The 69,732-nt window shown below is 39.4% G+C and overlaps 4 protein-coding genes across 5 annotated transcripts; 1 reads left to right on the top strand and 3 right to left on the bottom strand.

Annotated features, from left to right (window-relative positions):
* Positions 1-9,605: 9,605 nt before the first annotated feature.
* Positions 9,606-22,429, bottom strand: LOC130735328 (formin-like protein 19). Its single transcript, XM_057587379.1, has 8 exons — positions 22,385-22,429; positions 22,108-22,179; positions 21,938-22,018; positions 21,806-21,856; positions 21,652-21,733; positions 21,321-21,415; positions 21,173-21,244; positions 9,606-10,023 (listed from the first exon to the last, which is right to left on the bottom strand). Exons 1-8 carry the CDS (start codon positions 22,427-22,429, stop codon positions 9,889-9,891), a joined length of 633 nt encoding a protein of 210 aa, XP_057443362.1. The 3' UTR covers positions 9,606-9,888.
* A 10,014-nt stretch (positions 22,430-32,443) lies between these two features.
* Positions 32,444-33,986, top strand: LOC130734639 (uncharacterized). Its single transcript, XM_057587148.1, has one exon. The coding sequence runs from the start codon at positions 32,601-32,603 to the stop codon at positions 33,645-33,647; it is 1,047 nt and encodes a 348-aa protein (XP_057443131.1). The 5' UTR covers positions 32,444-32,600; the 3' UTR covers positions 33,648-33,986.
* A 1,705-nt stretch (positions 33,987-35,691) lies between these two features.
* On the bottom strand, positions 35,692-54,461 carry LOC130734637 (formin-like protein 20). Of its 2 annotated transcripts, XM_057587146.1 has the most exons (17): positions 53,821-54,452; positions 51,738-52,441; positions 51,439-51,660; positions 48,524-51,363; positions 48,269-48,398; positions 47,407-47,478; positions 44,514-44,612; positions 44,324-44,365; positions 43,899-43,979; positions 43,767-43,817; positions 43,613-43,694; positions 43,282-43,376; positions 43,134-43,205; positions 42,249-42,365; positions 37,663-37,731; positions 37,514-37,580; positions 35,692-36,742 (listed from the first exon to the last, which is right to left on the bottom strand). In XM_057587146.1, the coding sequence occupies exons 1-17, from the start codon at positions 53,891-53,893 to the stop codon at positions 36,573-36,575; spliced, it is 4,986 nt and encodes a 1,661-aa protein (XP_057443129.1). In that variant the 5' UTR covers positions 53,894-54,452; the 3' UTR covers positions 35,692-36,572. The 2 variants fall into 2 exon arrangements, 1 of the variants encoding a protein (XP_057443129.1); XR_009018024.1 differs by lacking the exons at positions 35,692-36,742; positions 37,514-37,580; positions 37,663-37,731; ... (5 more) ...; positions 43,899-43,979; positions 44,324-44,365 and adding an exon at positions 47,154-47,257 and having other exon boundaries at positions 44,515-44,612; positions 53,821-54,461.
* A 2,951-nt stretch (positions 54,462-57,412) lies between these two features.
* LOC130734635 (protein IMPAIRED IN BABA-INDUCED STERILITY 1) lies at positions 57,413-62,621 on the bottom strand. The gene is made up of 9 exons (XM_057587145.1): positions 62,146-62,621; positions 61,776-62,060; positions 61,020-61,337; positions 60,433-60,660; positions 60,024-60,118; positions 59,471-59,561; positions 58,827-59,357; positions 58,214-58,346; positions 57,413-57,979 (listed from the first exon to the last, which is right to left on the bottom strand). The coding sequence occupies exons 1-9, from the start codon at positions 62,464-62,466 to the stop codon at positions 57,960-57,962; spliced, it is 2,022 nt and encodes a 673-aa protein (XP_057443128.1). The 5' UTR covers positions 62,467-62,621; the 3' UTR covers positions 57,413-57,959.
* Positions 62,622-69,732: the final 7,111 nt, after the last annotated feature.

The raw sequence follows: 69,732 nt of genomic DNA, 5'->3' as shown, positions 1-69,732 counted from the left end.
TGCCTTCGACACTACTATTAGCTACTACAACGAGGAAGAGCTGCTTGGCCTTAGCCCTTTCAACTTTGCTCCATCTTTTTACGTCACCCAGGCGTTTAAGGCTTGATGGTCTGCTTATTGGCATGATATTTCGACACCGATTGAAGATTGCTTCCAGCGCATAACGAATATTTTTCTTTTGCAGAAGCAGGCCCCGAAGAAGACCAAAGGTATGCATACATCTGAGATCAACGCTTTCCAACAATTCTTCGGTGTAGTATACTTTCCGGGTCCTCGACTTCAGGAGACTGTTGCCAAAGCAGCTCAAGTTCTAAGGCAAATGTGGGAAGCTAAAGCCAAGAAAACTCGATTGAACATTCCCTCTGATGAGGATGGTCTTTTTTTCATTATTCGAAAAACGGGCTTTAGGTTCCCACCATTGCCTACTTGCAAGTATGCTTTGGCCTTTCCAGTGGTGCTTCCTAAATGGGTTGACCACGTAAGTATCAAAAACTTTTACCATAGCGCATTGCCCCCTCGGAAGCGGGTGACCTGGACCAAGCGTTACTTATGGAATTTTCCTCTCCATGTGCCGGTCGAAATCTTCAACCACATATCGATAAGAACGCTTATTGGTCAAGGTAATCATTTCGACCTGGCATCTTTGCGATACTTATGGCTTAATTTTTCTTTGTTTTTCTTTTGTAGCTGAGCCAATTCCTCGACCAACCCCTCAAGCTTCTCCCCGGGTGACCTCTGCTACTATCGAGGTTGAGGATGATGGTGATGATGTTACTCTGGCGGATAAGCTCAAGATGCCTAAGGTAATGCTGAAACTGTGAAGCTTTGATCTTTATTCGATATATACCTTTGTGATCTTTTGCCTTTTGTTTCAGAGTCGAAAACGAGGGGCCACACCTACCACTTCTGCAAGCCAAAAAAGGACTAAAGGTGATGGTGAACTTGCTGTGGGAAATCCTTCCCCGGCCAAGTCAGCCAGCCAACATGAGGAAATGCAGCAAGGTGGTGGTCAGGGTGTTGATCAGCAAGCTTCCAGCCCTCTTCTTCAAGGCACTACACCTATTCCTGTCGAGATGGCTTCGGCCAAGAAGACCTCCAAGAAGAAGTCTAGTCGTAAGTCTGGCAGCTCCTCTTCCCGCCACTCCAAAAGTTCAACCAGTTTCAGTCCTCTCAAAGAGTCTGGCCCTAAGGTAAATCATTATGATTCACATCTTGTCTTAATTTGCTTTCTTTTCTTCCCTCTCAATCATTTCCACTTTTATTCTTCAGAGGGTTGACATGTCTAAAATGGCTGTGCCTCGAGCCATATGGTTTTCTTCTAAACCCCCACCTGTTGTTCCGTCTAGCTCTTTGAGCAGTTTAGAATCCTCGAGCTCGAGTTCTGACTCTAATGAGTCGGACCCTGTGTGGGACAAGTTGACATTCTATTTTAACTCGAAACCAATCGCTTGGCAGCATCCTGGTTGTGAACCTTATTATACCAAAGAATGTCGAGATAACCTTTCTAATTTTCCTCCGCAGGATATTCAGAACGTGTCTTCCCCTGCTCGTGAAGAGAATGCGCCACATGTCGAGGTACAGAGTGGTGAAGGTCAAGTGCCCCCAATCATTCAGCCTGACCGGGTGATTGGTGTTATGCTCCCACCAAAGGCTGATGTTCCGGCCTCGACTCATTCTGAACCTTCTCCCCAACAGCTTCAACCTTCTCCCCAACAGCTTCAACAGGATGCCAGGGTCGCTTTGCTTTCTTCTCATGCTAGGGGAGGTTCAGCTTCTTCTAAGACGCCTGCTTCTTCCCACACTTCCGGTGAGCGGCTTAGTGCTCTTTTGGTTGAAGATCCTCTTTCCATCTTTCAGAGCTTCTTTGATGGCACTTTGGATCTCGATTCTCCGCCACGCCAAGTTGAAACTACTAAGACTGCTCAGTCTGGTGGAGTAGTTGATGATAGCCAGATTGAGGAAGCTTTTGGTAAGTTGAAAAGACTGATTTTCGATGAAGGCTTCATCGACGGAATCCGGGCTAACCCTTAACTAGGCCAGGAAGTTAAAGAGCTGCTTGCCTTCTTATTGGGCCAGCGACTTGACCGAATTCGGGCAGATGCTCTCGTCGAACTTCAGACTCTCTTGGTCGATATCTTGGCCACGCTTGACAAGGCCATTACGGTGGAACGACTCATCGAGACCAAAAAGGCACAAGTGGCTTCCAACACCAATGGACTCTTGCCTGCGAAAGATGAAATTCTCAAGCTGACTGCTAGGAAAACTCTTATAGCGGCTGAGTTGTCAAGTGTTGATGCTCGACTGGATGAGCTTCAGAGGGAGGTGGCAAGGCTCGAGAAGCAGAGAGCAACGTTGATTGATGAAGGCCCGACTGTGAATTCCCGGCTAAACACTCTAGCTGCCGAGTGCACAAATGTGATGTTGTCGACATCTCAACTCTCTAAGGAGGTTGCAGCGGAACAGCGTGTGAAGCAAAGCTTGGATTCCAGGATTGTTGCTGCCAGGGTTCAGCTTGAAGCCTTCAAGTCGAGGGTTTAGATCTCATGATTTTTACTTGTTGTAGTGGCCATGGGTTTATGTGGCCTTTGTTGCCAACATTGTAATGTTCATTCTTGTAACTCTGTTGACATTTAACAATGAATGAATTTCGTATTGGTGATACTCGACATGCTTTACTTTTCGATTGCATTTTATTGTCGATGTTTCATTCCCTTGTTAAAATACTTCCTGCGTTGTATTGCTGAGTTTCATACCATTTAGCTTAGCATCTAATCTAACTTTTCATCTTCCAAACCTCCTTGGAAACCACGGTAATTTATGACGCTCTTTTATCACGTTCTTGTTCAACGACTTAAGAACTTCCTCCACTTACGATGGTGGCTGACGTGGCTTGCCGTGTTTGGCTGACGCTTTGGCAACTGAATGCCTTGCATTAATGCGGCTGTTTGTTACATCCCTATTATAAATGAAGCCGTTTTTTACTCTTTTCTCATCAGTAACTTCTCTTTTTTCCGTTCTTATCTTCTTCCTGCTACTGAGAACCTTCCATCTTTGACTATGGATAGCAGGCTCATTCTTCGTCGTATCAAAGACCTGGCTTTCCAGGATAACCTTTTCCAGAGCCTGTATGAATCTTCTTCTTGCCTTGATGAGCTTTTAGGGCTCATTGATCAACTGCTTCACAGGCCCATCATTGTGTAACACCCCGATTTCGGTGGCGTCACTTTAGTAACCAAAAATAAACTTAATGCGGAAAAACGTGAATATTTTTTTTTCGATAATAATAAAGACAAGGCTGAATTAAATAAACGCAAATGCGAGAGATAGCAGAACTAATACACAATATATATTACAGCCCCCGCTGTAAGTAGCTAGCCTCGTCACGAGTAAACCTCCAGTGACGGGTAATGAGAAAAGTAGCGCCCGTAGGCAAAATGTACAAACCAAATATAAAGGTGAAGTGTCCGCAACACCATCCCTCAAAACTGAGAATAAGCTGACCCAATGGTCTGAAAATAAGACCTCCTAAGTCCAACCAACTCTCTGTGATTCCCGTAAAGAAACCACACAAAAAGCTATCGGTGGAAAACTACCCTGTCCCAAAGGAAACAAATGACAGTCAGAGCTAAGACTCTACTCCTACACTAATCCTATCTCGAGGAGCTCACACCAGCACTAACACCTACGTGCTAGTATGATCGTCGTCCGAATTCGAAATCCAGAACGACCTAGTCTATGTACACCATCCGTGTCTTTCTCTCGCTACCGCGATGCGCTCCTGTTCCAGCATCTCAACCCTAGTTTCCCCCGAAGGGTGAACCGTCGTGAACCAGCCCGCCAAAGATATCTGACAAAGGGCGTTTGTCCGCCAAGACACACACAGAAGACGCGAGGGTCAACTCCAAAGAATTATGTAATTAATAGAACCAATAGATACAGATAATAGAATAGTCACTTAGGCTTATAGCTAGGGATAACATCCTAGGGTTGCATATTCCATAATGAATGTAACGACAGTAATGACAAATAGCATGCATCAAATAGGATTAACAATTATCATTCACACTCAGCAACTAAGTCAGTATGCATGTTGCATGAAATGATATGGCGGTTAACCCAGTTAACCAAATGCATTCCGGAAAACGGATGGACATCAAACGGATCAATCCTAGCACCAGCAACGGTGGGACCATTTCTGCTCGCGTGCCTCTTACACCACACAAAGGTAGTCAGATCAGCAGTAAACCCGAAGGTCTGCCATTTCGGTCTGCTACAAGAGTCGTCTACAAACGCTCTTACACGGCATTCCGGGTCTTATGACCATTTTGGAAACCGACGAGGTCCGGAGTACGTCCTGTGTTAATACCCCATTAATGTTGCATGAATGTAGGATGATTAGTCAAACAACGTCTCCGATCTCACTCGACACGTCGCCACGTGTTCTAGCTAAATTAATGTCTCTAAAAGCTTACCCTAAGGTAACAGTCGATTCTGCGACAAAAGACACATCTTTCAACAACACACATAACTCATGATGATCTCCAAATCATCCGACTCATCTCCATCCGATGGTCAAAACTGCTCAACGAGCAAGAGTATCAACATACTCGGAAACTATCAATTTCCCGGACTTATCCCCAGGATAGCCCAACAACACAGCTGCTCCAACAGCACAAGAGTATCCCGCATTCACAAGGTCTCACGCCTCAGTGAAGCTTCATGCTGTTCACGAGGTCTCACGCCTCAGTGAAGATCCATGCTTTCCACAAGGTCTCACGCCTCAGTGGAGTATGACGCATTCACAAGGTCTCACGCCTCAGTGAAGCTTCTCGGCTCATCCCTTGGATGGCTAAACAAACTGCTCCCAGAGCACAAGAGTATCAACATACTCACAACTTCTTAACATTCTCAACACTTGGGATCCGACGACACTTCTCGCTTTCCACAACTAAGATTTGCATCCAAAGCTTCCTTTCGAGTTTATAAACATTGTTGAAGATTTAGAGGTTGTTTAATGTCTTATGAGTTTTCTTTTCAAAATAATATCCTTTTAGTCTTATCGCAATATCTTATAAGTTCTCGGGATCTCCTAATCCCCAACTGACTCCAGAGAATGCCTCGATCCATGAAAACCATAACAAGGCCCGAATCTCATTCGTCCTATCAAACTTTCTCAAAACTCTCAAAATAAAATCGGCATGACCTGCCCGCTATTCTCACTAATCAGAAACTCAGATTTCATTGCAAAAGCATAATTAACTCAGCACAATCAATCAACATGTCATATATCAACATATTAAGCAATAACCACATAGCACTTAGCATATAAGGCATGCATCACACATCCTAAATTACCCAATTAGCACTTAGCATGAAGATTCAATCTCAAAAGCATTCAGTAGATGAATCATCTACATTGTCAGCCGAAGCCTCAGAAAACATTTTTTCCAATCAAACACAAACAAGTGCATAAACAGTAAACAATGTCGAAAGCATCGACCCTAAGCATTAACTAGAGATTCAGTGAGAAGCCCTCACCTGTAGATTCTCCAGGATTATCGTCTAACGCTTCCTCACAATCAATGTGTTGTTCCTCGGGGAAATCCTCAAAAGCACGTTTAAAGTAAAACCACAGAATACTATCAGAATCTATCGGAAACTAAGCTATCGATACTTACAAAGGTTACACGAAGTAATACATACTCCGAGGTGCGATAATCTAGCGCGAAAGGACAAGTTTTCGAAAAAGGAATTTTCCTCCTCCTCCCCTAGGGTGCTCGGCCACTTTTCACAATTAGGAGGGTCGATTTTTCTTCGATCAAACTTGGTTCCTATGCTTTCATTAGCCGTAACTAAGGGTATTCTAAACTCGGAAAAATTATCGGATCAAAAACTGTCGCAGGGGTATTTTGGTCATGATTTTTAACTTAGAATTTCAAAACTGAAATCCCAAAAATCAAATTTGACAGGGACGTCACCAACGACGTTTATGACAACTAATCCTACTAGCACTAAGCTAAGGCGATAGTTTTCAGCCTAAAGGTGGAAGCTTTACTCCAAAAACTCCAAAAATGGGTATTTAAGGCATAAATTGATTCCGGCGGAATTCCGGCGACATTACGGAAAATCTAATCCGGCAGAAGTGATCTTGGGCACATAAGGAAGAGGTTTAGAATCAGAAATGAAATATTCAGGATAGTTTTGCAAAAACCTCAAAACTATCAGCTCAGAAAAGTCTATAGAAAAGCTATGGAAAAAGCGATCAGAGGTAAGGATTAGCGACTATACCTCGAGACCTTGAAGTAGCAACTGATTGATCGACGATCAAGCAAGAAATGAACAAAATCTTCTCTTCTCCTCCTCCTTGCAAACTCGCGGCCTTGAGTGGGTTTTTGGGTGAGTTTTTGTGTTTTTTTCTCATTTCTTGGCTATATATAGAGGTTGTCAAAACGCGGTAAAATGAAAGTTTCGCGAATCTGATTTTTCCGGCTTCATTCTCCATGAATTCTAAGATAGGTTTTGGCGAAAGAATTCCAAAATTAAAATGAGGTCTCCTTGTATTTTTGGCAACTAATGCATAGTCGGTGTAAAACTATTTTACCCGATAAGTTGCTTTTTGCATCGGATGTCGGAATAGAAAACTTCCTTCTGAAGAAATATTGAAATCATCAAGAGAAATGGGTGTACGCGTGTGGAATCTTCATTTGATGTTCCGAATAGAAAAAGTCTTCATTGTCGGGTGATTCTAGGGTTTTGAAATACCAGGGTTTCGGTTTCGGCAAACTTCCGATGATTGGAATCGGACATTCGTAGATTCTAGAGTTTCGCCTCGAAACGATTGTGATATATGGAAAAAGAGAAGTTCTAACATTTCTCTGAAGATTTTTGGAATTAACTTCCATCGTGCCTAAAAGTGAAAACTAGCTATACACTAGGGTTTCTGACCTAGGTTTAAGCGTATAACGATCGTGCTATAACTTTTATCGATCATGATGCAATCCTTTGACTTTTCCTGAACTTTCTCCTTCATAAATTTATTTCATTTGGTAAACTCTTGTTCAGGTTTCCCTTCACGATACATCAACCCTAGTCGTGAATAGGATTCTATTTACTTGCATAAGTTTAAAAACTTGGGCCTTACACATTGCACATGTTAGAATTCCTCTTCAGGAATTCCGGGGGCTACTCTTGGAAGCCAAGCCCTTGTTTGAAGAGTTCAGGGAGCTTTCGGTAATGGTGTTCTTTCAGGAATACCAAATAGATGAATGGAAGGAGAAATTCGATTTTCTCCAAGCCTCTTTGGACCAGCAAGACCCGGAAGGTCTCGTTCGACTAGCCGTCGAGATGTCTGCGGTCTCCTTTGAAGACCTGGCTGCTCGCCAAAAGAAGGCTCGACTTGAGGGCCAGATGGCGGCGCTGGTGGATCGATTAGCACCCATGCAAGCTAGATATGACGGATACAAAGCCAGTCTTCTGTTTTAGGCTTCTAGTTTATTTGTATTTTGCCATACCTGTAATACTTTTTTTTTACTAATGAATTCAATTTGGCAATCTCGACATTTGTCTTTTATTCAATTTTGATTTCATGCAACATTGGCTTATATGCTTTTAGATACTTGCCATTTATCGTAACACACTGCCGCTGATTGTTCAATTCCTTAATCATGTAAGCATTATTAGGTAACGTTTTTTCGACTTTAAATGGCCCTTCCCAATTAGGGGTCCATTTCCCGTAAGCCCTATCCTTCTTATCTATTGGGAGGATAACTTTCCACACGTAATCTCCTGTGACAAAAGATCGATCTTTAACCTTCTTATTGTATGCTTTCGCTATGCGATCTTTTTGCCTTGTTAGAACGTCTAGTGCCGAGACTCTTTCTTCGTCGAGGTTAACCAATTCATCTAGCATCATATTCCAGTAAACTTCACTTGGGATTTCCTCTTGTCTTTGAATTCTACATGATTGCAAATATACTTCTGCGGGCAGCACAACTTCTTGGCCATAGGCCAGTCGAAAAGGCGTTGTTCCTGTCGCTTCCCTTGGTGAATTCCTGTAAGCCCACAAGACTTGGCTCAAAGACTCATGACAACTTTTTGGTTTTCGACCCACATGCTTTTTGATTAAGCTTATTAGAATTTTATTGGCCGCCTCTACTTGGCCATTCGCCTGAGCGTAAGGGGTCGAAGTTAAAAGCTTGATGCCCCAGGATTCTGCAAAGGCCGCCACTTTGCGTCCCACGAACACTGTGTCTTGGTCCGTCGTGATTGACTCTGGTAATCCAAATCGATACACAATGTGGTTCTGTATAAATTCGATCACCGTTTCTTGTGTCACGTTCCGTAGTGGAATGGCTTCGACCCATTTAGTGAAATAGTCGACTGCCACAATGATATATTTGTGCTGCCTTGATGAGGCTGGGTGAATCTCGCCAATTAAGTCTATTGCCCATCCCCTAAAATGCCATGGCTTGATAACAGAATGTAATTCGCTAGCTGGCACGTGTTGGATTCCTGAATGTTTCTGACAATCTTGACAGCCTTTTGCATATTCGATGCAATCTTTCATGATAGTTGGCCAATACAACCCTTGCCTAAACAAGATCCATTTCATTTTTGCCCCTGCTTGGTGAGCGTCACACAGGCCATTGTGAGCAGCTGATACGGCTATGAATGTGTCACCCTCGCTTAAACATTTCAACAATGTGTCGTCGACGTTCTTTTTGAACAACTCGTTGCCTAGGATGGTATAACTTAGAGCCCTGTACTTGACTTTTCTATCAGTTGACCCTACTGGGTTCTGCAAGTACTCGACAATTGGCTTTCTCCAATCATTGGGGGTTAGGTTATCAATAACCATAACGTCGAGATCCAAAGGGCTCAGCTTTTCTTTGATCTTAATTAACTCTTTCAATTTTAGTTTATCTATCATGTACCCAGAAGCAATCTGCGCCAATTCATTGGCTTCTTGGTTATCTATTCTAGGAACGTGACCTATTCCAACCTCGCTGAATTTAGCCAACAAGTTATTTGCTTTTACATAATATCTGGCTAAATTCTCGCTAACACACTTGTATTCTTTGGTGAGCTGCTTTACTACCAACTCAGAATCTCCTTTTACGACAACGTTCTTTGCTCCCAGAGCTAGCAAGATCTCGAGGCCTGATATTAACGCCTCATACTCAACTTCATTATTTGAGCAATTATCCTTGATTCTAAATTTGAATTTGGTGGGGATGCCCTGCGGGGACACTATGAACATTCCAATTTCAGTTCCATCTTTATGGTTAGAACCGTCGAAAAATAACTTCCAAGGCTGGATGCCTACGCAAGTTATGATTTCTTTAGGCAGAGTATGATCCGCCAAGAAATCAGCCACTGCTTGCCCCTTAATTGCTTTTAATGGGGCATAAGTTAGTGAATATTCGGTTAGGGCCAAAGCCCATTTACCAATTCGACTGTGCAAGATAGGTTTGGATAACATGTGCTTTATTATATTATAATGAGAAAAAACCATTACATCGATTGGCTTTACATAATATTTCAGCTTTACACAAGAGAAGTACAAGCATAAGCACAATTTCTCGATCATGGTGTATCGAGTTTCTGCGCCATTCAACACCCTACTTATGTAAAATATGGCCCTTTCGTTGCCATCTTCATCTTCTTGAGCCAGCATGCTTCCAATGGTTTCATCTGTGGCAGAGATATACAGCTTCATTGGCCTCCCTCTTACGGGCGATACCATCACAGGTGGGTTGGACAGGTACTCTTTGAGTTCATCAAATGCCTTTTGGTGCTCTGCTTCCCAGCGGAACACATCTTCCTTCTTCAGTCGAAGAAGCGAGGAAAATGACTTGGTCTTCTCGCTGAGGTTGGTAATGAATCTCCTCAGGAAGTTAATCTTCCCCAGTAACGATTGCAGTTGCTTTTTGCTGGTTGGTGGACTCGTATCGAGAATGGCTTTAGCTTTATTTTTGTTGATCTCAATGCCCTTTTTATGCACCACAAAACCCAAAAAATCACCTGCAATAACACCAAAGGCACATTTAAGGGGGTTCATTTTCAAGCCATATTTTCTCATCCTCTCAAAGGATTTCCTCAGATGCAATAAATGGTCATCCCTTGATGGGGATTTCACCACAATATCATCGATGTAAACCTGCATAAAAGTTTCAATAAAATCATGAAAAATGGTATTCATTACCCTTTGGTAGGTCGCGCCAGCGTTTTTCAACCCAAATGGCATGACCACCCACTCATATGTCCCCAAGGCACCAGGACATCGAAAAGCTGTCTTCGACACGTCCTCTTCCGCTATGAAGATTTGGTTGTAGCCTGAATAACCATCCAACAAGCTTAAGTATTCGTGACCAGCAGCTGAATCCACCATCATCTCGGCAATGGGCATGTGATACTCATCCTTTGGAGTGGCAGCGTTAAGATCTCGAAAGTCAATGCAAACTCTCATCTTTCCATTCTTCTTGATCACCGGGACCACGTTGGCTAACCAATCCACATATCGAGTTGTTCTGATAAATTTGCACTTAAGGAGCCTTTCGATTTCTTCCTTGATTTTTACCAACACATCTGGATGGAACCTCCTGGGTAATTGCTTGACTGGTTTCTTATCCTCCTTGATGGGTAACTGCAATTCCACCAGTTCGCGACTAAGTCCTGGCATTTCATCGTAATCCCAAGCGAAACAGTCTTTGAATTCTTTGAGTAATTTCACCATCCTATCCTTTAACTCCGGGTCAATGAGAGCGCTGATGTATGTTGGTTTCTTCTCTGAGCCATCACCCAAGTCCACTTCTTCCAAAGGGTCCTGTGCTTCCATTTTCTTGGAAACGTCGATCACTGGTTTCTCGAAACCCAATGGACTATCATCATAGATGCAATCTAGCCTCAAATTGCGGAGATCTTCGAATTCTTCGACGCCCTGCTCGTCTTCTTCCAAGCGCGTGTTATCCTTATTTGTTGTTGCCTCCTGCTGAAGTATCATCTCGACAGGCAGAATTGAGACATCAGCTTCATCAATAGCCATTTCTTTGGCCATTATCGCGGCCTCTAAAGCCGTCCTTACTCTATTTTCGGCTGCGTATGCCGAAATTCAAGCTATGCTCGAATTAATCATCTTTACCATTGTTTTGCCACTCAGTAGTGACATCTTTTTCTTCATCACTGTGCCATCCACTCATGGCATCAGGTTTGCAAGCTTCATTGAGGTTTAGCCCCCGAATGGGATCCAATGTCACTGAGTACTCTGAGTATGGACTGAAATATTGATTGGCCACTGTGTCCAAATGAGCAATTGTGGCTAAGCTCTTCTCGAAGTTCTTCTTGCCAACGTAGCCTGTCTCTACTAAATAGTAGCTTTGATCTGCTTGTACATTTTCGACGACCCCATCTGATTTCCAAATGGATATACGTTGGTGCAAAGTTGAGGGCACTGCCCCCACGCCATGAATCAATTCTCTCCCCAGCAGCAAATTGTAATTGGCCTTTGAAGGGACCACAATGAACAATGTGGAGCGGGCCACCGTTCCTACGGTTATATTCAGCATGATTGCCCCTAGGGAAGAACCCGTCTTTCCTTCATAATCAGAAAGTACCATATCATGGGGGATTAGATCTGCTTCAGTTTTGCCCAACTTCTTGAGCATAAACCTAGGCATCAGATTGATTGCAGCCCCTCCGTCGACAAGGACTTTGTTAACTCCTTTCTCCTCGACTTTAGCCCAAACAAATAGTGGCTTCAAATGGCTCTTCATCTGTTCGATTGGCCTCTGGAAAATAGCTCTCTCATCCTCGACAGACCCTTTTTGCATCACATAATAACACAAAGGGTTATCATCTGGCTCTTCCTCGACATAGTAGTCTTCCTCGCTTTCAGTAACCTCTGAGATTCTATCGAACTCTGCAGGTAAGATAGACACTATGCAAATGATGTTGAGGTCTTCTCCATCACTGTCATCGAAATCTTCGAGCATGTCTTCATCCTCATCTTCAGCAGCGTCTTTCCCCTTTTCCTTGGTTGGGTTTGGTGGCACGGTTGTTCCCTGTTTGATGGCGTGGTCAAGCTGATTGATAATCGACGCCACGCTAGGTTCATTGCTAGGATTGTTTTTTGGCTTTATGTCCCATAGTGAACGAAACTTGCCACCTCTATCCCTCTCAGCTTTCCTTTTCCTCAGGAAACGTCTAAACTGAGTTCTGGTCATTTGCTCAGGAGCATAGTAGTTCCCGGAGCCATAGGAGTAGCTTCGCGACACGCGAGAATTGTTGATGTAAGAAGATCCCTGACCTAAGTCGATTTTCTGCCACTTTTGGTGTTGTTTTGGCTTTGGAGGTGCTGGCCTGAACCATTGATGTTTTGGTAATCCAGCATCAAGGACGTCTTATGGTCATCGAGTTCCTGGTCTCTTTCAACCCACTCCTCGTGGGGATACTTTAGCCTTCTAGACACAGGCGCTTTCTTTTGATAGTGTTTTTTCATTTCAGAATCTTGGTAGGCTTTGGCTGCAGACTTGTCGAAGACTGCGCTGCATCGAGGGCACAGCATGACTTCTTTCTCACCATCTTTTCTCCGGGATAGAAATTCAACAAGAGTTTCTCCAGCCTTGGGGTAAACTTCATCCAAGCTCATCTCTTTCTCGATCTATGGTTCCTCGACTGCAGTGTTTCTCTCCTTTGCCTCCCCGAGTGTCAGACCCAGATCTAGCTTTTCAGAAATGTCGACCATGCAAATATGGAAAGGTTCCACATAGTTGGTCTCAGCCACCTGCAACAGATCAGAATCAATCTTCATTTGGCCTTTAGCTCTCTCATCATACTTGAGTCTCGCTGAATCCAATGCCCCCTGCACAAGATCCCTGAAACGAACACACTGTGAGGTCCAATGACCAAAAAAGTTGTGATACTTACAATATTTCTTCCCTTTCCTTTGTTCAGGAGAAGGAAGCTATTGGTCTTTAGGGACCACAAGCAAACCATCAGACACAAGTATATCATAAATTGCATCACATTTGGTCACATCAAAAGTATAAGTTTTCACAGCAGGAGTGGTATCCTTGGGGCTTTCTTCCCCAAGTTTGTTTTCATATGGTTTCAATGCTTTACAAACGTAAGGATCGCCTGGCTGGAGCTCAGCCAGATTGACATCATTTATGTCAACGTTTGCAGGGACTTCTCGATAAACACACGGATTTGGACACATTGGATCAGCGTCTATGTACGCTACTTTTTCCTTCTTTGGCCACTTAGTGGTCTTGGCCTTTTCTTCAGACTTTTCAGCCTTTAGTAATTCGATGTGCCTCACTCTGTCTGCGAGTAGGGACATATCTCGAATATACTGAGTATCAATTTTCTTTCTAATAGAATACTCTAGACCCCCAGCGGCTAAGACAACTAGCTCATGTTCAGGGACATGAGTGAAACATCGAGATTTAAGCATCCTAAACCTGTTTAGATAGTCATCAATGGACTCTGCTGTCTTCCTTTTGACACTAGCCAAATCCTTCAAACTCACCTTGCACTCTCCCCTAAAGAATTGTTCATGGAAAATTCTCTCCAATTGGGCCCATGTATGGACTGACCTTGGGGCGAGGGTGGTGAACCAGGTAAACACATTCTTAGTTAAAGAACTTGGGAAGTACTTCATTTTCAAATTTTCATTGATGGCTAAGTCCCCTGCTTCGATATGGTACCTGGCTATGTGCTCTACAGTAGACTCTCCTGAGTCCCCAGAGAACTTGGTGAACTTGGAGACCTTCCAGCCTCGAGGAAGTTCAGATTCGAGAACTTCTTCTGTAAAGGCCGATACAAAATGGGGTCTATTTGCGAAACCTACGTTGAAGCCATGTTGGTTCAACAATTGTTCCACTACCGCAGCAACATTTTGTTGCCCCCCAGCGTTCAGTTGTCGCATTCTTTCTAGCACACCATCAGCGTGCTCATCCCTGTTCACCATATACACATTTTGCAATGGTGGTTGCACTCCCTCATTTCCCCCAAACAAAAGGTTCGCCCCCAAATCTTGGTGTTGTGGCGCTTGATAGCGCACAGGAGCTGGGACATTATTAGGCAATGGGATTTGATTAATCCCTGGTGCCGGTTGGATTTCGACTGGTGCCCCCAGGGCTGTAGCCAAACGATCCATCTGATGTGCTAAATGCTGATTATTGGCATTATTATTTTGGAGCACGGGGTTAATTATTTCACCTATCTGTCGAGATAGCATGTTAACCTTCTCATGGTTGCTATCATCCACTTGCTGCCTAATGGCTGGAAGTGAACCAGAGTTCATACCTGTGGACAATTAAATTTGTGAACTGGGCCCAGGGGTAGGGCCAGGAGGACTAACTCGACTTCCTAAGTTCAGCATTGTCCCATTTGCCCCAAAGGGGGGTATACTAAATGGGGGAACATTCTCGGAGAATGTCGAATAGGTACCTTGTACGCCTTGCATCATAGATGCAGGCATACCAAAAGGCATGTCTCTCACGGGCAAAGAAACATTCTGCATAAATGAGGTTGGTGGCACGTTTACCACTCCCCTTGTCACCGTCGGGACAATTTGTGCCTGCACTGATGTAGACACAGGCATTTCTGCAACTGCAGAAATCACCACATTCTGGGTTGGCATAGTGGTGTCAGGCCCCATCCCAGTAGATACTTCTTCATTATTGTTAACGCTACTTCCCCCGAGACTGCTCTGATTGCCCACGTTAGACCCTTGGGGGGAGGTTCTTCCTCGATTGCTTGTCATACTTACAGTCTTACCACTTCTCAGGTGCATATAAAACGTAAATCACAAGCAAGACAAGTACCAGATAGCATGCAATAAACTAAACACGCAAAACGCTTATGTAAAACTTAGTTTTCACAAAAACGGTCCCACTGGGTGTGCCAATTTGTTTACGGTGGTTTTTGGTAAACAAATATCCTCTTAGTTCGACTAAAGGAAATTTAGAATTAGGGTCCTTTTGGGAAAACGTCTTGCCAAAGTGTTGTGTGTGAGTTGATATTTTCGACAACAATAACTGATTCAAAAGAAATTGGATTTCATTAAACGCGGATCAATTACATGAAGATCAAAGTGTAACAAAGTAAAAAGGGAACTGCAAGAAACGTAAATTTCGACACGAAATTAAATGACAGGACTAGCAAAATTAACAAGTAACGCGACGAGCTTAAATGCAGGAAAGATAAACATTTGGTTCTGCAACGTACTCCTCCATCATCACGTCTTGCTCCTTGAGTCTCATTGATGCGGACATTAGAGCTTTTTAGTGAATTTTTCAGAGTTGAGTTGGGAACCCCTTTTTTGACTTGAATTCTCCTATTTATAGAGCTCCATGTCCCGCGTGTTCTTAGCGGTTTTTCTCCTTCACTGGATAGGTTAGTGGGTCTGATTCCCCACGATCTGCTACTTGCCCCGGAAGTTCCCTGCGTCGTGGTGGAGATCGTGTTCTTCAACCGTTCCAACCGCCTATTAGCCACGTATTCAGCCATCGTGGTGAAAACCTGACTCGGTCAATGCTGCACGTGTTAAATATGCCCGTGTTTGTAGCAACAGTCACCACTGTCCCTTTGTCGAATTCGACCTCTTCTTTAACTTGGCGCATTTCACCTTTCTCTTTCAGTCCATTTTCGACTACCTTGTGTGCTTTGGGCCGAATGTTTTTTGGGCCAAAATATTGGGCCAACACATGATCTCCATTTTACCAATTTCAAAGCAGAAGTCCAACACACAACCCAACTAATCACGAATTAGTTGTCATTTTTGGGCAAATCAATGGGTGATTATTTGAAATGAGAATTCAAACTGAATTCTAAATCACATGGTACTTACTCTGTGTTTGGATGGAGTATTTGATTGAGGTAATGTATTTTAAGCGAGTATTTAAAGTGATTCAAAACAAAATAATCTGTTTGGCAATTAAATATACAGAATTTTGAAAATACTTGGATTTTAATAGAGATTTTATTATTATTCTTTGAAAAATAAAGAATAGAAAACTAAAGCACAATCACAGTGTTTCTTAAAATAAGAGTCTCTAAGTCAAGCTCGGGAACGCCTATGAAATGAGTCCCAAGATTATGCATATAACATTGACTCATTGAGAATCACAATAAATCTGAGGCTCTCAGGATCTTCAAGGGAAGAGACCATCTTGCATGATCCACCTCACATATAACATTTATATTTCCGATTGACAAGTTCTGATGGGATTAAGTGTTTTAGTGTTTGTATGGATGCATCTGTCAAGTGAACCATTATATTTACAATTTTGAATGACGAATGAGGAGAGAGATAGGATATTTGTGGTGGAGGGCCGGTGGAGAGACACTATACTAGAACGTGTACAAACAACGTTGTTTGTTGATGACATAGATGTTCATACCACGTATGGTCGGTTGCGGAGGCTGTTTGAAGATTTGGGGAGGGTGAAATGAGTTTTCTAAAAAAAAACAAAAGAAGTCTGGGAGGATATATATTTCAATTAAGATTTTTCCCATTATGCGTACAAGGAAGATGCAGGGAAAGCCATAGCCTGCACGGTGCATGGCTCAATGGGGCGACAACACATGTTCACAGGGCGCACTTTTCTCAATCAAATTGTGAGAGAAGGCTGGAGCAGATGGTTGGGAGTTCGATAGCAAGGCCAAGGACGTGTTGGGTGTGGAAGCAGAAGAAGGAACCGAGAAGAGAATGGAGATGAAAACAACAAACAGAGCCTAGTACGAATCATAATGTAGCTTTCAACTCAAATTCCGAAGCCCTTGGGAAGTTTAACAATCTAGGGGAGGCTTCCTTATGGGAGATTCTGGTAGCTTGCTACTACTGTGCTACCTCTATAATCTACTCCTAGCCCTAACAGACAGAAAATAAAAGAAGAAAGGATAAACTTGAAATATTTCTCATTAAATTCAACCACTCTGCAATACATCTTATTTAGGATATATTTCCATGGCTCATATCTGCCTTACACGTGTATGAATCTTAAGCTGAAGAATATTCTAGAATGCAACAAATATCTAAATGCAATCCCTCTTCCTAGTTGGACAAACGTAGTGCTTCATCCATGTGGGCTATGTGGTTGTCCTCTTGGGCCGGTTGGTATCAGAGATTGGTGGCCCAATATTGTTGGGCTACCATGGTCCGGGTCCTCAAGATCAGACTTGTCCTCAAGGCTGTGGGTTAAGAGGGTAGTTGATGCTGACGTGTCTGGAGTGGACGTGTGTGCAGAGACCTGCTGAGGTGTCGATGCATTAGGTGGGGGGGAGGGGGGTTATCAGGGATCACGTGAATTTCTGGTGAGCCTTGGGTGGAGTGTTCAGTGACCACGGGTTCCAATAAAGAAGGGTCCTGAAAAACTGATGTAGGATCACGCGCTTACCACTACGCCAAAACCAATTGGTGTTAGTGAGGGCGCAACGTTATTTCTTATAGCGTAGCAGACAGCGCCCCGTTTCGAATGCTACCTGCAGGCAGGATGCTGGCCCACCTGGACCCAACAATCCCCCCCCCAGCACCTGCCAGCCAAACTAGCTGCACAGCATGCCTTCCGTGGGATTCGAACACGGGACCTGGCTCTGATACCACTTGTAGGATCACGCGCTTACCACTACGCCAAAACCAATTGGTGTTAGTGAGGGCGCAACGTTATTTCTTATAGCGTAGCAGACAGCGCCCCGTTTCGAATGCTACCTGCAGGCAGGATGCTGGCCCACCTGGACCCAACAACTGAGGTTGGGTCTGTTGGAATTGGGGACTCATCCCAATCAGGTGTTGCACCATTGGTAGTGAATAGGGAAATTGGTGAAGGTGGCAAGGGCGGCTCCGTCGGGGCTACCATAGCTGCTGGGATGTCAACCAGTAAATCGCGAGCCAGCGCCGGTAGAGGAACGAAGTGAGTTGCCGGATCACCGTGAAATCGTTTCAGCAGGGAAACATGAAACACGTTATGCAGACGACTGGAAGAAGGCAACTCAAGTGCATAAGCGACGGTTCCCACGCGGCGGAGCACCTTGAAGGGTCCGTAGAAGCGTTTGGCTAATTTGTTACTTGTGCGCTTGGCCAAACTCTGCTGTCTGTAAGGTTGCAAACGCAACAGGACCTAGGAGTCCAGCTCGAAGTGAACATCCTTGCGGTGCTTGTTTCCGATGCTTCATGCGTTGTTGGGCTCGACTGAGGTTGGCATTGAGAGAGTTCATGATCGCCGTTCGTTGTTGCAGGGAGGCATCCAGCGATTCAATGGTTGTGCTACCGGGGACATAAGCCAGCATCGAGGGGGGTGTGCGACCATAAAGTGCTTGGAATGGGGTCGTACCCGAGGCGGAGTGGTAGCTGGTGTTGTACCACAATTCCGCAAGGTGTAGATAGCGGAACCATGAGCGGGGCTGCTCGCCGGAGAAACATCGTAGGTAAGTCTCGAGACTACGGTTAACCACTTCGGTTTGTCCGTCAGTTTCGGGGTGATACGCCGTGCTAAAGCGGAGCTTTGTGCCATAAACTCGAAAGAGGTCGCGCCAAAAGTGGCTGAGGAAAACTTTATCGCGGTCCGATACAATGGATTTGGGAATGCCATGAAGACGACACACCTCGATGGAGAAGCGATTTGCCAGGGATGTAGCGGTGAAGTGTGCTGGAAGTGCGACAAAATGGGTAAATTTAGTGAGGCGGTCAACAATCACCCATATCACCGAATGGCCTTGTGAAGGAGGGAGGCCGGTGATAAAATCCATTGAAAGGTCTTCCCAGACTTGAGTTGGAGCTTGCAACGGTTGGAGTAGGCCGCTTTTTTTGGAGCGGACATGTAAGACCCAGGATTTTAGAATTAAATAAATAATTAATTTCCAACTCACGCATAGGATTTTGTGTAAGCGCGAGGGGAACTTGACTTGTGTTTAATGTTTTGATTAGCGTTATGAAGAAGAAAGTTCAGGAAATGGTTAAGAATAGTTCTATAGTCGCTATAGTGTATAACACGAGTTTCATTCACTTCCGCCTTAGGGCGAAAACGTTAGTAAAGGGCTAATTTGCTTTCAAAGCACTGTAGAAACGATATTCAAAAATATTCAGAGGAATATAAGAATTTCTCTTATTCCTTTCCACGACAAGTGTTTCGACACGAAACCCTGGAATGTACGAATGATCGTTTTCGATTCTCGGAAGTTTGCCGAAACTGAATCCCTGATAGCTCAAGAACCTTAACGTAAACTGTCGATGAAGATTTTTTCTATTCGGAGCTTCAAATAAAGATTCCACACGCGCGCACCCATTTCTTTCGATGTTTCCAATCTTTCTTCAGAAGGAAGTTTTCTCTTCCGACATCGACTGCAAAAAGTAACTTTTCGGGTTAAATCGATTAACACCGTTAGCGAGTCGTTTGCTTAAATTCCAGGAAACCTGTTTCGAGTTCTGGAATTTTTTCGCCGGATTCTATCTTATAATTCACCGAGGAATGCACAGGAAAAATCGGAATCGCAAAATTTTCATTTTCCCGCGTTTTCCATCTCCTATAAATAGGAGAAAAACTCAAAAATCCTCACCATTCACCCATGGTGGCCGCGAGCTCAAGGGAGGAGAGGGAGAAGAAGATTTTCGTCGTTTCTTGCCTGATCGTCGCACTGAGAATTGCTATACGTAGGCCTCGAGGTACTGATGCTTTTCCTTACCTCTGATCGTAAATTCTGTCACTTTTCTCTATGTCTTTCTGTGCTCAAAGTTTTGAGCTTTTTGTAAAACTGTCCAAATAACTTGATTTCTCTGTCTAAACTTATTCCCTGCATGCCCAAGAGCATGTTTAGCGGATTACATTTCGCCGATTCTCGTCGAATCGCCGCAGAACTTCAATTCTGCTCAAAATACCCATTTTATGCTGAGGTTCCTCTTTTTGAATCAAAAACTCTCGACTGAGCTTAGAGTCGGTAGGATTAGTTGTCATAAACGTCGTGGGTATCGACCTCATCCAATTTATTTTTCAAAATTCCGAGCTAAAAATCTTGACCAAAATACCCCTGTTCTAGTTTTCGATCCGATAATTTTTCTGAGAGTTTCTCTGGCCTAGATATCGCCTAAGAATACCTAGGAATTGATTTAGATCGAAGAAAAAGTTCGGAAACCCTATTTTCTAAAGTGGCCGAAACCTGTTTGTTAGGGTACCGTGTCCAAAAATAATTTCTGGGTCTGTATGACCTAAGCCATTGCGTAGCTCTTTCAATTGTCAAAATTTTGGCGTTGGTTTCGTGTCATTCCAAGTTCTGTAGCTCGAGTTATGTGCATTTTAGCAAAAACACTTCTTATTGTCCATTCGTGCCCAAATGTCGAACTCTAAAGCTTCTTTTTGGGTTTTGTTTGTGTTATTAGTTTTATTGTTTCTTAGCGACTAAGCAATGGTACTTTGCTTAAGGTTTGGAACAAGTTGAGCTGAGGAAAGAGGCTTTGGAGCAAGCGGTGAGGTTTCACAACTGAAGAGGACGCCGGGGAACTTGCTGGGTTTGGGAGCTTTATTTTGGATTGGACTGGGATGTTGAGCTTGGATGGAGATATTGGCTAAGGTAAGGGTAACTCGGTTTTAGCGCGTCTTTGAGTCTTGCATGCTTTTATCGCACTGCATGTGTTTGAGATGAAGATGTTTAAATTTGATTGACATTTGATTATGACTGTTGTACTGAACTGGGAAAATATTTTCTGGAGGCTTCGGCCGTGTGAACTGATTGAGACGTGTGTCTCTGTTTTCTGGGGTTTCGGCTATTTTGTACACAGTTGACAAGGATTAATAGCCAAAATTAAAATTAAAATTAAAGTGGATATTTGTCAAAAGTCCAGAGTTAAAGGAGGTTAGCTTCATGTTAGACTTTTCCATTGGTCAATTGCAGTTCCAACTTCCAACCTTAATTTAATAGTCCAATTGCATCCCCACCCCCACCTCCTGCTTGATTTAATGGTAGTTATAACTATTGCAAAGAGTTTGTGTGCTTTTATGATGATTGAAACTTTGAAAGACAGGCTGGACCATTGCCAAATGTCATTAAAAATTTAAAACAGGGCAGAATGTCTTTTACAAATAAAGGGGAAAAGTGAAATTGGACCAATAAATCAGGACAACAGGGTGCAACTGACCTTTATTCTTTTGTATATAAAGCAATAAAATAAAATTGTTACCTTAGTGGCTGTTTCCAAGCTAACAAGGCCCAGGTGAAAATCAAGGAGTCCAGGAGACTTTTCGGCTAGGACCTGGAGTTCAAATGAAATAAAGGAGAAAGTTAATCCACCAAATAATATCTAAATTTATTGTAACTGAGACATGTACCTTGCAAAGATAATGCATCAGTGTCATTCTACTGTTAGAAGCACGAGTATCAGTGAGCTTTAAAAGACTTTCCAACTTGAATCCAACAGCAGATCCTGCACAAAGACGAAACTTTCATGTTATTTTCCCATTAGCAGGACATTTTACATTATATCAGATCTAGAAAACACAACTTTTGTTGCTAACACAGATGAAGGGCCAATAATGATCTAAATAATAAAATTAGAGAGAACTTGTTATCAAAAAAATTAGAGAGAACTAGCACAGTATATGTAATTTATAACCAGAAATGAATTAAGATGAAGACACTGCTGTCACGGAAAAGACATACCCCTTGCTGTTCCTTGATTTAATGTATTACCCAAATAAAGAATTTTCTTCATAATCTCCTTCAGTTTTAGCGAATTGCGGACCTATAGCCAGAGAGGATGCAGGTAAAATAAATACAAGCAACATAATCTTTATTAGATTCATAAGCAAAATACCTCTTCACAGGCAGAGTTCACCGTGTTTAAACTCCTCTTAAACTCTGTAATCTGCATAAAGTGGGATAACGATATGTTAAGCAAGAAATCAAATCCACAACAAGTTCAGAAAAATATTACAAACTGCCAAACCTGACAACCGTACTGAATCTTGAAAGCAAAAACTCTTAATTTTGATTCCACTCGAGGCACTTTCATCAGCTCCAAAAAATACTGAAACATAATTAATATATATAAGAATATACCTCCACATAGCAGTTCTTGAATTAACATAGACCAAAAGAATTTATCTATAATCCAACATCTAAGGATCTCTTTGAGTTCACATTTCGTTTAGCGAAATCAACATTTTTTTTCAATCCATTGAATGATGCCTTTAATATAAACAATAACCCAACCAAAATAAAAGATCAACTCCTAAAATAAAATATAAAATCCTAAAATAAACTAACCCCTAGACATTTAGAATCCTAACAAAACCCATATACGTTCTATGTGCTCATATTTTTCTGAGCTAGTATGCATAATTGAATTGATTTATGCTTGTTGGAAATATGAATAACATGTGGTTTGAATTACCCAAGTGGCAATGAGGAGGTGTGGTCCTATCATTGTCCCGTCCATTGTGACGCTAAGTGGCAATCAGGAGGTGTGGTCCTATGATTGTCCCGTCCTCTGAGACGCTAAGTGGCGATGAGGACGTGTGGTCCTATCATTGTCCCGCCTTGTGAGGCGTATAAGTGGCGGTCAGGTGATTGTGTTCACCTGGTTGTCCCGTCTTGTGTGACGTATATGCGGCGGTCAGGTGATTGTGTTCACCCGGTTGTCCTGCCTTGTGTGGCGCAATAAGTGGCGATGAGGTGGGTTTGACCCACGGGATTGTCCCGTCTTTTGAGACGCTAAAGTGGGGATGAGGTGGGTTTGTCCCACGTGATTGTCCCGTCTTGCGAGACGTTATTGTTTGATTGATATTGTTGAGGTTGTTGATATCTGATTTGATGTTGTATTGTTGAGGTTGTTGATATCTGATTTGATGTTATATTGTTGAGGTTGTCGATATCTGAATTGATATTATATTGTTGAGGTTGTGGATATCTGATTTGATGTTATATTGTTGATTTTATTGTTATCTGATTTAAACCTAGGGTGTTAAGTTGTGGATATCTGAATAAATATATGTTGTTAAGTTGTTGATATCTGAGTTAAAACCATATCGTTGATTTTGCTGATATGCTGATATATGATTTCATTTCATGTTGGTAGATATATGGTGTTATCTATCTTGTATTAAGTTGCTAGCTTATGTGCCATGTTACGCACTTAAACTTTGATAGCATGTTTTTCTCTTTTATACGTGGTAATTGCATGGAGTTAACCCTTTTCTGTTTGTTATTTGTTGTTTGGGCGCTTAACGCTATTAGGCGATGGAGAATCTTCGAAGGAGCTTAACCTTTGTGTGAGTAGCGATGAGGACTTGAAGGACAGTGGAGTACTCGACGAGTAGAGTCGGGTTTAAGGCTAGAGCCTTGGGTTAGAGAGCTTACCGTTATTGGTTTAAGCTTGCATAAAGATTTTAGGAATTTATATTTGAGGTTTCGGGTAGGTTCCGATGCATTGCTTTCCTGCGGTTCCCCGATGTGGAGATCGTAGGGAGTATGTCGGATTCATGGTGTCATTGCATAATAGGTTTTTTTGTTGAGTTGTTTCTATTGGTTAGGTTTTGTAGTTGGGAGTATGCATGACATGTTTTGGAAATACATTTGAAAAGAAAAAAAAATATACTCGTGTTTATACATCCGTTTGGAAAACATTGCATATTTATTTTATCAGATTGTTACCGTAACCCCTGAAATTCGGGGCGTTACAGGACATATTTGTTGTACTGACATTCTAGGCAAGACTTGATGAATGCTTGGGTGTCGAAGTGAATTTCGGGCCAGTTGAATGAAGACCGGATGCGAGCCAAGGTTGGCTTGAGACCGGAGTGGTCAGCTGCCGGAGTGGAGTGGTATTCCGATATGATCCTGCGGCGAAGGTCCTCTATCTCAGGTATGTAAAGGCTCGTAGAGAAATAGAGTAACCCATGTTTGAGTTCAAAATCAGCGGAGTGTTCCTTCTCCTTGACTAAGTAAAGTCCTGCTTCTGTTGTGTAAAACAAACGAAGCTGGTCCAGTATAGAGGGCACGGGAGAGGAGATTATCGCCAGGATGGGAGGGTCAGGATGGTGAAACCTGGAAAGGGCGTCGACGACGCGGTTGTCAGCTCCTGGTTTGTAGTGGATTTTGTATTCAAAACTGATGAGTTTTGTAGCCCATTTGACCTATTCAGGGGTCTGAAAGGTTTGAGACATGAGGTGCTTCAGACTTTGTTGATCCGTGTATATCCTGAACTTGTGCCCAATGAGATATTGTCTCCACTTTTTGACGGCCTCCGTTACCGCGTACATCTGCCGCACATAAGTCGTTTGATTTTGCATTTGCAATGTCAATTTTTTACTGAAGGAGAAGATAGGGTGCCCATGCTGAGATAGAACTGCTCTGATTGCAAGGCCAGAAGCATCGGTTTCAATATCAAAGATTTCAGCAAAATCCGGTAAAACCAACAATGGCGCGGACGTAATCAGTTTCTTCAATTGAGAGAAGGAAGCTTCAGCGGCCTCGGTCCAAGTAACTTTTTCTGGTTTACCGTGCCCGCTGAGCTTGAGTAAATCGGTAAGGCTAGAGGCGTGCGCGGCATAATTCTGAATGAACCTGCGGTAGAACCCGGTAAGCCCCAAAAAACCGCGAAGGTCAGTGAGTGAACGGGGAGCTTGCCAATCGAGTATTGCTTGGACTTTGGCTGGGTCAGGAGCAACGCCGGTTGCCGAGATAACATGCCCCAAGTAACTGATGGAGGTGACACCGAAGGTGCACTTGGTCAGTTTGGCGTAGAATTTATGGGCAAGCAGTACATCCAATACCGATTTGAGATGTTCCAAGTGAGACTGAAACGTGGGGCTATAGATGAGGATGTCGTCAAAGAAGACTAAGACAAACCGTCTCAAGAAGGGACGTAGGAGATCATTCATGGCGGCTTGGAAGGTGGAGGGAGCGTTAGTAAGGCCAAACGACATTACTAAGAACTCGTAATGACCATCCACCGTCCAAAAGGCGGTTTTGTGTGTATCTTCTTTGGCCAATCTGATTTGGTGAAATCCCGACCGCAAATCCAATTTGGAGAAATAAGTAGCACCACCTTGCTCATCAAGAAGCTCGTCGATTGTAGGAATAGGGAACCGGTCCTTGATTGTGATTGAGTTGAGGCTCCTATAATCAACACAAAAACACCATGAACCATCCTTCTTGCGGATAAGCAAGACTAGAGAAGAGTAGGGGCTTGTGCTGGGGATTACTATGCCTTCTTGGAGCATATCCGTGAGGATAGTTTCCATGGCCTCCTTTTGTGAGTGTGGGTAACGGTATGGGCGAACGTTGACCGGTGGGGCATTGGGTAAGAGGGTGATCTTGTGGTCGTGCGGTCGTGGAGGTGGTAGGCCGTGAGGTGGTTCAAAGACTGATGCAAATAAGTGTAGTAAGGACCAGAGGTTGGGATCCATATCCTCATGTGGGGTGGTAAGGTTGTCTAGGGTGAGGCATATAGGAGGGTTGGTGGGAGTATGAGAATGGAGGAAGGTAATTGCATGAAATTTTGCAATGGCATCTGTGTGCATGAGCCGGAGGAATTGGTGATAGGAGGTGGCGGTGGGGGGAAGCAATGGTTGCCCTGTGAGTGTGCAGGTGGACCCATTGACCTGGAAGGACATGGATGGGATACTGAAGTCTGAAATGATTTTCCCCAATGTGCACAACCACTTAACCCCGAGGACAATATCTGCACCCTGGATGTCCAGCAGGTAAAAGGGGATATTAAAGCGATGACCCTCCATGTAGACCTCGGTATTTGGGCAAATCCCACTGCAAGTAATGTGTTGACCGTTATCAACCATCACAGGAAAGCTGTTGATGTGTTCCATTGGAAGATGGAGAAAAGTGGCCAACCTTGGAGGCATAACATTATGCGAACTTCCAGTATCGATCAAAATAACAATTGAGTGACCCAAAACTGATCCAAGGAATTTGAGGGTTTTTGGGGAAGGTTTACCTTGGAGTGCTTGGTCAGAGAGCTGGAAGTGAATGATGTCGTGGGATTGAGGTGTTGTTGGGGAAGCTTGGATGTCCTCCTCGACGGCAGGAGTAGCATCTGTGGGCGCGGGAGGGTCGAGGAGATCATCAGCCAACATGAGAAGAAATAGTTTTGGCTGGCATTTGTGCCCCAGAATGAACTTCTCATCACAGTTATAGCAGACGCCGAGGGCTCTGCGTTCTTGCATTTGTGCAGAGGAAAGTCGCTTAATGGGTAGGGTGGAGCTGGGTGTGGGACGACCTAGTGGGGTGGAGGTCGAGGCCACGGGACGGGGTGTGGTACTGGTAGTGGAGTGGTTGGTGTGGGTGGGTTGAGGTGAGGAAAAGTGTGGTGGGGTAGAGAGGTTTGGGCGAGGAAATTTGTGACTGTAGAGTTTAGGGGTGGTGTGCTTGGCTTCAATCTGTTTAGCTAACCCTATGGCCTGCGATACCGAGTAGGGTTTAAGGATGGCCAGCTCCTGTTTGATCGCCGGTTGCAGACCGGAGACAAAGCAATCCATCATTGCTTCCGGGGAAAGACCGACGACCTGGTTTGAGATCTTTTCAAACCGAGTCTGGTATTCCGCCACCGTGGAGGTCTGGTGGAGTTTGAACAGCTCCTGTTGATGGTTCTCGTAGGAGGAAGGTCCGAAGCGGACTGCAAGCGCTCGGGTGAAAGACTCCCAGGAGGATAGTTGGTAGTTATTATGCATCCATCGGTACCAGCTTAAGGCATCACCTTGAAGGTAGAAGGAGATAAGTTCCAGACGTTGAGCTCGGGTGTTTGGTACAGTTGGAAAAACTGCTCAGCATGGAAGAGCCATTCCAATGGGTTGGAACCATCAAATGGGTTAAGCTGGAGTTTGAGGTTTTTGTGTAAAGTTTGTGGGTTGGTGAGGGGTGGTTAGCCGTAGCCGTGAGGAGGGGGAAAGAATCCAGGTTGTGGTAGGAAAAATCTTTGGTTTATAGGTGGGGGAGGGGGTGGCGGTGGAAGGGGAGGAGAAAGGAACGCTGAAGAGAGTTGGGGGGTGTGTAAAGGGTGTGTGTGGTTTGGTTGAGGGGTGTTGAAGGGTGGAGGTGGGGGTGGTGGTGGTGGTGGTGGTGGTGGTGGTGGTGGGGGGGGGGGGGGGGTTATGCAGATGCAAGTTGGAAACTCTGTGGAAAAGACCATCCATGGCGGTAGCCATGTCTGCCTGTAGGGAGGAAGCGATGGATGTGAGTTTGCCGTCAATGGCGGCGAGGATCTCAGGAGACAAGGATGACTAGTCGGAAGGCATTGAGGACACAAATGAAAGCACCAATTGGTAGCTTGCTACTACTGTGCTACCTCTATAATCTACTCCTAGCCCTAACAGACAGAAAATAAAAGAAGAAAGGATAAGCTTGAAATATTTCTCATTGGGTTCAACCACTCTGCAGTACATCTTATTTAGGATATATTTCCATGGCTCATATCTGCCTTACACGTGTATGAATCTTAAGCTGCAGAATATTCTAGAATGCAACAAATATCTAAATGCAATCCCTCTTCCTAGTTGAGAAAACGTAGTGCTTCATCCATGTGGGCTCTGTGGTTGTCCTCTTGGGCCGGTTGGTATCAGAGATTGGTGGCCCAATAGTGTTGGGGCTACCAGATTCGTAGCATGGGGTACATCCGTTCCTTCCTAGATAATCATGGTTTAAACACGGTCAAGATAAAGCCTTTAGGGGGCAGAGAAGTCATCCTGGAGTTTGATAGCAAGGATGGTATGGTGCAAATTCTCAATGAGGGACATGATTTTCTGCAAGAGATGCTCCAGTTTATAAAACCATGTACCATTTCATTAGTGTCCCGGGGTCACTTGATTTGGATACTATTGAAAAATGTCCCATTAGCAGCATGATGTTTTGAATTTTTCGACATGGCTGGAGATTCAACAAAAAATTTAATTTATGAATTTATTAAACATCGAATGTATTTATAACCTAATAATTATAAAAATGAAAAGTGTTAATTTGAATTGTTGAAAAATTAAAATAGAATAAAGTAATTAATAATACTTATTTTTTCTGAAAGAATTAATAATACTTATTAACTTCAAGTCAGTTTCAAAAGAAAAAACTTCAAGTCCACTTTACAGTATGTATAGATAGGTATAGTGATGTTCTAACAAAATAAAAGTTTAATTGCACTTTTGGTCCCCCAACTTTGGCCTTCCTGCGAAAATCGTCTCCAAACTTCAAAATTAGCAAAAAAACGTCCCTAACGTTTATACCCGGTTGCAAAATTGGTTTTTCGTCCACTTCCGTCCAAAATCTAACTGAAAATGATGACATGGCATTTCTAAATTAATTTTAACTGAAAAAAATAATTTTTTAATTAAATAACATTTAATCAGTTGCATTTTTAGCCCCCCACTCTATAACCACCACTCCTTTTCCTCTCCTCATTCCTCAATTTCTCCATCTTCATCAATACAAACCCAGAAAATTTATAACTACTAAAATTAAAATCATCCCGTTTCCATTTTCATCAATTATTGTTAATCTTCATCAAACCCCCCTCCCTGCAGCACCACCACCGCCAACCCCCTCACCCAACACCACCAAATTTTGAGGATGAAGGTGATGAAAATGTTAGGGAAATTAACAAAATTAATCATAATCTAATTAAGAAACCCAAATATGTTTCACATGTGGCCTATTCTTTGATGAGTGTAGAGTGTATAGACAGATATGCTTCATATGTTTCTATGTTGCCTATTCTTTGAGTACAAAAACACGTAAATTACAGTGAAATAGATGAATGGGCCATGTAATGATTTGAAATTTCTAATGATAATTCCTGCTTCGTTAAACTTCAGGGGCATGATCTTTCATGTTTGCGAGAGCTTATATTGGAATCCCAAAAATCTGAATCAAAGAATAACCCAGAACTTCAGGGATATGAATAAAAAAACCCATTTTTGAATCCCAAAAATCCAGATCTGAACCCCAAAAAACCCAGATCTGAAATCGAAGAACCCAGTAACTTAATCGAACTTTTGTATTGCCATTTTTTTATTATCATCTTCCAGAACCATAAACCCATAATAACCCAGAACCTCAACCCCAGCCCACATCGAAAACCCATAACCCAGAAAATTAAAGAACACAGACCCAGATCTCAAACAGGAAATGAAACGAAGAAGATGAACATTGAAGATGGTGAAGGAAGGCTTGGTAATGGAGTCTGTTGGTGGTGGTGGTTGTTGGGGTTGGGGGTGGTGAAGAAGAAGAGAGGATGGAGAAGAAAGGAGATGAAATTTAGGGAAGAAAAGTAAAGAAAAGAAGAAGAAACAAAAGGTGTGGATGCTTAGGGACGGGAATGCACATGCAAATAAAAAATTGTGACCGATTATCTCCGTCACTAGTCTTAAAAATTAAAAAAATCTATTTCTTAATTAAATTATTAATGCTTTTTAAATTAAAATATTATTAAATAATACCACGTCAACAATCTGTTAGATTTTGGACGGAAGTTGGACGGAAAACCAATTTTGCAACCGGGTGTAAACGTTAGGGGTGTTTTTTGCTAGTTTTGAAGTTTGGGGATAATTTTCGCAGGAAGACCAAAGTTGGGGGACCAAAAGTGCAATTAAGCTCAAAATAAAAGATAGATATGGACATATGGTGATGTACTACCCAATAAAATGTATGATTAAATGACAGACACATGATAAGTTTATCGACTTTTTTGTGTGCTCGAAGAGATAATTTAACATGTTGGGTGATCCCCACTTTTACGTCAAAAAGTTATTCCATAAAAAAAATTAATATCCCCCTTATTTTATTCTAGTTATCGACACGGTAAGGTTTGCAGAAAATTAAAAATCCTCAAAATCTCGATCGGAATTCAATGGAATTGAATATATAAATAGCACGAAATTTTGTTTGAAACTCAGACAAATTTTAGTATTGACATTTTCACTAAGATTAGTCTTTGCTAGTTTGCTTGAATTTAAATTTCTTAATTACATTTTTCGTCCTCCTAATAGAGTGTTTGTGAGATTTTAGTTCTCTTCAATTAATTCTTTTTCTTAATTTTATACCCCAATAACAATTTTTTTTTGAAATGAATCAACAAACTTAGTTTTCTGTTAATTTTTTATCCAAAAATTAACGGTGTTCAATAGTGTGGGAAATTGAATTTATTTTGAGGCCACATGGATAATTGTGAACACTAATTTTGTCCTACCTTATTTTATCAAATAATAATCATAACTATAGTAATAATGTTTTAAAAACTCGTAATATGATAAAGGTTCAAATGGTAAAAACTAATTCAAATGTTACAAGTAATAATAATCAGAATAATTTAAATAATAGGTAAATATAATAAATAGGTTAGGAAATAATATATGAGAAATTCGGTAGCAATTACAAAAGATTTGAAAACAAAATGATGTTTGTAGAAAATGATAGATTAGGAATTTTTTTTGACGGGGATAGATTAGGAAATCACATGGAAGAAAATTTGGAAATTAATCATGAGGATTCTAAAAAAATAAAACAAGAAACATTTCAAAGAATAGTGTAGTACTCTAGGAAATAATATTAATTGGAGATATGAAATTATTTGGTCGATGGATCTAGTCTTCTTTTAGTAAAATTTAATTTAATTTAAAGATGGAAACAATCAAATGGAGGCAACAAATCGATGGTAAATCAAGATCATTTCAGGATTAGTGAGCAAGAAACCGCTATAAATAGATGAGAGTCATGTTCAAAGAAAGAGAAAAAACAGTTGAGTGATCGAGTTGTGATTCCGTCAATCACAATTCCAACAAGAGTGTGAGAGTGTGTTCGGTTTCAGTCGCGTGGAAAGCGTGGGGGAGAAGGATTAGTGCGGTCACATTCAACAGGTTAGCCTCAACTTTACTTTCGCTTCCCCTTAGCCCTCTGATTTGCTTCTTCTCTGTATGTGTAAGATAATTTTTTGTTTTTGGTCAAAGCCTATGATCACTTTGTTTAATCCCTTTGGAAAACAGATAACCTTTTTTTTATACCGAAGCAAATTAATTTTACATATCATCGTCTCGTCATCAAACACCATAGTTATTAGATGGAAAATTAACAGAATGGTGAATTTAGTTTAAGCGAAAAAAAATTAGGAGGATCGAGAGTGTAAATAAGCCTATGTATTTTCACTTTTTTATACTAGAAAAAAGAAGTCCCAATCCCCCAACCTTCTCCCATGCTTTTTTATTTTGTATTTTATCACTTAATAAAAGATTATATTTCAGTTAGAATGCCACCAAATGTGTGGACATCTCACCAAGTGAAGCAAGTAGAACATACAAGGAAGATAAGGCGTTGTCTATTTTGACTAATATTCCCATTATATTATACTAGAACCAAATCATTTCAAATTAAGATAGTTAGATAAGATCACACCCCCAATTGAAAACTCCCTAACTAATAAACCAGGTCAACCTATACTTTCATACATCACCAACTGAATGATACTTGCACCAGAAATAAAGAATATCAAATTGTTTCTCCGTCATTGGCTACTAATATCTCCATTACATATTAGAACTCAACTTCTACACTGAGCCCACATCCATTAATATTGTTTAAGATGTGTATGAGTTTCATTTGATTTAAATAGAAAACGATGGGTGAGCACTGTTTTGCAATTTCCAAGTCATGAGCGATTGCGACAAATTGCAGAATTTAAAAATAATAAACTCTGTAATTTACCGTAATTAGAAACTACCACAAATTACAGGTATTATTGGGTGTTCAAACAGAAATAATGTCCACCAATTGTGACTTGATTTAGAATTGCAGATTTAAAATTGATGGTTAGGATTTGTTGATTTCATATTATGTTGAAGGTTCCTTTTTCTAATAAATTTTATGGAAGTAGAAGGAAAACCATTTTCATATACTTTTTTGTGTGCTATATGCTATTTTGTCTTGCAAGCTACGCTTTATATTATGAAGACTCAGATTAAATTATGTTTTTCCTTCTTTATCAAGGTGTTGTTGTTCTTTTGATTTTGCACTCATCACTCATGCTTTGATTTTTTCTAAAATTATAAAATGACACTTAAATTTCACGGGAAATAGGGCCGAAAGTGAATGATTCCATAGTCATTAGTTAAAGGATTCTAGCCAGCAATAATAAGCTCCTACATGACATGATGTGCATTTTAAGCAAGGAAACATTTCATAATCAAGACAAAAACCAAAAGCCTGTCACACCAAACCACTGATTGCTAATATATCATGTTAGTAGATACCGATGATTATGTGTAACATCACCGAACTTTCATCTTAATTCGTAAAAAAAGTTTCATTTACTTTTTATAAGTCTATAACGTGCATTCATTTGTATTAGTATGAACAAATATTCAAATATATGGTAAGCTTCAATGTGTCAAAAATAATTCTTTAGTAAGTTTAACATCCCAAGCTACTCCACCTTGGCAATAGTTAGTTTATTCTTGTTGGCCTATCTATTCCATTTAAACACCAACCCCTTAAAACTCTCCAACCTAACCTTCCAAAAATCAAGAACAAACCCATAAGAAAATGCTGGGTAGAAAAGGAAACACCAACACCTCATACACTTGTGTGCTATAGAGTCCCCATCATTGAGAATTGAGATGTCAGACTCTAACTTCATCACTCTCTATCTGCAGGAAAAAAAAAGATCACTTCCAATGGATGGTTCAGGCAAGACTCTCAGAAGATCAATCCACTGTTTTCTTCAAAACTACCATTATTTCACCTCAACAGCAGCTTTCCTAGCCTTTCCTTTCTCAGCATCAATACTCCTGTCACAAGCTTTAGTTCCTACCTCTTCCTCTCTCCTACCTCAAATATACAATCACCTTAGAATTCTCTTTGATGCTGCAGGCTTTCCCTCCTCATCACAATTGTTTACCCGCAAGGTTTCTCAAACAATCACTTCCTCAATCTTCACCCTTCCACTCACCCTCACCTTTTTCCTCATTGCAAAAGCATCTACAATTCTGGCTCTGAATCACCACAGACAAAATTTATTACCACCTTCCTTCAATTGCCTAATACACCATTACAAGCCAATTCTCCACACCTATATTCACAACTCTTTCTTGATTCTCTCTGCTAATGCATCTTCTTTTTGCCTCTTTTTTCTATCATTGACCTTTGCTGAAGGGCTAGGATACTCTTCCCCAAGCTGCACACTTTTTCTCTCAGCTGCAACTGCAGTTGTTTCTTCTGTGATCCTTGCCACTGCACTTGTGATTTGCAACATGGCACTTATCATATCTGGCATGGAGGGACATGGTGGCTACATGGCAATTCTGAAAGCATGTGTTCTTCTAAGAGGAAACACATCAAAGGCTTTGTTCTTGGCTCTGCCTGGGAATTTAGCCCTGGCTGCTATTGAAGCATTGTTCCAATTCCGAGTTGTAAGAGCCTATCACAATGTTGGGAATTCAATCAATTCATGGCCTTTTATGGCATTAGAGGGAATTTTCATTGCTTATTTGTACTCAATTTCCATCATCATTGACACAATTGTGAGCTGCATGTTTTACAAAAGTTGCAACATGGGGTCGTTGGTTGATCAAGAAGACATGCATTTTTCGAGGATTGAATTGGCGGAGGAGCAGAATTATGAACTTGGGATTCAAGAACTTTCAAGAACTATATACCTTGAGTAAGCTAAGGTAGCATGTTGCTATCATTAATTTGATCAAGGTACATGTGTTTCACAAAAGAGAAGGTGGTGATCATTTTAAACTATAGTATATAGTAGGTATTGGAAAAGTTCATTCATATTTTGCTTGAATCAAATCGAGCAATTTCCAAAGGCATAAATTTAGGAAACTCAGCTCAGAAATGTGCAAAAACATGGAGCTAGAGATTAGTTTAACATTTTTAAGTTAATGTCTTTATTTTTTGTTCTTAAACTCTGTCCCTTTTTTTTTCATTTCATCACGTTACGTTGTTAATTGATTGGCAATCTATTAATGTGTGAAAAATACAAAGGTTTCTGTTTATTTCCTTGCACTATGGAACTTGTAGTAAGGCGGAAAAAAAGTTTTTGTTTTTTGTATCTGAATGTTGATGTTTCCTTTTAGCATAATTTCTTTCTCCAGTGAAAGACAAACTTGTGGCAAAGTGATTGGTTTACTGTTGCTTCAAGGCAAAAACTGGGGGTTCATTTTTCTCACCCCATACATTTGAACTGAATCCTGAGATCCAAAAATAAGAATTTACTTGAATCCTATATATGGTTGGAAAAGTTGGTTTTTTTCTTTCAATAATGCAATTCTTTTTATTACTAAAACCAGGTAAAACAAATTGCCACCTTAGGTAGTTCTAGCCATATGGGATGGTGATATAGCTGCAGCGTGCAATTCGCTTGAACTGAAAAGAATTAAGAGAATTATGCATATAATATAAGTCACATTAATCACGTCAAGTCTGGTCCTATCTGCTTTTCTCTTCAAATTAGGCCATTTTTAACTAAATATAATTTTCAGTTAGATTTTGGACGGAAAACCAATTTTGCAACCGGGTGTAAGCTTCAAGGCCGTTTTTTTGCTAATTTTAAAGTTTGAGGACAATTTTCACAGGAAGGTCAAAGTTGGGGGACCAAAAGTACAATTAAGCCATCAAAATACTATCCAAATATATAGTGGAAAAACAGAAATACCATGATGAGAAAATTGAAGGAAATTAATTGCGTAAATATTATTGAGCAAAGGTATCGGTCAAAACAAGTGTTACTAGGTTACAAGTCAATTAGGTATTAAAGGTAATAAATGCAAAACCCAATTACATGCTTATTACAGTAAATTTTGGATCCAACTAAAAAGATTAAACTAACATTTCTGGTATTTAATTTCCATAATAAATACTTAAATAGCTTCGAAAAATTAAATTTCAGTATATCAAAGGAGAAGGCTTCGCCTCACCTTCACGAAATAGTTCCGGTGAGCCTAAGGGAGATTGAGCGGTACTTTAGAGGATGGTGGGGTAAGTAAAAATGGTGGAGGGAAAAGTAAATCCACAAATTTTTTGCATGAAGAGTTTTGCATAAGTTCAAGCTTCATAGTTCCCTTATTGATACATGTGACCATTTAAGCTTCAAAATCAGTGGATAATGCGATGTTGATACTAATACATCATAATCCAAACGTATGGGATCATTGAATGGAAAAGTCATTATACGTGGGCACTTTACAATGGACTCATTTAATTGCAGAAAAATATGAACTACTACATTACGTTCCAATGGATTTTGGTGGTTTGAAACCACGTTTACAGAATATTCCCAACTGGTACATCAGTTAGAGCTCAAGGATGCAGTCTTGTACTATAATAACTCAAGCAAACAATATCTGTAATAAGAACTCAATCAAACAATTTTGAATGACTACACCATATTATGGTTGAGAGAATTTCAGAGAAGAAAGTTTCTACTATTGATGTTATATCTACAAAGAGAGGGATATATTTATAATAGTGATTACAGCTGAAGCAGTTTAACTGCTTATCACAAAGAGAATTAACTGAAACTAACTGAGTGTTGTCAATAACTAACAACTAATCTTAGAGAAACATAAATTATGTACTTAAATTAGAGCCCCTATGGTTTAACATATTGTTGAGAAGTCTAACATTGACTAGAGATATGAACAAGATAGCGATTTTCTAAAATCATACAGTAAGTAGCCTGAAATAGCGAAACTACCTGTGTGAATTTGCAATGTGTCTTTCTATTACCAAAATGTATACACAATTGCACTTTGTCCAGGGTGCTAAATTTCATATACTAAACTAGGGACAATAAAATGAAACAAGAAGCTTTTACACTACACTAATGTGTATTACATTTCACAAGATAAATGAAACTAGCATTTCTAACTTGGCCTAGCCTCAACTTATATTAAAGTTACAGTACAGAGACCTGATTTCTAATTCTTTTCTTAACCTGATGCTGTACAACATGCATTTTGGGGTATCCTACCAAAATCTCTATTAAAAGGAAAAATATCAACTAATCTCTATGTCAAATGAGAAAGAATTGGATCCTAAAGAAAAGGGTTAGAACTCTGTACAAGGTTTCATAGTACAACTTTTGGACTTTGGTGCTTCACAATCCAAAAGCATGTGCTCTGGTGAAAGCCAAAGCCAGTCTTCATCAAAATTTCTTCTTAAATTGAATGACCGGATCTATTGTTTTCATAGTATTCACTGGATGCAGATGGATTCTCCAGCGATCTCATCTGTCCATAGTATTCTTCTGTGATAGATCAACAAGTTACCGATTCGGCAAGATACCATCAAAGAATCAACTCCTAAGCCTTTGTATGTTCAAAGATCTGCAAGTGGCAAGAATTTGTCATTCGACCCCATTAGATGACCTGCAGAGGCTAATTGCCACACCATCATTTTTGAAAGGGAGGCCACTACATTCTGTCTCAAAAGCTGTCCTCTTACTACCCTCAGGTATATCTCTTCTCTTCGGCAAGAGAAAGATGGTGGTGCAAAGGAGCAGATAACCCAGTCTTCGACTATCTTTTGCACTCTTCCTTGTCATGTTAATGCCCTTAGCCCTCTCCATTTCAGCCTCTTTCTCAGCTTTTGCCTTCTTTATCTTTTCCACTCTTGCTAGTTGAGTCAATGCCTTTGGCCTTCTCCATTTCAGCCTCTTTCTCAGCTTTCTTTTTATCTAACTCTGCTTGTTTGCAATTCTCTTCATGCGCTTTGCGAAACAACCTTACAAAATTTAATAGAGTTGCTGTAACTGCAATCGACAAAAGAGCAACAGTAAGAAGTTAACTTGAGCATTATGAAAAACATAACGTATCAAATCACATGTTTAAGCAAACAAAAAGGAGTAATGTTACCTACACACCTCTCTTAGAGGTGTGTAGAGGTGGAAGGAAGAGAGAGATAGGAAGAAAAGAAAAAGTAAGAGAGAGAAAGTATGAGATGTGATAGATGATAAGAGGAGAGAGATAGAAATAAAAATAGGTGGAAATGAAGTGTTTAAAAAGGGAGGTGTGTATATATCATTACTCAAACAAAAAGTCAAGCATGCAGGAATGAGGAAACTACATCATTCCTATCCTCCCAGTGACTATTTTCCTCCTTTTATCTTCATATTCCCTAAATATATTTTCCCTCACCCTCTGCTTTTCTGTTATCATCTTTCTTCCTTTCCTTTTTTTTTCAAGGACATACATTTCTTTCAGTTTTCAATGATTTATCACTTCCCCTATCACACTAAAGAAGATTTTTTGTAGCTCAAAGCAAATTCCATTAAAACCATTCTAGTGTGTACAAACCTACTTCCAATACCCAGAGACAAGTAACTCACTCTTTCGAAATAGCCTAATTTCTCAAAAAATACACTTATCCCAACCACAAATGCAACAGAAAAAAGTCAATAAAATGTATTTTCTGATAACACCATATAAATTGATTATAATATGGTAAAATTGAAGTCACCAGTAGAAAGACAATGGATATATGTCATACCAACAACAAGAATAAGTATCGATGCTCAACCTACCTTGCTCAAATGGACAACGGGCAGGATCCTCACCAAAGTATTGTGCAAGTGCATCTGCATTTCTGCCCTGTCAACAGACAAATCCAACATTCTTTACATCCCTTATACTTGTGCATAATCTACCAAAAAGGTGGTCAAGCATATATTACCACTACAGAATATAGGTTTGTTAGAGATGCCACCTCTGACTCAACTACACCAACGAATTCTTTCAATGTCTGAAAAGAAGATAAAAGCCAGTCAAATGCACTGAAAATGCAAACCATATTAGCTATGATTAGCTTCTTGCATGCAATATGATGGGAAAGTTGTTCACTTCTGAAAAATTACACTCCTTATTGTTTGGTTTGACACATACTCAATGATTATTCAAGACTAAAGTAAGTAATATAGGAAGACAAATATTTTGTCATTACATATGCCCTGTTAAAGATGCAATGTAAAAACTTGATACACATCATTTAGGTGGCTATATAAGCTAAGCCTCATTCTTGTAATTGTTATGATGTTGATGAATGATATGTCCTCTGTTTCCTCTATTCTCTATGTTCTCCTTCCCTTTTCCCTCTCTTTCTAGTTCTTGTGCATCCAAATCAAGTATGGAAGTTATCTTAAGCAGAAGTTCGAAGTTGACCTATTCAACCATATTAATCGACCCTCATAGGTCTTCCATTTTCTAACAGATATATTTTTTACAAGCTTAAAGAAAGCTTTGGCTTTAGGGGGAGTGTTAGAATATGAAAAAGATATCTTATAATATCTTAATCATTTCTTAGATGAATTAAGGTAATTTAGATTATTCTTTAGATAATTTGATTAGTTTCTTTATATTCGTATTTATATTGACTTGTTTCCTTGTTTCCAACACAAAAGCTTGAGTTGGATCTTCTATTAGACAGTAATTCCTATCCAAACAACATAATAGCCAAGAACTTGAGCATTGTCTTTGTTTTCATTATGTAACCCTTTATATGGTGCACTTTTGACCTACCTCAGAATGCGAACCATAGCATCCCAATGATTATCCTAAGGAAAATGCATAAATTGGCTTGACAAACTAATAGTAAAAGTAATATCTAGTTTAGTTAGTGAAAGGTAGTTGAGTTTGTAAGTTGTTAAGAAGTATCACATTGATTATGGCTAAATAAGTCCTTCTACAGGGTACAACAACCCTCGCCCCTAAGCTAGCTTTTAGAGTAGAGTTAGGTCTAACCCAAATTCTAAGATGGTATCAGAGTCTATCCTAGATCCGTTTAGTGAAGATCGCCTGGATATGGGCCACCCGCAAATGTTCATTCCTGCATATGTCAAACTCAGGAAACTAGAATGAAAATATTGTCTTGATGCTGAGTACACAGCATAGAGCTAACTTTATAATGATAACATATTACAAATATGGAAATAATATCTCTCCTAATTATGGGAATAAATTCCCTGATCTGTAACAGCTAATCAACAATTAATCCTAATTACAGGCTTGGCCAACTACAATTATATACATAAATTAATCTGGTCAGTAACTGTTATTCAATTGATTAGTCAATCAATTCCTTTGACAGTATATCTGATGAAACCCTGATATTATTCAACAGAAAAATGTACAAGAAACAGATGAGTATTCGAGAGACTCATCACTCTCCTAATTCCCAATTCCCAAATGATCCCAAAGATACCTAAACCCTCTTCACACTCCCTTATTTATAGGCTAAGCCATAACTAACTAACTAACTCTAAATGCTAACCCTTAACTAACTAACTAACTCCAAGTACTCATCAATACTCCCCCCTAAACATCCACCTTGTCCTCAAGGTGGGGTAAAACACAAGCTTCTTTAAACAAACAAAAAACAAATACTCCAACAGTTGGGCCTGGCCCATTAGAGTAAGGGAATGAACTGGTCTGTAGATGATTGAGAAAGAAAAGTTCCTCTTGGGCCCGTTCCTTCTGTTTAGCATTATGGGCTTTGGCCTTGTGGTCAAACTTTGACCCAATTCTGAAAAATCTAGCTGAGCCAGCCTTGCTCTGCTTCGTGTGAACGCGTGTGCGTGTGAAGACAACGGAAAGACCACACCCAACCAGCGACGACGGAAACGAGCGTCCCCCCGCCATAACTGCAAAGTTCGGTGGCTTCGCCGGCGGCCGTGAAACGGTTACCGACTAGCGAATGAGCGAGCGCCCTTTACTCTCCTCCGTGCGAACTAACTCGAGGCCACAGTATCCCACCACCGCTGTCTCAGCCAAATCCGGTGGCTTAGCTGGAGGACGGTTGGCCACCAAGTCCGATCTGCAAGAATCACCAAGGATGAAGTGTGAGCTGCCACCACTGCGGTCTGGTGGCTTAGTCTCCAGTTGAATGGCAACCATCGAAGAGCAAAGAACAGAGGTCTGAATGAAGACCTCCGTCCAGCAAAAGAACGTGTCCGGCAGTCGATTGGCGGTTACCGCCGTGCAGAGACATGAATCCGGCGGTTTCCGCGGCGGCCGTCTCTCCCAATCGAACCCTAAATCACTGATTTGGGGCAAAACGATTGGTTGCACCTTCTTCCTCCCATGAATGCTGCAAATCTGCCATTTCTCCATTGAAGAACCTTCCTGTAACCGCTTGATTTTGATTTCCCCTTCGGCGTCGATCTTCTCCCCTTTCGCCGTCAACGTGCAATCGATGTAATCAACCACGGTGACCGGTTGACACCGTGACACCTCCGCTGTTTGCTCCGCCGCCATTGCAAACTCCGAGTCTTTCCGCGACGCTTCCATCTCAGAATTCTCCGGCGAATATGGCTTGATCTCTGATTTCGCCAACAGCACTGAATTGGCCTCAGGTTTGGCTTCCACCACAACAGTTCTTCGTTCTGCCTCCAAGACTTCTTGCTTCCCAGGGATTTCTTCCTCCTCTGAATCTTGAACTGGTTCTGGCATGTACGGTTCCAATTCTGGTTCGAATTTCCTCAACAGAGCCTCCACAAATTCCCACCATGTTGCCTTCTGATTGCGTCTTCTCCAGCAAAACCACCACATGAAAGCTTCACCAGTCAAAGCCTTCTCTGCCCCTGAGAATTTCTCCTCTTCGGATACTCCCTTGGCCTCACAGTGTTGCTCCACCATAATGAGCCATCCGTAGGCCTCTCTTCCATCAAATTCTGGAAACATCTTCACGAATTGATGGCAATCACAGCACCTAGATCGGTGCTCTGATACCAATTGATGAAACCCTGATATTATTCAACAGAAAAATGTACAAGAAACAGATGAGTATTCGAGAGACTCATCACTCTCCTAATTCCCAATTCCCAAATGATCCCAAAGATACCTAAACCCTCTTCACACTCCCTTATTTATAGGCTAAGCCATAACTAACTAACTAACTCTAAATGCTAACCCTTAACTAACTAACTAACTCCAAGTACTCATCAATATCCCACGCTCCAGATGTCCAGCTCTGGGCGTGAGGGAGTGCGTTGAGAAGTCTCACATTTACTAGAGATACGGCCAAAATATCCCCTATATATGGGAAGGCAATCCTCTCCTCTTGAGCTAGATTTTGAGGTAGAGTTATGCCTCCCAAATGCTAACATGACAAACTATATAATGATTCTTGAACCATGACATCGCCCTTTATTTAAGGTGAAAGAGATATAACACACGAAGTGTATTGGCCATTTTAGATTAAATATAAATCAAAAGATTGACACCACATCCAGAATAGTTGATGATAGGAACCCAAATATTAGTAGCCTTAGTATTGCTAAGGTATTTGTTAGGAAGGGTAGAAGGGGGAATAAAATTGATTCCCACTAGTGATAACTGCCAAGCTGATGTGGCAGTATCTTCAGGGTACTAGAAGTGTGAAAGAGGGAGAGAATGCTGAGAGAGATTGGGGATTATATAAGCATGTTTTGTGTGAGAGAGAGGTTAGGCTTGAATTGGGTTTAGGCTTGGACTTGGGAGAATAGAGGCCCTCTCTAATTTGCCTCTGCTATCTTTTCGTTTATTCTTCTTCTATCTGTAACTACTACTACACTGATTCTTGGTGATTTCACCAGAATCTCAGTAAATAATACCAGTTTATTTCAGTCTGTTTCTTCCATTTTTCTGGGTCCTAACAGTTGAATACATTGAAGAAACCAATTTAAGAATAATCTGATGGAGCCTTAATGTTAGGACCCGAAAATCCTAACGTGGAGAAACGATAGAGAAAATAGGGGAAAGTGGAATATTTTTGGTATTTTTTCTGAATGTAAAACTGATATTAAAATAAAAAGGATAAAAAGGAACTGAGAGGCTGGGTCCTCTTCAGAACCAAGAGGCTGGTTCCTCTTCAATAGGGCTGGTTCCCTTTACAACTCAATAATTTAATCCATGACTCTAACCTAAGGAGGACACTCCTATTTATAATAACTAATCCTAATATCAATAACTTAATCCCTAAGAAATACAGAAGATATACTACTAGAATAAGAGATAACATCCTAATATAAAAGATAGATTCCTAAATTTAATCCTCATATAATTAATCCTAACACTTAACCCCCGATCTCAACTATAACTCCCTAGGCTAGACTGCGAACTTGAATTATTGATGGTGATACTAATAGTAATAATTACTGTGAAATACCTTCATGATACAGGAAAACCAGTATTATGAAATAAGTTTAGACACAGAATTTTCTTTGCATTATGCTATTTTAATAATGTAATGAAGAGTCAAGAGACAGACATAAAAATGCTAAACACCTTACGGAAAACTTCGGACACAGGGCCATCATTTTCCGATGCAGCAAGCTCCTGTTTAACCTTTTCCAATCCTTTGATGATTGCCTGCATTTCTTCTGCTAATGACTTTAGTTGTATCTGCCGGATTAGGAATTTACAATCAATATTCATTGGAATCCCATTAATGAATACTGAAAATGAGTCAGTTCCAACAACGTTTATTTTTTTGCTAATGTTGGAACAAACCATGGCTTAGTAGCCCTCCAAGGCTTTAGAAAATTACTAACCAACCTATTTGAACTTTCAATACCTACCGAGAGTGATTAAGAATAAGAAGTGAAAGAAAGGAATAAATGTGTAATAATTCAAAAGGTTTTGGAGGAGCTTAATTCAACAAGTGTGCTCCTATGTGAACTCTTTTGATTTTAAGGTTATGGGAAATAGCAATTTCAATTTAGATTTCTAAACTAACATACTTCAGTATGAAAGGGGCTATTTTGTACACAGTTGACAAGGATTAATAGCCAAAATTAAAATTAAAATTAAAGTGGATATTTGTCAAAAGTCCAGAGTTAAAGGAGGTTAGCTTCATGTTAGACTTTTCCATTGGTCAATTGCAGTTCCAACTTCCAACCTTAATTTAATAGTCCAATTGCATCCCCACCCCCACCTCCTGCTTGATTTAATGGTAGTTATAACTATTGCAAAGAGTTTGTGTGCTTTTATGATGATTGAAACTTTGAAAGACAGGCTGGACCATTGCCAAATGTCATTAAAAATTTAAAACAGGGCAGAATGTCTTTTACAAATAAAGGGGAAAAGTGAAATTGGACCAATAAATCAGGACAACAGGGTGCAACTGACCTTTATTCTTTTGTATATAAAGCAATAAAATAAAATTGTTACCTTAGTGGCTGTTTCCAAGCTAACAAGGCCCAGGTGAAAATCAAGGAGTCCAGGAGACTTTTCGGCTAGGACCTGGAGTTCAAATGAAATAAAGGAGAAAGTTAATCCACCAAATAATATCTAAATTTATTGTAACTGAGACATGTACCTTGCAAAGATAATGCATCAGTGTCATTCTACTGTTAGAAGCACGAGTATCAGTGAGCTTTAAAAGACTTTCCAACTTGAATCCAACAGCAGATCCTGCACAAAGACGAAACTTTCATGTTATTTTCCCATTAGCAGGACATTTTACATTATATCAGATCTAGAAAACACAACTTTTGTTGCTAACACAGATGAAGGGCCAATAATGATCTAAATAATAAAATTAGAGAGAACTTGTTATCAAAAAAATTAGAGAGAACTAGCACAGTATATGTAATTTATAACCAGAAATGAATTAAGATGAAGACACTGCTGTCACGGAAAAGACATACCCCTTGCTGTTCCTTGATTTAATGTATTACCCAAATAAAGAATTTTCTTCATAATCTCCTTCAGTTTTAGCGAATTGCGGACCTATAGCCAGAGAGGATGCAGGTAAAATAAATACAAGCAACATAATCTTTATTAGATTCATAAGCAAAATACCTCTTCACAGGCAGAGTTCACCGTGTTTAAACTCCTCTTAAACTCTGTAATCTGCATAAAGTGGGATAACGATATGTTAAGCAAGAAATCAAATCCACAACAAGTTCAGAAAAATATTACAAACTGCCAAACCTGACAACCGTACTGAATCTTGAAAGCAAAAACTCTTAATTTTGATTCCACTCGAGGCACTTTCATCAGCTCCAAAAAATACTGAAACATAATTAATATATATAAGAATATACCTCCACATAGCAGTTCTTGAATTAACATAGACCAAAAGAATTTATCTATAATCCAACATCTAAGGATCTCTTTGAGTTCACATTTCGTTTAGCGAAATCAACATTTTTTTTCAATCCATTGAATGATGCCTTTAATATAAACAATAACCCAACCAAAATAAAAGATCAACTCCTAAAATAAAATATAAAATCCTAAAATAAACTAACCCCTAGACATTTAGAATCCTAACAAAACCCATATACGTTCTATGTGCTCATATTTTTCTGTACACAACTAAATAATACTTTGGTTAAAAGAAATCAATCACAAACCTGTTCACACCTTCCCAAATTTTCCTTGTCACCAGTATATGCCTATATAATCATATAACCAAGACGAATCAAAATTAGAAAAGCAAACAAATTATTGGAAAAGCGTGCAACACATAGTAACAACACAAACAAGAACACTTAATTGCAAAATCAAGATCTAAGAATCATGTATGAATTTGTTATGCTTCACCTTCAACAGTTCCATCTCCTCTTTGGTAGGACAAAATTTGATGAGATTTTCCACCTGATCAACATCTAACACCGATTCATCCAAAGCTAGAACTGCAGCCTGAGAATAAGATTTTCAGCTTGTTAGACAATAAACACCTTACAGGGGAGACCGAGAAGCTTAATTAAGTTTCCACAAATATAATTGAGGCGGTAACGGTATGACAGAGCGTTCCGCGAGTATCCCACGTTGTGGAATGTGACCACATTTCGTATCCCGCACACTTGTTACTATTCCATTATGTCGATACTATTAGAGAAAATATGTTTACATATAGTTAAGTCTTTATTATAGTTGATGGTCGGTTGGTAGTTAGTCTTGCTACACAGCTGTCATAGAAGAGTGTTCGATTCCTAAGGCTTCCGTAACTGATAGTGGAGCATTACCGAATGTACCAGCCAATTTTTCGCACTCCATAACCATCAAGTTTGATGATACGAACTTCTTCACCAGCAGGTTGAAGGTGTCATTCGAACTCCCAAATTGCAGCAATATGTGGTTTATCCAAATCCACCACCTTGCTATCTCTCGGATGAAGATCGCGCCTCTGAAACAGTAAATCCAGCACATCTTGCTTGAGAGCAACAAGATTCCACTCTTTTCACGTTTCTCTCAACGCTCTGAAGGATGTTAAGATGAATGTCAACATGCTAGTCTCCATCGGCGGTCCTGTGAGTCATTACGATCAGCCGATCACATCGATGCGATTTTCGATGGACTCCCTAAGGAATTCAATTATCTTGCTACAGTTGCCTTCAATCGTGCAGCTCCTTGTTTCGTTGCAGAAATTGAATCCATGATAATAGCCTACAAAGCTTGTCTGGAGCATATGAAGAAGTGACAAGTTGGTGATTCATCGTCTTCGGTGCTTCTTACTCAGGCTTCGCTAGCTGTGTTAAAAGAAGATTGTTTTTTCTTTCTTTCTAAAACTGTGTACATTTATTTTGTCAAATTGTAATGTAAAAAATCACATAGGGTGTAATATTCTAAATGTTAATGATTTCAAGTTAAAACTCATTTTCAAAATAAAAATTTAAAAGTTAAAACTGATATAAAAATTAATTCTTTAATATCCGCGGTTGTTGATTTAGCAGAGATATTTTATAGTACCTGTTGCACTCTTATATTAATCTTTTTCCTAATTAAATTGCTTTTTATTCCCTCCATTTTCATTATATACATGTTCCCTTTACTTAATTAAATTGCATTTTAGTCCCTTCATTTTCATTATTAATTTACCCTAATATTAGTTGATGTTAGATAGTAGTATTAAAGTGAATAGAAAATTTCATTTTCTTATTTGTAATTGTTGAATGTGAAGGTATAGGACGAAAAATAAAACTAAGTTTGTGATATCAAACTTTCTTGACCTTTAGAGTAAGGAAAAATAATAAATTTTGATTAACATGGGTTTAACATATTTGAATGATCTCTAAAATGGAACTTGCACAACTTAAGAATTGAAAAGCATAAACAACAGAATGATTAGAGGTAATAAATATTTCTTAATCAAATAATTGATTAAATGAAAAATGAATTCATAATATTTGCATTGCTCTAATGCCAAAAAATAATCAATTATTTCCCATGGATAAAAATAAACTATTGGGTATGTAAATGATGATTTATTTTTGTCTCTTTAAGATTGAGTTATCCGTGTTAAATCTCAAATATTTGCTTCAAGGTCATCTATGATTTTTTAAAGTCTTCATCCTATGATTGTAATTTATTTCTAATTTTTTATTTTAATTATAAACAATGATTTAGCTTATATAATAATCAACACAATAAAAATTCCGTCGTGCGTTGCACGGGAAAAAATTCTAGTAGCCTACAAAGCTCATCTGGAGCATATGAAGAAGTGACAAGTTGGTGATTCATCATCTTCGGTGCTTCTTACTCAGGCTTTGCAAGCCTCTTTGACGCAACCCGACCCAGTTTCTTCGCAAACACAAGTTCCTTAGGTGAATCTAACTTCTGGAAATTCTGGATTTGAGAACCCTATGCATTCCCATTCATCTGGTCATGGTTTACCTAACGACGGATGTGATTTTCGTGATGGCACAGGTCACGGAGGATGATAGCACTCTTATACCACGTTGAATTATAGGATTTACTCTTTTAGATTATGAAGAGAGAAATTGGAAGTATTCTAAATAATTTTTTATACTTCATTAATAATACTGGATTCAGAAGTATAATATTTATAGACTAGATTCCTAGAGGTTTCCTAGTCAACTACTAACTCAAAAAATAAAATCTAGATGATAACATCTTATATCCTAATCTTTCATAAAGAAATCAAAATAATATAAAATCTAATCCTAACAAACCATATCCTAACAAATCTATCTCAACAAGATATATCTTAATAGATATCTCATAATAAATATCTCAACAATTAGTAAACTTTAAGGATCTGAATTATGCATTTATGCTTCGCTTGTATATTTACACTTGCACAAACTATCTTGTGAATACAACAAATATTTAGATTGCTCAAGTTCTTAAGTGTCTACATGGATAAAAAATAGCATGAAATTTTGTCATAAAGTAAGTTTATAAAGGCAATTTAGATTCAAGTCTTTTTCAATGATTTACCTTTGAGTTTTCCGTTGTCTTCCTCTACCTCTATTTATTAGGCTATACCCTATTTGATTATCCTTTAAATGGGGCTTCTATTTCAAGACAAAGCTTGCACACACCTTGCATTCCAAAAATTCAAATTTGTTTCATGCAAAAAAATTAAATACGGTCATTCATTGTAATATACTTTAACGCAAAATCCAAGCTCGCATAACTTTATTTCAAAAACTACTCACATGAATTAAGACATTTCAAAGTATCAACTTACCATCATATCAGGAAGTGGCATCTTAACCTTTGTGAGCATAATTTCAGTATTGTAGGCTCTCCTTAGGTCAACCTACAATTAAACATACAAATATACAAGTTATTGATCAGATACCTAGGAAGTACCAAGTAAACATCAATTCAATGAGTTCTAAATATTTGCTTCAATAACCCCAAAAATGCACCACTGTGCATACAACAGCTGATTCTAATTTTCATGACATAGAGGAGACAGCAATGAAGGGATTAGAAAATAAAAATAACAGTTTTAAGAGATGTATTCAAAACAGTCATTGAGGCACAATACTTCATGCATTAAGAGGTTTGTAACAATATTTTTCTTGACACAATAAAAACAAGGTTTATTCAATAACTATATATTGAAACTTACAGAAGTTTTACATAGATGTCCAATCATATTTCACCTTCTTGCCACATCATAATTGAATTAAAATTAAAGAGACCAAAAAGGCAAGATGGTGAAATATAGTTGGACATTTGTATTAAACTTGTTTACAATGTCAGTAAATAGTTATTAAATTCTAAAAATAAAGTGAACATTTATTTCCTTCAAAATTAAAGAGCAAAGACCAAATCACTCAAGTCAAATCACAATGAAAATGGTTTCACGTATGAAAATATTACTAGGCAATAGACATACTCCATACTTAATAGCAGTATCAAATTCCAATTTTAGTATACCGAAAGACTTGAAAATCATCAGCAACCTTTATTGTGTAGTAAAAATACCAATCATGGAAATTCACTTTAAAAAAGAAATATTACCAAGTGAAAACCATCATATCACCTCTCACACAAGGATTATTTCAAAAATTGTATTTCAAGAATGTACAGAAAAATACCAAGGTGATTTTTTCAGGTTTGGATCCAGCAGATTTGTTTCGCCCTCCAGATTTACCACCAGAATCAGCAGGTTTTGGAACATTTGCAGAAAAATACTTCACTATCTCTGAAACGTCAAACTCTTGTCCACTAAGATGGAATTTAAAACCAATCATTACAACAAGAAGGATATTGAAAGCAGAAATTAAGTGTATAATTATAAAGAATTGACATTGAGTAAACCAAATCTTGCAATGACAGAAAAATCAAATTACCTTTGAGATTCTCCGGGTCTTTGTAATTCTTCCCATAAACTTCCTTTCATTGCTGTTGAGACCTTACTCCAATACAGAGCCTTTAAATTGGACTGTCGGGCTGCCACTGCACTAGCACCTGGACGTGCAAGTCCGCGCCCTCTTCCTCTTGGATCCGCTCCCACTGCCCCTTTAGAACCAAGGGGAGGAGGTGGTGGAGGTGCGCCACCTGGAGGAGGAGGAGCACCAGGAGCCTGACTTCTAGGAGGAGGTGGAGGTGGTGGGCCTCGGACACCTGGAGGTGGTGGAGCTCCATGCACTGGGGGAGCTACAGGAGGTAGGGGTGGAGGGGGTGGGCCTTGGCTACCTGGAAGAGGTGGAGGTTGTGGCGCTCCATGCACTGGGGGAGCTACAGGAGGTGGGGGTGGAGGGGGTGGGCCTCGGACACCTGGAGGTGGGCCTTGGCTACCTGGAGGAGGTGGAGGTGGAGGTGGTGGCGCTTCATGCACTGGGGGAGCTACAGGAGGTGGGGGTGGAGGGGGTGGGCCTCGGACACCTGGAAGTGGGCCTTGGCTACCTGGAGGAGGTGGAGGTGGTGGCGCTCCATGCACTGGGAGAGCTACAGGAGGCGGGGGTGGAGGGGGTGGGCCTCGGACACCTAGAGGTGGGCCTTGGCTACCTGGAGGAGGTGGAGGTGGAGGTGGTGGCGCTTCATGCACTGGGGGAGCTACAGGAGGCGGGGGTGGAGGGGGTGGGCCTCGGACACCTGGAGGTGGGCCTTGGCTACCTGGAGAAGGTTGAGGTGGTGGCGCTCCATGCATTAGGGGAGGTACAGGAGGTGGAGGAGGAGTTGGTGGCGCTCCAGGTAGGGGAGGTGGGGCACTTGATGGAGGAGGAGGTGGCGGTGGAGGTGGAGGTGGAGGTAGTGGCTCTCTATATAAAGGAGGTGGAGGTGGGGAACTTGATGAAGGAAGAGGTGGCGGTGGCGGTGGAGGTGGGGGTGGTGGTGGTGAAGCTATACTAAGAGGAGGTTGAAGTGAAGGAGATGTAACTATATCAAAAGGTGGTGGTGGTGGAGCTCTGCATACAGGAGAAGAAGTGAGAAGTGGTGGTAAAGGTTGGGGTGGGGTTGGGGGTGGGGGTGGGGGTGGGGACAGAGTTGGGGTTGGAGGTGGAGCATCAAGTGATGTTAGGGGTGTTGACAGCAGAGGGAGTGGAGTTCTATCTATTGAAGACATAGGCAGAGGTGGAGGAGGTATGGTTGCAACGCCATACTTTGGGGGAGGAGATGGTGGTTGTGGTGGTGAAGGAAGTGGAGTTTGGGTTATTGTTGTGCGTGAGCTTGGAGGAGATGGAGTTGTAAGTGATGTTAGGTGTGTTGAGGGAGGAGGGAGTGGAGCTCTATCTGTTGCAGACATGAGTAAAGGAGGAGAAGGAGGTATGGTTGTAACGCCATACTTTGGAGGAGGAGGTGGTGGTTGTGGTGGTGATGGAAGAGAACAAGGAAAAGAAGCTTCACCTGACATAATTGCACTTCCTGCAATAACGGAAGCCGGAGGAGGTGTGGTTGGGGGTAGAGATGGAGGAGGGGGTTGTGGTGGTGGTGGTGAAGGAGAACAAGGAAGGGAAACATCACCAACTGATTTAGAAACTTTTGAAATAATTGCACTTCCTGCAATAAAAGGAGCTGAAGGAGGGGGTGGAGGTGGAGGTAGAGCTTTAAGTGATTTTGGAGGTGTTGAGGGAGGAGGGAGTGGAGCTCTATCTGCTGAAGACATTGGAGTAGAGGGAGGGAGTGGAGGAAGAGGTGGTGGTTGTGGTGGTGGTGGAGGAGGACAAGGAAGGGAAACTGCGCCAAGCGATTCACAAACTTCTGACATAATTGCACTTGTCATGTCTGTAGAAACCATTGCTCTAGAGACATGAGAACCAGAAGCAGATTTTCCTTTGGCATCAGTCATTTTCTCGTTTGCAGAAGTAGCATTTGACAGAGCAGCAGGTGAATTATTATGCCTTGTTGGTGGATATGAGACATGCAATGAATCTTGATAAGAACCCTTGTTGGAAGGTATCCACCTAGGCGCCACATCTGGTTTTGCTAGTTTTGCATGAAAACCATGTTCATGGTGAGAACCATGTTGTTCATGGTGAAAACCATGTTGTTCATGGTGTTTAGTCTTTTGCTTTGCTGCAACTGCATCTCCCACTGAACTTGAGTTTGAAGGAAGTTGATTCTTTTCAGCAGATGGAAGTAATTTATCTGATTCTGATCTGGAATGATCATGCACCAGCTGCATTTCCTCAGACTCTAATTCTGTTTTTGTTGCATTGTTATCTTTGTCAAACTTGTTTTGCGTAGCTGCCAACTCATCATGCCTATCCATAGTGACTTCCTTTGTCTCCATAGTATTCATCATATCAAAAGTCGCTGCAGTTTGAGTTGACTTATTTTCTCCATCATCCACTGTAATATCTTTCACACCATGAGAATCAAAATCCACACTCGGGTCAAGCTTGTACTTCACATCATCAACAATAATGTCTTTTATCATACTAATATCAGCATCTGCCCTTCCAACATGTTGATGAATCCCATCATCTTGCACAGAATCCTGAGAAGTATGAGGATCTGAATACTCTTTCCAGACCTCTTTATGACTTCCATCATCTACTGCATCTTCATGAATCCTTGAAGAATCATATTCCCCCTTACCTTCCTGTATATCCATTACATTGCTGAAGATCTCTTCCGCTTCGTAGAATTCCTCAGGTGAAGCACTTTCTTCTGGCTCATTTGCATCTCCATTTACAATGACTGTGGTTATATTAGGTAGAACAGCATCAGCGTCCAAAAAAAGCACCTGATACAAATATGAGTGTGTGTTCAACTCCTCCTACTTTAGAAAATGGCTGACATACAAATAACAAAAACATACCTCAGATTTAAAATCCTTGGGGAACTGGTCCTTTGCATCCCACAAAATATCAATTTCATCACGGCTCAGAACCAAAATATCTGACCGTACAAATGCAGTATGAAACATGACTCTAAACATCATCTCCTCACGAACAAAATCTTCACTTAAATGTATGCATTCAAGAACGACATCCCCTTGAACACGACAACGGATATCAATTTTCACGAGCACACATTCTGCCTGTGGTTACAATTTCTTAAGAAGAGTTTCAATCTAATTAATCCACATTCAGTATGAACAGCATAACTTTACATCACCTGTAGGTAGTGGCGGACATGATTTTGGGATTTTGAAGTTGAGAAAAGAAGCTGAGAACTTCTATTGGAAGGCTTTGAAGGGTCCGGACCATACACACGTACAACAGGCCTGCAACCTTTTCCGCCATCAAATAATGGAAGGACTCTAAGAATCAGACAATCCAAATACAAGGGTGTTTCCGATGGAGGCCACTCAGAACCCAAATGTCTCCTGGAAATATACTGAAGATATCTTAACTGAGAAGGCTGTGGGTTCAAAGGAGATAAAAGTTGAAGAAGTTCTTTGGGAGCTTGCTTGTAGACCATTTCAAGGGTCTTCTGGTCTCCAGTGTATTGCTTCCGATACAACAGAAGACCAGCTAGCATAAATGCCAGCACAGGCCAACCCCCCCTTTCACAATGCATCAAAAGTATATTTTGTTGTCCCTCCAAAGACAGCCAACTTTCACTTGATCGAAGGAAATGATGAATCATCTCCAAAGGAAGAAGTGGACAACCTTCATATTGCCGAGGGTACTCCATAACTGTCATGTCATACTGAGACAGTATGTCTGAAATTTGGCTGCGCCTGTTCCCTTCTCTGAAATTGAACACCATGAAAGAAGCATCTGGAAAGTGATCTTGTAGCTGAGCTACAATGCCCCCAACATAAACTCTGTACTCATCTTCTTCCAAGACATCCGTGGAGAAGCAACAATCAAAAACTGCATAGAACATAGAAAGAACAGTCAACTATCAATGAAACACAACATTACAGAACCAAAAAATTATGCACAACTTCATTCTATGTGTTTCATTTTAATAAGAAGTAAATTAATTCACAAAATAGAAGTTGTACTACATAAAAAAGACCAAGCATATACAGTAATTAGAGTAGGCAGGCAGGCACCTTCAAACTGCGAAGTTTTATCTTTACTACTACATAGCAAAAGCAATATGTGACGCATAAACATAATTTCCAAAACCACAAATACAATTCTCACCCAAAACGCATACTCTTGAGCTTCTATTAAGAATTTAAGATAATACCAACCTTCCTTAGTTTTTCAACTAACAACTCTCAATTGATTTTTTTTTTGATAGGCAAAGATTTTATTAATGGGAGTACAAGGGGTACTCCAAACCCATAAACAAATTACAGCAAAGAAAGAAAGAAAAGAAAATCAACAAAAGTCACAATACCCACCCAAATACGCCTAAAGTTTCCCCACTGATTGCTAATACTGGCCACAGTAACTACACTAGCACAATGAATATACTTCCAAGTTCAGCACGGCAAAAATTATGCAGCACGGGCCATCCCCATTATCCAGAAACCGATAATTAAATTAACAACTCTCAATTGATGAAACATGGCCTCTCTGATACCACTATTCTAGTTAGGAGCTGCTTCTATTAAGAATTTAAGATAAAACCAAACAACCTTCCTTAGTTATTCAACTAACCAGCCTCAATTGATAAAACACTGTGATAACTCTGATACCACTAGATGTTGGAGAGTGAAAAGGAAAACATAGAGAAGCAGCCTTTCATAGACATACAAAGCGAGACCAAGAGATTCAGGCCGGATATTTTCAAAACAGAAACAAAACAATAGTTTTACAAGTTTCATATAGACACTTGAACCTTCACAGTTCCCTTTCTAATTGACCTTTATAATTATATTTTGACATGAGCGTGGATTGGAAAATCTAAAGCCAACCCATAATAGTATCAATTAATTTTCTTCACTAAAAAAAACTCTGATACCACTAATTCTATCCTCTTTATCTGAAATTCAATTCAGTACCATATTCCATATTTTGAATAACCTACCAGTAACAAAACCCAATTAAATTAAACATGAATATACCAAAGCAAGCCAATCCCATTTCTGAACATGGTTAACTTAATGAGGCATGAAGCATCATTACATAACCCCAACACCCTAAAAATTAAAAACCCCACATTGTTGTAACTAACACATTACGTAGCAATGTTTCAATTCTGGAGAGCTCGAGCTCAATCACCAAAAGAAAAAGAAAAAGAAAAAGAAAATTGAATTTTTTAAAGAAGAAGCAATGTGAGATGAAGAGAGACAAACCATAGACCCTCTCAGAGATTTCGAGGAGGCGATCCGGCGGCTTCCGGTAAAAGAACCTCCGGAACAGCGCCATCCGGTGGTGGCGCTGTTTCTGCCCTGACCGGATCCAAAACGAAAGCTGGAAATCCCACCGCCAATGTCAAAACGCACCGTTTCGCAGATTTTGCAGCAATTGAAAATTGAATGCGGAATGGGAAAAGGGGATAATAATAATGTTAATGGTAAAATGAATCAATTTAATGAGAGAATGTGAAAGAGAGGGGAAGGAAAAGTAGGTATATGAAATTGAGAAGATAACAACAATAATAATAATAAGGTTTGGATTAGATAAGAAGGCATAGAAAATGGGGAATATGAATGTGAATGTGAATGTGAATGTGGGATGAATAAGAAGAAGAAGAACAAGTCATTGAGGAGAGGAATGAAGGTAGTGGAGTGAAAAGGAGGATAGAGTGTATGCAGTGTCCTCTCCCTCTCTATGAATCTATCTAATCTATATCTATGTCTGGGTGTTTCTCTGCAACAACAACAACGGCAACGGAAACAAACATCAACTCCCTCAATTTTGGGGGAGGGGAGGGGAGAGACAAAGCGATCATAAAACGACGGGACCCCTCTTTACATAATCTACGTGCCTAGGAGTAGGACCCTCCATGCTGTCATCATCATTTCCTAATACCCTAATACTACTACTAATTTCATATATATAAATTACAATTACAATATTCATTTTTAGTTACGGGAGGGAGGAAAGGTCATTTGTTTAATTTAATACATATTGTTTCAAAAATAAATTAATCATTACTCAAAAATAAAAACTACCGGAGGCCGAACTAAAATCTCATAAAGGAGATGCTAGCAGCATCAACCAACAACAAAAGGCTCATGTCCTCCATAGGGTTAGCGCACGAAAAGTCCATCTTGTCTCGCTCCATATTTCGTCAAAAAGTCCGCGTAAGCGTTGGGACCAATGCCAAACATTTGGTAAAGGTTAGGGACGAAAAACTTATTTAAGCCTTTATTTATTACAAAAGATTTGTTCTTCATCTTCTTCAATCCCAAAATTGCGAACTAGAAGCGGGAGATAAAAGCTTACATCGTAAGCAGAGACGAAGTTCTCACTTGAAGGCCATACCATGCAAGAGGAAGCCAAGCTTAATCACTGTGAGTGATGCCACCGTTCGAAGAAGAATGTGTTTGGTTGTGGGGTTGAAGCTCCACTTAGGATGTCATGGATGAAGGAGAATTTGAGACAAATATTCTATAGGTGTGGAAGGTATTAGGTAAACTGAAATCCCTAACAATTCACCTGAAAGCAAATTTGTGAGTTAACACTAACTTTTGAACTGTTAAATTTCTCAGGGAAAGAAAAAGAGAGGCAGATTCTTTCATTGGCATGACGAGGAAGGCAAACGACGTGAGAAGAAGTTGATTTCTTGGTTGCTGACTAAAATTAAAGGCATGAAGAAGAAACACACATTTTTAGTTAGGTGTTCAAGCATTAATTAGTTGTTTTGTTATTGTACTGTTACTCATTGTAAATTTGTAATTGGTCTTATGATTATGAAAGTCTGACTTATGATTATGATTTAGGGATGGTCATTGCAATACGATGTTGTTTTAGTTGGGTAAGAAGTTTAAGGCTTTTAGTTTGCAGAAATACAATATAGTTGGTGTATGTAAACCAATTTCAATGAAATGGAAAAGAAATGACTTCATATTCTAATTGAGCATTATTGTGCAATAATCAGGAGCATGATTGGTATGCCGCCAACAATTCCATGGCAACATGGAATACCACACAAGTCTCATCTTCTGCATGAAAAACTTATTGCACCCAAATTCACAACAAATTTATCAGATCCCTTTGAAACTTCAAACAAATTAAAGAATATTTTTGCATCTCCAAAATTTGTATTTTTGAGAGAGATAATAGGCTTATCTCTCTATTGTTGAGCGATTCTTTTTCTTTTCTAAACAACACCATTACTTTACAATTCAAACGGCTTTATCGAAGTTGTAATATGTGCATCTTCTAATTTAATTCGCACCTGCTAAAAAAAACATAAATTAGAGACAGAGTGGTGGCGGAGGAGGTGAGGAGACAATGGTTGTGATGGTGGTGGTAGCCAGAGATGAACTAGAAAAAAATGGAAAAAAACGAGAGGAAAAGGAAGAACATGGAGAGGGAAGGAGGAATGGCTATTGGAATTTGATAGGGAATGGTAATGGTGGTTGATCAAAGGTGATGAAAGATGGTGGTTAGCGGAGGAAACAAAGCCTCTCACTAAGGAGAAGAGATTACTTACGTAGTGTGGGTAGAGGGTCCCTCATTCAAGGGAGAAAAGCCTTCCTACCGGGAGAGAAACACACCATATGGAGGGAGGAGACCACTTAGGAAAGTTTCATCAAGGCTAGAACATGTGAGAAGTAGTCAAGGTGAATCGAGACATTAGATTCAAGGTCACATGCAGAATTTGGAGCTTAAGATTGCAACTAGAACCTTCTGCTTTCAAATTCATGTTTCGGTTCACCGGAACCTTGATCTTCTAAGTTTTCTTCAGATTAGCTTTTGTCACAAGAAACCTTTCGAGACTAGAGTTTTAGATCATCGGAACCACAATTCACCAAGTTATCACCGGATTATTGGGTTGTTTACACTTTTTCTAAGTTGAAAATCTTTAGGCTTAATAGCTCTTTTGGTCCCTCACTTATCACGATTTTGCACTTTTAGTATCAAATAAAAAAATTAGCATTTTTGGTCCTCCACATTGCTTAATTTTTTGCAAAAATGATCCCTATTTGGGACTAAAACGGCACAAGTGTGTAAATGAGAGGGACTAATTTTGGTAATTGTTTTCTAGAGTGACAAAAAGTGCAAAATTATGATAAGTGAGGGACCAAAAGAGCTATTAAGCCAAATCTTTATCAAAAGTTTAAAGGCTCACCGTAGGCTGAACTTCCAACTTGTTTTTTTGACACAACCTATCATTTTGAACCACATTTTGAAAGCTCAACACATAGGATCCTTAACTAATAAACCATCAAATAAAATGAGCCCAAACCCCATGATCTAGTTCAAGTCCTAGATTGCCCGTTGGATTCATTTGCTTGTGTAGGAAATAACAGGTACTCCCTTCGGTCCTATTTATAAGCATGAAAGAGAAGAAAAACCTTGGTCCTTTTTATAAGAACCAAATGAAAGTTTGAGCTATATTAATTAATTTTTTCCAATGATGCCCTTATTAATTCTAACTTGCAAAATGTGTCTCATTAATTATTCTCTCTCTTTCCCACTTTCCAACACTAATAACAAAGGGTAATTTTGAAAGTTTATTTTGATTTAAGACAAATTTAATGCATTTTATCTAGTTTAACTACATTTCTTAAACTATGTGAATTTTTTTTTTGTTGCTTATAAATAGGACCGGAGGGAGTACAATTTTCCCACAAACAGATACTCATCAAGAAAATCTTGTGCCTTTATAATTTTTGTATGAAATTTTTATCACCTTAAATATTTGCACTGTCTGAATAGTTTACATGAAGTGCAATGACACTTAATAGAATGTTGAGATGCTTGCAATGAATGTTTATGAAGCAGTAGATCTTCGAACGAGGATCAAACTGAGATTTTATAACTCTGGACCCAAAGATGAGGCAATAATAAGGAGAATATGGTATTCTGCAAAAATAGGCTCCTACCTTACTTGGTAGGAAGTTGCTAGGCATAGAAATAGCTAATATAATTCTTTTGAAACCTAAAAACGGGGAATAATGAAGGTGACTAGACTATACCTCATCAGTCACGAAAGATGAAATATGTACAGTTGCCGGATGAGACTTGCAAGCAGATCAATTAGCAAAAGCAAGAAGAGAGAAACAAATTCTCTATAATTGACTAAAACAGGGAACTCAAAGGACCTTTATTCTTTTCTTTGCACTGGCCTCCGATCTCTATTTATGAAAGCTGAAAGAGATAAGCTCATCATATTGTTGACGTTCCCAGCTTGTAGGCAACAAATCAGCTGCTAGACTCCGCATCTTTGCATGTCTGATGATCGTTTGCAGTTCATAGCAGTGCGCTTGGAAAATGGAGATGGTCTTCTCAGAATAACTTCTTGTATCATTTGCTTGATTTACTTCTCATGCTTCTTAACTGTAATACAGGGATCACAGAGGTTAATAAGAAATGCCAGGCGGCTAACATTCATCTTAAGAATGGTTCATGGCTTCTCCAATGATTAGCTTTGAAACAGTACAGTTCTTTAGTAGTCTATTATTCTTTTAATGAATTCAAATCTAAGCACAAAAAGTGAGGAGAAAAACTATAAGAGTAATACAACTAGTTGCCTTTTTTAAGGAAATCATATGCTAGATATGCCAATTATACCTCTCTGGAACCATGACCTACGGACAGTTTGCCGGATGTGACGCTCATGCTTTTCTAAGAGCTCATCAACTGTGTGCATTTGAGATAATAGGGGTCCGGAAAATTCAACCTTTTCTCCTTGATCCTGAAAACTCTGTAAGGAGGGAAATCAATAAGATTTAAGAAAATGTGATGGACACATTGCATGTTTGACTCAAGATCTAAGAATCAGATACAGATAATGCAAAGCAACAAATTCCTAATTAAAACTTAAGAGCTTTGACAGGTATTGATCCATTTATAATCATATGGAAAACACACAAGAAAATTATGATGTTTATTATTATGGATCTCCAGTCTCTGCTATTGGCCAACCGTTGACAAATTAAAAGTCAACAAATCAATTACTTTATATAAGGAGGAAATCAATAAACCGAATTGTCACCAAAGAAGTTTTGTTTACAACACCCTAGTCTTAAACAGTGCCCTTATTTCAAGACAATTGTCTTAAATTTCAAATTGATTCCCTACATCTACAGAAAAAGTCACAAATTTCATTTCATCTCTAAGGCTCTAAGCTGATGATACCTTGTTTAATACCTTACAAAAAAATCTAGCGAACCTACAAACTTACCAGGTTACTTCTCTTGGACATTGAATCTTCTCTATGATAAAGCGCCATTGACAGTTCTTGTGAGTGGTACTCATCCGAAGCATCAAATGAATCTGGGCGATCAAACCTACTCCACTGATTCTGCATAGAAGGCTTAGAATTTTCAAGTAGGTCATGGCCCCTAGATTTGGTGCGTCTCCCACAAGACTCCTTATTTTCCTGGTTTTTGATGTCCGAATAATTCCTTGAATTTAATGTTGAAGGTTCTAATGGATTGAAAATATGTCCTCTAGAAATCGTTCGACAATGGGATCGAATTGAAGTGTCATCTTTACGGCTTTTTGCCCATGCAAAGCCACTTGATGTTGAAACTTGTAATGGCCCTGAAAAGGGAATATCTCCTTGAGATGCATTCTTCATATGGGAAGCATCTTCAGGTTTACCACCGGATGGCTTTTGTGCCTCCTCACCTATGTTATTCTTCTCTTCTTTTAGGATGCGGAAAGATCTACCATTGGCCTTTTGGGCAGTTTGAGTTTGACTAGCCAAATTCTACAAAAGCAGTCTCAAGTGAGAACGGTTTCAAGATAATTAGACCATTCGTGTAAGTCGGAGTCCATACACATAAGAAGAAACCCCATGATGCAAGAGAAAGTATAACACACCTCAGCTGGGGCTAGTAGTTTATTGGATCCCAGTGGCTTTCTTGATGATTTTCTTGTTTCATTTCCTCGAGCTCGTCCCCCAATCTTTTTCCTGAAAGTCCATCACAATATGACATCATGAAAAAAGCTAAAAAACAGTACACAAGTAATCCTTATGAAAATAGAGATTTTAAAGAGTAAATGTTGCTCTTTGTATGTGCCAACAAACATAGTTGAACTATTCACTGCATCTTTTTCTAATTTGACAACCTTGAAGATGTATTAAAAAAAACCATAAAAACAAAAGGATAGAGACATGACAGATGGGAGTATAGGAGAGCATGAAGTTTTAACATTTTCCTTTAGAACAGGCATTATTCCTTTAGTGTACCCAAGTTATTTTTTGACCATGTAGAGCTAAATTCAACCAGGTGAAATGCAATGCAAAATATTCTCTTCTTTTGACCAAACCAGATAAGAGGCCATCTAGAGACATCTCTTGAAATCTGAACTGACAACCTAAATATGTATTCCAATAACCCTGCATCAAATAAACAGTAAATATCACTCTTACCTAGACTCCTCCCTGTGCTTTGCATCAATTTCTTTGCTTGGTGGATATGTTGGCAAGCTTGATGGCTCACATGCATAAGGTTTTGTTCTGAAATACTGAAAGAGGAAAGGTAGTTGTATCAGAAGACTTGAAGATTCCATATCATATTTCAGTGATTCACATAGTAACTAAGTTTGCAGATACATGATGGATAGGATTGTATTCAAGCCTATCATAAAAAGCAATTGATTAACAAGTAGGACATCCCCCAAAAAAATGCCCAGAGACGTCTAATTCAAAATGGACAAAGGAAACCAACAGACAATAAAAATATTAATCATAAAGAAATTATTTTTCCTGAGTATTCCTAATCAATGACAGAAAAAAAAATGAAATGTAAGGAAATCCAATAAATACCAAATCAACCAACCTCGGAGGAGAGAGCAGATGTGGCAGTCCCACGTTTGTAAGGTTCAACAGAAAGAAGAGTTTGCAACAGATTTACACTGGCCGGAGGCAAATCTTTAAAAGACTCTCTGAGGCAGCTATCATATGGGTGCTGAGGCTTAAACAAAGTTGCATGAGGAAGTCTAGTCTTTTTCCAGTAATCCTCAGGTGGGGAGCCACAAAGTTTGAAAATTTTGTGCAATTGTTCAACCTGTACATGTCACAAAAACATATCTAGAAGAGTTTCAAAAGAATAATTCAGACATAATGTATGAACTTTCATTTTGTCGGTTGATTCATCTAAAGTACAAAATTAGCATCCATGTAACTTTGTAATAACAATTTTCAGATCCAGTCACTACATCCTCCTGTTTACCCATGCCACAACAATCAGCATTATCATACTAAATTGCTTCCTAGAGGGTGGAGGCGTTGTCATATTTTTTAATTTAAGCTTATAAAAGAGGTAATATTGGTTTGCCATATCTCTAGATGTGATCAACTTCGCACTTCACTACACTAAGATTCATCATGACAGGGCAATCCATATATGTTCGGAAAGGTTACTACCTCAGTTCTCCCCTGAAGTACAGGCTTCCCAACAAGTAGCTCTGCAAACACACAGCCAACACTCCAAAGATCCACAGATGGGCCGTAATCCGTCGCGCCAAGGAGAAGCTCCGGCGGACGGTACCACAAGGTGACAACACGGCTAGTGAGGGGCTGCTTGTGCCCAGAACTTGTGAAGTTTGCCAATCCAAAATCCGCCACCTTCAATACTCCCTCATTATTCACCAGAAGATTCGACCCTTTGATATCCCTGTGCATCACACCCCGCAAGTGACAATGCTCAATACCAGATAGCAACTGCTTCATGTAGCACTTGATCTTCACAACAACAACAAAAAAAACAATCAGGTCTTCAAACATGCCATCCTCATCACATTCACAGTAAAAGTCACTTTAACATAAAATCAAATCAACTATCATAATTATCATCAAGTTTTTAAATTGCAACTGCAATCACCATAGTAGTCCTCTGTTACCATGGTTTTAAATTGTTGTCCACAACTACAATTGCATCTGCAACAGGAAAGTTTTTATGACATTACATCTCATCAGCAGCAATATCAAGAATCGGGCGTCACTCTAAAGGCAATTCAAAACCTTGCCGATTACTGTTATGCCATGATATAAGTGAAAATTTGCATATAAAAATAGCTATACAAAATCTTAATGTTATGGCTTTGCAGTTGCGGTCGCGGATCACGATTTAAAACCCTGATTATCAAGATTACTATTTATTAATTTAAATTATGAGATTACCTGAGGTTCAGTAAACTTGATATCAGGAGCAGACAAGAGCCCTGTAACATCATGCTCCATGTACTCAAAGACAAGGTACATGCTACACGACAATCTGGAAGTGATTAACCCCTCCAGCTTTATGATATTGGGATGATCTAACCGCCGCAGAATCATAATCTCCCGCGCCATAAACCTCACACTCTCCGGTTCAAAATTGTCAAATCTCACCTTCTTCAGAGCCACTATCTTCCCCGTTTCAACCTCTCTCGCCCGAAACACACTGCTATATGTCCCTTGCCCAATCTGAAAAACCGCCATTAGAACTATGATAACAAACAAACAAAGAATCAAACAATGAAACAAACAAGCAAGCATTTCAATTCTGAACCTTCTCGAGTTTCTCAAACGCGTCGGCGCGGAGCGGAACCCAGCCGTGAATGGCTTCACCGGCGACGGCGCTGAGCCACGCCGGCCAGCCAGCCGCAACGTGCTCCCCCTGCACGTACCTATGCAGGTTCCCCAGTCTGAAGCTCAACGACGACTCGCAACCGTTCGAACTCGCTCTCCCTGACTCACCAACCTCGCCGCGCTGGATCGCTCCGACCACCTTCTTGTTGTTTTCCGGCTCGGCGGGTTTCCTCCCGAACGCGCCGGAGTGGTCGATCGCCGGCGTTACCGACACCGCTTGCTTCGAACTCACACACCCCATTGAATCCGGGTCGGGTTTGTGATACAGTAAAACGACAACAGAGTCCGCGTTTTATATCACCGGTGCCGGCACTAACGAAACGCAGAAATGGAATGTCGCATCGCTTTCTTCTTCTCAGTTGCTGCGTTAATTGCGGGAGGACTGTGTGTGAATGAATGGGTTCTACTTTCTAGTTTTAATGAGGAAGAAGTATTAATTTAATTTTTTAATTACAACAATTGAGTCGAGTCGGAAACATTTACATTATCATTATGAGACACTGTAAAGTTTTTTATTCATAATACTCAAACTCGAATTTTCACTATGGCGAATTAACAACAATGATTTGTAAACCCTCAATAATGGTAGGCAGTGAAACACCCTGATTTATGGAGGTTAAAAACTTATACAAATTGGATTTTAAAAACCATGAGTGTTTAAGTGTCTCACATTATTGGGTATTCATCAAAAAAAAATTTAAGGAAATTCATCAATTGTTACTCAGAAATTAAACATATACTATATATCATTTAAATCAACCACTCATACTAATTTATTATTGATAATAAATTGAAATATTTTTGGAAAAAACAAAACAAGAGAAATTAGCGGATGTGGAATGGGAACAACTGTGTGAATTAATGACATTGTGTCTATTCCTTTTTGGGACGAAGCCAAAATTACTGAAAATATATATATTCGACTTGGGATTTTTGTGAGTGATTTTACATTCTCTTCATATTTATTTCCACATGTAAACAAAAAAAATATTCTCTTTATTTGTTTGCATTCCTATTTTGTTTTGGCTTTGTTTGCTTGCCAGAAAACCCTTCATGGCATTGGCTAATGAAGGCTTTGGTTATTTTGGATTTTCGAAAGCGTGTGGCACGTGATTACGTATGACCCTGATTCCATTATGTAATAATGCTAATAAATTAAGGATTATATTAAGGAAAACATGACTAGAAACTCTTTAATGTAGTCATTAGTCAATGTAGTATTATTAATAAATTTCATTTTTTATAATTATTACTTTCTATTTTTATTTTCTTAATTTGTGCTGCCATGCCAGCACACTCGTTAGCGTTTTTTTTATAAATTAATTAGCAAATCAAAGGTGTTGACAAATCAATTTTTTCTCACAAAAAAAAATTAACAAATCAGTGTTGTTTACTCAGTTGGTGCGTATTGGGGGTTGTTGTTGACTAAATGGGTACTTTGTATTTGTTTTATATGGTTTTCCATTTCTTTTAATTTAAAATTTGAAGATGTTTCTTCTTTCTTCTGTTCACACACTACTTCACACCAAAGTAGGGATAGGAATTAGGATAGCACAAGGGGGCACGGTGGATGTTTTATCTTAACACTTCATGCTAGTAAATAAAGAGTTTTTTGCGTAAAAAAAAATAATAATAAATAAATATGTATAGTTTTTAATGTAAAAAATACATAAGTATTTAAATTTTAATACAAATATTTAGTTAAAACATATAATTTTCTACATCACATTAGAATTTAAAAAATAATAAATGGTGAAATCATATGATAATAAATAAATATTATTTTATATTTTATGATTTTTATGTTTCCCGAAAGAGAAAAGTAAATAATACTATCCGTCTATTAATTAAATTTGTAAATAAACATGCATTCTTAAACATTTGTGAATGATATATAAAGTGGTAAGAGTTTAGGGACATATGAGATAGGGTGGTGAGGTCCAGAGATCAATCACTGGACAGTAGGTATCCACCACTGAATCTATTCAGTGTAGGTGTTCGCACAGAATAATAAATTACTGATCATAATATGCGTTCAGTTCTCATATGCGGTGATTAACCTCTAACCACATCATGATTTAATTTTTATTTTATTTTCACCTCCGTGGATTACATTCTTAAACTATTGATTTAACTGCATGTGCAAACATTGCTCCTCACATGACAAAGTCTGTTTGAGAAGAAAAACTGATTAAAGGAGAAAAGCAAAAAGAGAAGGAAAGGTAAACACAGTGATGGTGAGGTGTGGACATTTCTCTCACCAGATCTTCTTTTTCAAGTTCCCTTCTCCTGCTGGGTTCCTCTCCACCTCTGACATTTTGCTCTTTACTTTCATCACTGTTATGTCCCACTCATTATTGAGTTAGATTTTGAAAGGTGGAAAAATAATAAGTTATTAATGGCAGGCATCTCTATGCTATGAAATTCTCCTTTCATAGGTGTGCCACGCATGCACTATTGATCAAATGAAATTAAATGAAATTATAAATATTAGTCTAACATCTTAGATTGGGGGGGGGCAATTCAACCTACACAAGTCAAATGTGCAAGGTTACACCATCTCATTTTGACCCACAATAATGGTTTTTTTTTGGAGTAATGATATATTCACACCTCACTTTCTCTTCTATCTCTTTTTCATTCATTTTTCTTTTTATCTTTCTCTGCATTTCCTGTCACATCACTTATCATATCACTTATTTCTCTCACTTCTCTTCACATTTTGAAGAGGTGAAGGTGGAAATGGATGGGGAACTAACCATTATACGATTTTTTTAACAATCAATAAAAAATAAAAATAAATATTTTTTAATTACAACATTTAGGCCCTAATCTTGAGCTCTCACCATCCTCTCCCAAAACCCTAACACACCAAAACCAGATCCCCATAGCCGTCGGCCACCACTCTCACCCTTTCTCCTAGCTGCACGACCACTACACCAGCGTCATTCCTTCCATAACCTCCAACCCCGTTATAAGTCACCATGGAAAATCTTTCAAATTCGAGGTGGATAAAAACCACCACCGCCAGATCTGGGTTGAAGGGGAAGGTGGATTGCAGGTCGTGGAAGTGAGGGATGATCGGTGGTCAGCGCGGTGGAAGAGATCGAAACGGTGAAGGGTTTCTCGCCCCCTTTCACCAAGTTCGAACCTTTTCCCCCAATGACGGTGGACGGAGATCAAGGTGGCTTCGGTGACTTGACGTCGAGGCAATGGCGATGGAAGAAGGACTTCAAGTTCGCACCTTTCCTCCTTTTTTCCAACGGGGTATTGTTGTTTTGGTTGATTTTACTTCGCTGCATCACAGGAGCTTCATCAAGCTTCCTAACGATGCCAATGGTCTCCTCGCCTCTGGGAACTACGGCGAAACCCCCGCTTCGAGACCATGTCCTGTTGTCGTTGTTCTGGCAAGTTCTTCCATCACTATTGTCTCGATCTCCCACCTTCCCCCTTCTCTCTTTCTCCTTCTCTTCATCTTTCACCCCCAATTTATGGTAAAACTCCCTTTGAGTGGTTGTCGGTTAGGTTTCTAGGGAGGGGGTGGGGTGGGTTGCGATGCTGGTTGGAGGTGAGTGGTTGCTGAAGCAAACAAATCTGCAGGAGGAGAAGGTGGATGGTGGCTGGGTGGGAGGGGTGGAGAAGGAGGACCTGGGGAATTGGGTTGAAGATGATGAACAACCATTTTTAATTTAACATTAATGTGGATTATTCACTAATTACTTAACTAATTATACTATAATATATTAATTATTTGATTTTTTAAAAATATAGAAATTACCTGTGAAACTACACTAGTAGGTCAAAAGTTGGTGGTCTAACCTTGCACCACTTTTTACTAGTGTAGGTTAGGAGACCCCAAAAGAAGGAGAAGACTCCCTCGAGGAGAAGGAGACCCCAAAAGGAGGTGAGACTGCTTGAAGGAAAAAAAAAAAAACCTCTATGCTAGGGTTTTAAGTGAGATAACCTGAAATCGACAGTTAAGTACTATGCTAAGCTAATAAGAGTTTACGGGTTAAGAAAAACAACTAAAAGTTTAATCCAATGTCATTAAAAATTTGTCAAAGGAATGTGGCATAAAGTCTGCACCGAGTTGGGCCTAATATAATCTAATCTCATGCGCACTAGACGAACTTTCTTACTAGATCTTTTATTACTACTTGAAAGTGAAATTTACTACCATATCCTATCTTATACTTAATACTATTTCCGAAACCAAAAAGTGGCAATTCCGACAAGTGTCACCCCCTCATTCTATGCATTCCTTCATAAGTTTTCTATCCCATACTATAATTAGTAGGTAGATGATATCATATTTATATTTTCTAATTTTTTAGTAATTTAAAATATTAAATAATTATTAATGACATTATAATGATTAACAAAAGTCAATTGTGACTTTTTTTGAAAATAACTACTGTATTAATTTGATATTTAATGGTTTTTAATAACATTAGAATAACCAATAAAAGTAAAAAAAAAAAAAAACTACCATTAAGATGTATGCTGACAAAGTTTTTTTAATGATTATGTTTATTTATATATTTACAATTTTTTTAATGTATAGTTATATCTTCGGATTTTTTAGTCATTTAAATATTAAATAATTATATATTTTTCAAAATAATTAATGTACTAATATTGCATTTAATAATTATTAATGACATTAGAGTAATTAACAAAAGTCAATTGTGACTTTTTTCAAAAATAACTACTGTATTAATTTGACATTTAATGGTTTTTAATGATATGAGAATAATTAATAAAAGTCAGTTGTGACTTTTTTACCATTAAGATGTATGCCGACAAAGATTTTTTAATGATTATGCTTATATTTTATATTAAAAAAAAATCGAATGTAATATTTTACGTTCAAAATGATATCAAATATGCTATAAAATTGATATCAAATAGTTTTAAATGATTGATTTGAAAATTAACTCAAAATTTGTATTTTATGCTTTCATATATACATATTGAAGATTAAAATGGTTTTACTATATTGATTTAAAACATAACTAATTAGAAAAAAAGAGGAAATTAGAATGCAACTCATATTAGAAAAATAACTTAAATAGTTCATATACATATTTCAAAAAGAAAAGGAAGAGAGGAAATATGAAAATGTCTGATGTATGGCGATAAAGTGCTTTTATTCCACACATGCATGGCGCATGATCAATACTAGTATAAACTATTATAAAAAGATTTATTTAGGCAATGTAGGAAAAAAAAACTTTTCAAATTCTCACAAATTTCAACACATTGTCCGGTTCCAATTAAATTATCTCTTTCATTTCAAAAAAAAATTAAATTATCTCTTTATTACTACTATTTATTTGATGGTTCTTGTTAGAAGTCCCACATTGGCTAGAGATAGAACTAGCTTTTGTGGTTGAGTATAGGCCTCACAATTTCTAATATGGTATCAGAGCCTATCCTAGATCCATTTGTTGTTTGTTGTTAAGACTTCCCATATTTGGGGCACCCGTTGTTGTTGTTCCCACGTTCCAGGTTGTTCAGTCCTAGACGTGAGGGAGTGTGTTAGAAGTCAAATTGGGATGCCTATACTCAACCACAAAAGCTAGCTCAAGAGTTGAGGTTTGCACTACCCTTATAAAGACTATCTATGCTCTATCTCTAGCCAATGTGGGACTTCTAACACACCCCCCACGTCCAGGACTGAACAACCTGGAACGTGGGATCAACAACAACGGGTGGCCCAATAATGGGAGGTCTCCACAACAAACAACAAATGGATCTAGGATAGGCTCTGATACCATATTAGAAATTGTGAGACCTATACTCAACCACAAAAGCTAGCTCAAGAGTTGAGGTTTGCACTACCCTTATAAAGACTATCTATGCTCTATCTCTAGCCAATGTGGGACTTCTAACATTGGTATCAGAGTCTATCCTAGATCCATTTGTTGTTTGTTGTGGAGACTTCCCATATTTGGGGCACCAGTTGTTGTTGTTTCCACGTTCTAGGTTGTTCAGTCCTAGACGTGAGGGGGTGTGTTAGAAGCCCCATATTGGCTAGAGATAAAGCTAGCTTTTGTGGTTGAGTATATGCCTCCCAATTTCTAATAGTACTTCCAGTTCATTGCTTCTGATAGCTTTTTTAGTTTCTTTTAAAAAGTACATACATCTTCTTCATTATTATTTTTTCCTTTTTCCTTGTTGGCTTCTATTTCTGTGAAAAATCTTTTCCGTTTGACTAGTGGAATTACCGAATTATGGTTGTTCTTGCTTACTTTTCTTATGAAATGACGTGCCATGAATACATCAAGCATGTTTAAAAAGGTTGCTTTTGATCATGCTGGTACAAGCATGCTAATTTCATGTAGTTCAGCATTAATTTGACTCCATTATTAATGCAAGAAGAAAGTTTTGGGTTCTATTACATTTTTGGTTGATAGGTAACCCAAAGAATGTTAATCCAACCACGACATTAGTACACTACAATTGATGCCTTTTGTGGAAAATTAACATATGATTAGGGGAGCATGATGATTTGATGCCTATTAAGTATTAACCACTACCTACCCCTGCCTTCTTATTTATGATTCATATTTCCACATCTTATTCAGTATGCATTGTTTTCGGAAATCTAACATGAAGTAGGGTATTTTTGTCAGTGACTAATCTTGTGAATCACTTCAATCTAGTTTTGCGCATTCTTTCAATAATTTATTGGTTAGATCTTTCCTTAAAACACTGGGGTGTGGACCATGGTAGGAAATCGAGATAGAGTTCGCAAAAACAGAGCATAGAAATTGGAGGAGTTATCAGCTAACCAAAAATTGAAACTATTTTTTGGGATGGGAGAGAGATCCAACTTCATACAAGACCTATAACATGTAAATAAAGAAATCAAAACCTTCCTCGTAACAAAAACCAACCTAACTACTACATGTTTATTTTAAGTTAGACTTAACCTAAATGTGATTTAACGTATTCTTAGATATAAACGATGAAGTTGAAATTTCTTATTAACATAGATTGAAGAAGTGGGAACCGGATTAGTCTTTAGGGTGGGGGAGTCTTTTAAGGTTTTATTAGTTAACAGCCCTTGCATTGCACGTATTTTTTAATTTTTAATTATAAGAGTTTAGTAAATTAAGTTTATTTTAATATTATACTCCCTCTGTCCCTAATTATAAGCTAAGATTGCAAAATTCACGCTTATTAAGAAAGCCTTAATTGATGCATTGGTTTTTTTAAAAATGGTACAATCTTCCATATTTACCATTATTTAAGTGGGTAGTACTAGTACGAAAGAGAATAAGAATGAGTTTCAATTTCAAAATTTTGGAATTAAAAAACCAATAAATGTAAGGGTAAATATGGAAAAATACTGTTTTTGCATAGTTAGCTTATATTTAATGACACCACATAAGTTTCAATGTTAGCTTATAATTAGAGACGGAGGGAATACAATATTAAAAGAGGTGTTACTCTAGTATCCATTGAAATGTAAGGGTAAGATAACCATTGCAAAGGGCTT

This window comes from Lotus japonicus, chromosome 1, assembly GCF_012489685.1.
Source record: "Lotus japonicus ecotype B-129 chromosome 1, LjGifu_v1.2".
Classification (NCBI taxonomy): domain Eukaryota; kingdom Viridiplantae; phylum Streptophyta; class Magnoliopsida; order Fabales; family Fabaceae; genus Lotus; species Lotus japonicus.
Note: the sequence above shows the minus strand (reverse complement) of the source record. Positions and strands in the feature narration are given on the sequence as shown.

What these genes read in the sequence shown, in the direction of transcription:
- LOC130734639 (XM_057587148.1), top strand. Translation starts at nt 32,601, where the DNA reads ATGTCAGACTCTAACTTCATCACTCTCTATCTGCAGGAAAAAAAAAGA.
- LOC130734637 (XM_057587146.1), bottom strand. Translation starts at nt 53,893, where the DNA reads ATGGCGCTGTTCCGGAGGTTCTTTTACCGGAAGCCGCCGGATCGCCTC. An exon ending in AGGAGATGGAACTGTTGAAG is followed by an intron (nt 44,366 to 44,513) that starts GTGAAGCATAAC and finishes ATGATTATATAG; the next exon opens with GCATATACTGGTGACAAGGA. An exon ending in TGAACTCTGCCTGTGAAGAG is followed by an intron (nt 43,695 to 43,766) that starts GTATTTTGCTTA and finishes CTCTGGCTATAG; the next exon opens with GTCCGCAATTCGCTAAAACT.
- LOC130734635 (XM_057587145.1), bottom strand. Translation starts at nt 62,466, where the DNA reads ATGGGGTGTGTGAGTTCGAAGCAAGCGGTGTCGGTAACGCCGGCGATC. An exon ending in TCAAGTTTACTGAACCTCAG is followed by an intron (nt 61,338 to 61,775) that starts GTAATCTCATAA and finishes GTTGTTGTGAAG; the next exon opens with ATCAAGTGCTACATGAAGCA. An exon ending in AACTACTAGCCCCAGCTGAG is followed by an intron (nt 59,358 to 59,470) that starts GTGTGTTATACT and finishes CTGCTTTTGTAG; the next exon opens with AATTTGGCTAGTCAAACTCA.
- LOC130735328 (XM_057587379.1), bottom strand. Translation starts at nt 22,429, where the DNA reads ATGGACGGGACAATGATAGGACCACACCTCCTCATTGCCACTTGG. An exon ending in TGAACTCTGCCTGTGAAGAG is followed by an intron (nt 21,734 to 21,805) that starts GTATTTTGCTTA and finishes CTCTGGCTATAG; the next exon opens with GTCCGCAATTCGCTAAAACT. An exon ending in TGATGCATTATCTTTGCAAG is followed by an intron (nt 21,245 to 21,320) that starts GTACATGTCTCA and finishes TTTGAACTCCAG; the next exon opens with GTCCTAGCCGAAAAGTCTCC.